General features: G+C 36.8%; 2 protein-coding genes and 1 non-coding gene across 3 annotated transcripts; 2 read left to right on the top strand and 1 right to left on the bottom strand.

The window, feature by feature from the left end:
* The first annotated feature begins 24,100 nt into the window (after positions 1-24,100).
* LOC143623767 (NAC domain-containing protein 43-like) lies at positions 24,101-25,622 on the top strand. Its single transcript, XM_077094615.1, has 3 exons — positions 24,101-24,308; positions 24,618-24,898; positions 24,984-25,622. The coding sequence occupies exons 1-3, from the start codon at positions 24,116-24,118 to the stop codon at positions 25,482-25,484; spliced, it is 975 nt and encodes a 324-aa protein (XP_076950730.1). The 5' UTR covers positions 24,101-24,115; the 3' UTR covers positions 25,485-25,622.
* An 11,497-nt stretch (positions 25,623-37,119) lies between these two features.
* On the bottom strand, positions 37,120-38,052 carry LOC143623758 (uncharacterized protein At3g28850-like). Its single transcript, XM_077094606.1, has one exon. It carries the CDS (start codon positions 38,044-38,046, stop codon positions 37,180-37,182), a length of 867 nt encoding a protein of 288 aa, XP_076950721.1. The 5' UTR covers positions 38,047-38,052; the 3' UTR covers positions 37,120-37,179.
* An 11,455-nt stretch (positions 38,053-49,507) lies between these two features.
* LOC143624564 (small nucleolar RNA R71) lies at positions 49,508-49,614 on the top strand. The gene has a single exon (XR_013152142.1). It is a non-coding gene; the product is annotated as a small nucleolar RNA R71 (small nucleolar RNA).
* The last annotated feature ends 22,475 nt before the right edge of the window (positions 49,615-72,089 follow it).

The raw sequence follows: 72,089 nt of genomic DNA, 5'->3' as shown, positions 1-72,089 counted from the left end.
AATAACGAAAATAACACAATAAATCGAGATACAACGTCATGTCAAAACGCTAGTACACGTACACCGTAGTTCTATTGTTTTGACACTAAAAATAAGGATGGCGACCGGAACGCTCGCATTCGACTACTTAAAGTGTTGACATTTATAACACGATTTGTGGCCTAGAAAACAAGCACTATAACTCAACCATCCCAGGTAAGTAAATCACCTTCGATTCTTGGAATCTTTTTGTCAAATGGTCATTTTATAATGTCTCATTTCCTATGATGGCTACAAACCCAAAATAAACGCAACCTTTAAGGGATTTGAAACAATGGGATCCAAGTTAATCTTGTAATCCATAAAACACAACGAATAAACTACATTTTGCGTTTTAAGTTAAGGATACCTTGGAAATACTATGAAAGTGTGTGTATGTGAACATTTAGGATATTGGTGAATTTTAAACAAGTTTATAAGTAACTTGCTATATGAACAATCAATTATAGAGTAAACACATATAAGCACACGTATAGAACTCTAAGCATAACAATTCTAGGTCGTTACGTCTAACCACCTATCTTATTGTCATGGCTTTGATACCAACCTGTCGCACCCCGACCAAAGGCGGCGGAACATGCCGAAGTGTAGCGATTTCCCATAAGCACATGACACTATTAAAGCGACAATATTTAATAAACTCATTTTATTTCACAACATCGAAAATGTCACATAACAATATTCATAACAAGTCACAACAAAATATAACAAATATAGCAAATCAAATATTGTTCATTTTTGCTAATATCCTAATGGTATTTGAGACGTTTTATTCACGCATCCAAAATCAACAAATATGTAAACCTGTAACATTTCATAAAATAAAGTTTGTCAACACAAAAGTTGGTGAGTAATTCATAAGTTTGAACATATAGATATGTAGTATGAAAGATCCACAAAACTTGTATACGAAACAATAAATAAAAGCTATAAACTTGGATAAATAGTTATCGCTAAACAAGTTAGCGACACCTAGCTATAAGGGGATGCCAAATAGTCTAGGATTTTATAGTTATCGTTAATTGCATTACGTTAACGAAACCTTGCCATAAGGGGTTGCCAAATGGTCTAGGATTTATAGTTCCATCATCCAAAAGCGATAAACACATAGACATTTAAGCATAAAACACCAAATCGAGCAATTATTCAAATAAAGTATACAATAACGTTTGTAGTTTAAGACACAAGTATAAAACATTTAGTTTTGATAAGATGAAATGTCACCCCCAAAATAAAAGATAGAAAACGGGGTATGAAAGTACTCACGTACAAGTAATAAACTTGAAAGATTGATTATTTAGAGATTTGCCGGAATGACGAGTTTAACGAACAAGGCCTAAAAGAAAAGAAGTTTCGGGTTTAGAAAGGCTGCCTTAAAAATGTTTAAATGAAAGAATTGTTGCAAAAGGTAAACAATTTAAAGTTCAAGGTTTAAAATGTAACTATTTAAGAATTTATAATAATAACCCTTTAAAAATGTAAGTTTGCTCGAAACCGGGTTAAAGTATCTAATCTTAATATTTACTTAACCAATGTTAAGTAATAAGGTGGGTAAAATGCAAGAATGCAAGTTCCATTGGGCAAAAGATACTAAAACGGGCCTTTAACGAGTGTTCGTGTTGTTGGTTCGGGTCTTGACGAATGGTCAACCCAAAGTCAACTTTCCAAAATATTAATTGTTATGAGATAACTCACAAAAACTTTATAAGACTTAACCAAGTATGTAGATCTATTGTTTTAGAACTAACAACGTACGTTAAGCGAGTGTTTAGTTTTTTCGCTCCAAACTTTGTTATGAGATCAAGTTGGATCCAACATCTACAAGTACTTAAGAAAATAATTAAATTCAGTTTGTAAACTATTTTTAAAGAAATATACAAGTCTTGATAGCTAGAAACACACTTGTGTGTCTTTAGCAAGTAAAATCGGATTGGTTCGGTTTCCATCTCGCAATAAGTTCATAGATGGATTCTACATAACCATATGTCATAGATCTTGTATAATAATGTACAAATTAAAATATTTGAGTTCTACAACTAAAAAGGTCAACAACAAGTCTTTTAACAAAAGTTCGGTTTGGTTCGGTTTCCATCTCACAATAAGTTCATAGATGGATTCCACATACCCAAGACTTGTATTCGTGACTAACAAACTAAAATAAGCAAAAGTTAAGCATGGTTAGTAAGCAATAATAAAGTTAGATAAGTATATATATATCAAGAACACGAAGTTCTCCATGAAGCATTGCCTTACGAGGTCCGAAACCTCACCGACCGGAGTCGGAGAAGTAACTACCAAAGGTAACAAGGGGTATTATATTATATATATGTTGTACCACCATTAACAAGTATTAAAAAGGTTAGATAAACAAATAAGAATGAAAGATTTAACTCAGTTTGACTTTTAGAAGTCAAACACTCAAGAACAACTATAAACAACCTTTGAATCTTTGATGTTTGAGAGAGAAATTTAGAGTTGTAGCAGGTGTAAATAAAGGGGAAAGAGTGTGTATATATAGGGGAACGAGTTGTGCCAAAGATGGTTGTTAAACACAAGAAATTTCATGCAAAAAGGGCCAAAAACGAACACAAAACAACAAAAATGAGTGCAGCTGTAGACCCTGCCTTCGCGCCATGCGACCGGCATAGGGGTCCCCCGTTGCGCGGCGCGACGGGGTGGATTTCCTGATTTTTTAATATTTTCAAAAATGGCAGTTTTGGCCCCCGAAGTTCGTTTTAAGTGATTTTTACGCATTATAAGGACCGAAATGAATGTTTTCAAGACCCAACAAGTGTAAAACAATATTGTAACATAAAATCCATCATTTTTATTATATCCAAAGTTTCAGTTTACAAAACGGGTCGGTATACATAAATAAAGTTTACAAAACGAATACGAATCGAGACCCCAAATTGACGAATGTCACACATAACATTCTAGTGTTATTGTTATCATAATGAAAAATGTATGTAGTTTTGTATCATTATCATCTTCTAAGTTATCATCATCACCATATGTGTTATGATGATGATCAACATCATAAAGTTATCATCATTATCATGTGTTATAGTGGTTATCATAATCATCGATCAACGTCACCATGAAACGGCATCATCATCAGACGTGCGGGTAATCAACGTGGTCATTGTATAGGCTATCGTAGTCGGCGTCGATCATAAGGGTAACATATATCTCGTTATCAGTGTCATCATCATTGTCAACAACATTATCAACACCAACATTTATATGACCTATTGCCATGTACGGGATGTAGTCAGCATCGTATGGGTTATCGTAAACAAAACGCCCAATATTAGCGATCACTGTCTGCACCATCTTATGAATTGTTGTCGTCATCAAATGACATCATCAGTCGTACAGGCTACCATCAGTATGACCATCGTATACGTTATCATGGTCGCCGTCGATCATACGGGTTACATTTCATTAAACATCGGTGTCACCATTATCATCAACATATATATATATATATATATATATATATATATATATATATATATATATCTGTGTGTGTGTGTGCGCGTCTGTTTGGCGTATTGTCATATAGGTACATATAATTGATCATGATCATATATATGTGTGATCATCATCATAGACATCATGATCATCGTACGAGCTATAGTCGCCATCGTATGGGTTAGCGTAAGCAAACTGTACCATATAGGTTAGCAGCATCATTATGATAATCACCACCAACCCAGGTTGTCGTATCCATGTATTCATGTGGGTATCATTATATTAGCATCGTCGTCGTCATAATTGGGCCAATCATCATGGTCATCATACGGGATAGCACCGTCATCGTCTCATGGATTACATATCCTCAATCATACTACATACCACCTATTGCCACCATCCACCGCCCACATTCGCCACAACCTCTGGCACCAACCACAACGACCTCCAGCACCAACCACTAACCACACACCACAACCACCCACCACCACAACCCACCACACCTCCACCACCACCAACCCCTGTTGTCATATCCATGTATTCATGTGGTTATCATTATATTAGCATCGTCGTCATCGTAATTGGGCAAATCATCATGGTCATCTTCTCATGGATTACATATCCTCAATCATACTACACACCACCTACTGCCACCATCCACCGCCCACATTCGCCACAACCATTGGCACCAACCATACGATCTCAAACACCAACCACTAACCACACACCACAACCACCCACCACACCTCCGCCACCACCACCACGCACCACTGACCTCCGCCATCACCACCCACTAGCCACCACCACCACCACACATCTACCACCACCAACCACCACACCTCCGCCACCGTCCACCACCATAATGACCACCTAAACCCATCACCACCCACTAACATTATATATATATATAACTTTTTATACTGTACAATAATAACTAACCGTACGATTAAAATTTGAATAGCACGCGCCTCAGCTTCTTTTAAAAGGGTCAAATAATTACCCCCTAACGGCGATAATTATTCCCAAAATTCAACTGTGAAGCAATATTCCTTAAAACCGTCGTAAGTCAATATTCCTTAAATCCGTCGACGATTCATTTCTACTGTGAAGCACAAGCACAAGCACAAGCACAAGCACAAGCATAAGGAGAAAATGAAGAACCCTAACTCATCTACATCTGGAACGGAACCAAGGACGAAGCAAAAGCACGATAGGTCTCAGAATAAAGATAGAACAAGTGTTGATTTATGATTTTTTTAGAGTTTTAGGTTTAATTAATCTTAAAATGTAACCGTTGTGAATTTAAGCATCAGTAATTGAGTTTTGCAAAGCATTTGTTTAAATCATCTTATGTAAAGCTAGCAACATGTATTAAAGCGTTTTATAAGCGTGTTGTTGCTGTAATACATATCTTTGTTTTTTAAAATCTATGTGTAATTTTAAAGCATGTTATAAGCGTATGCTAAGCGTGTTATGGCTTTGGTATGAGAATTATCAATTTGATGTTTGATAAGCGTTTTCTGTTTACTTGTGATTTGTGTTGTTATCCCCTACCCCCATGTTTTATTGTGTGTATGTGATTCAGTTGTCGAAAAACATACTGATAAAGCTAAGCATCTATACGAGAAGAGAGATGAAAATACAGATAAAAGGAAGACTAAAAAATTTGCTCCGGTGGTGAAAACAAAACATGTTGTGGAAGCAGACTCTAATTCATCCCTTGACACAAAAATTAACCGGTTGTTGTCAAAGCGGAAAGAGGTGGAACACATCACCTCTGACCTGGACTTTTAGCGTCCGAAAAATAAAGCCATTAAAGAAAAGAAGCCAGCCGAGAGGACATCAAGAAAACCTTTTGTTGAATTTGTAGACAAAAAATTGAAGAAAAGGTGTGTACCATATAATATTGTTGATGCAGTGAAGGCAATGACATCTGCCCAAAAAGCTTGTGTAGAAGAAATGGGTTTCGGGTCAATGTTAAGACTTCAAGTAACCCAAACTCCAACAACTTTGGGATATTGGTTGCTCATGAACTATAATAACCATATAAATGAATTGAACATTGGGAGCAATGTTATTAAGATAACACCACAAAAAGTACATGAAGTGTTTGGGATACCAATGGGTAAGATTCCTGTTTTAGACAAGAGTAGACCAATATTGGGGGAAGATGTTACTACAGATTTGTTCAAAAATCAATTCCCGACTCCAAGAATAAGTATAAAGCATGTGACAGAGAAACTGGCCGCGGATCAAGGAGTTGGTGAATTGTTTAAGATTAATTTCCTTATGTTGTTCAACACCTGTATAGGATTTATAACAAAATCAACAACAGTCAATCAACGATGCATCTCCACAATTGACAAAGTCTCAGATATTCCAAATATGGGCTGGTGCAGCTATGTAATTGACAACCTGAAGATGACAAAGAAAGAATGGAAGCATGTCAATCAGCAATACAACGGTCTGATCACCTTCCTTGTGATGCTTTACACGCATGAATACCAAATAAAATATGGTCCATTTGGGACTCCCGTCACAATGCCTGCAGTCAACTACAGAACAACAACTACTCTTAATAAGACGGGAAAATACTTGGAGAATAATGGTCCTCCCTTAGAAGAAGAAGATGATGGAAATTATGAAGATGAGGTTGCTGCTGCTGCTGGGACATTTAGTGTTAACGGTAAGGGGATTGATGCGACTGATACTGATACTGCTGTTGTGACAGTTAGTACTGTCGGGAAGGGACTTGATGAAGTTGCTGCTACTGCTCCTGTGACAGTTAGTGCTGTCGGGAAGGTGCTTGATGAGACTGCATGTGGTGGTACATATGGTGATGCATCTGCCAGTAAGTCTGGAGCTGAGGAGAAACAAGAACATGGTGAGAAACTTGTTATTTTCTTCTAAAAAACTCTCATATCTCTTATTTCTATATGTATTTCATGTAATGCAACGTTTATATAACAACATTATATATAATCAAAAACAGATGGTCAAAGTGCATCTGAAACAGATAATGCCGATCAAACAGCTAAACAAGATTTGGATGATTATATAAGCGCTTATTCACCTTTAAATTTGGAAATGCCATTTGGAACACAAACCCATGATAAATTGAAAATGTTTTTGAAATAACAATAACTATATTTTTTTTACAGTCTTGGAATAAGGCAATGGATAAAAAGTTGAAGAAATATGATAAAATTTGCTCAGAAATCAACGAGTTGGTCCGTCAAGGAAATGATAGACATCCATCAAATCACAATATGTTTGATAGATGTTGTGAATGGGAAAGCATATTCACTAATAATGTGGCCCAAAACACAAGAAACTGACACCATAAAACGCTTATCACTCTTTAATTTATGTGAGAAAAAAATTATATTTTCTTCTTTCAAGTTTCTCTTTCCCATGTCAAAACTACTTTTGTTTAAGTTGAAAGATCCCAATACTTATACAGCTGCAACAATAGATTCAATTGATTCAGATGTTGGTGTTAGTGGTCCAGTGGCTGCTCAAAAAGGTATTTGGGCTAAATTAATTATAAGTATAATTTAAACGGTCATAAAATGCTTATGCTGTTATTTTAAACTTATTACATCTGTGTGATGCAGTTGATTCAGATTTTGATGTTGGTGATCTAGTGGCTATTCAAAAAGTTATAGGTACCATCTTAATTATAATCACAGTTAAAAACGCTCATAAAACGCTTAGGCTGTTATTTTGAACATATTACATCTTTGGCTGTCGTAAAAAATGATGAAGGTGATGCAGGTCAAGAAAACAATGTCTCATTATTGGTAATACAGTGATTAAGTAAAATGATGTTTTGTGTAAACGACTTGTGTGTCAAGTTGTTATATTAGGATAACTTAAAATAATGGAGGTTAGCATATCTAGGAATATAAGGTTGTAACTTGCAACTAGTTATGCAAGTTGTTTTAAGATTATGCAGATTTTATGTTGTAATATTTTAGTATAAATAGGTGGCTAAAGTGTCTTGTATAAGTGTGGTGGTTTAATTCCTTTAATACAAAAGCAGTTTTGTGACTTTGATTGCCAACAATTATAAATAAAAAACTAAAGGGTTAAAGGTATTTAATTATAGTTACAATTATTTTCAGTCAAATTTAAAATGAGTTGTTTTATGTTTAACAGTTAACACCAGATTGTCAACAAGTGATAATGTCATTACACTGAAATCTCCATATCTTCTGAGAGAGGGTGACGTATCCACTAGTGTCACAGAATATGAAGAAATAATATTAGAGTATATATTTTTTTGTCTTGAAGACATTTGAGAGGAGGTCTACAAGTCCACTCACACAGAGTCGTTCAAGGTGATCTTTGAAATCTATTGTCCTGGCATTTATATAACCACCAATGCAATGGATGCATTCATTGAACTAATGAACTATGAAGAAAAGAAAAAATCTGCAGCATCACCGTTCAGATTCTTTGCTTCAAGCACTATGCTGGTACAAATTAATCTACTTTCTTTGTACTATTATAAAACGCTCAATAAATGCTTTAATCATTAGCAATTTAACTATTATACAGACAAGTGACCATTATGTTGAGTCAAGGGGTTACACTGACAAACAAATACTGGATGTGTTTTCAGACAACATCGAAAAATAAATGGCAATGTTTGGAATCATATCACTTTAGGAGGTTGCTATAATGCTTGTGCCAATTCGACAACACGATCATTTCTTTGTGGTTACCTTCAATCTTCAAACAGGAGTGATAGAATTACTTGACAACAGTGCAAATCAAGAAATACCAGCTGATGGAAAGTTTAAAAGCTTAGAAGACAAATCAAAATCAATTAGAGAGAATTTTGAAGAAAGATACGGAAAGACTCCTGATATACTGGTAAACATATATACCTTTAACCCAAAAAAAAAACATACCAGTTATAAAAATTGTCAAAATACTTAAATTGCTATCTATTTTGTTTAGAGAAACGTCTTTTGCATGTATCTTAAGACAATCAAACACCCCATTACTCAGCAAATCGAAATAGCAACAATCAATAGAGTGAATATAGGATGGAGAAAAAAAATAATGGAATAGATTGTGGTATTTTTGTTATAAGACACATGGAGAAATATGTAGGAAGAGACCATGGGTGTGTAATTTTTGCAAGGAAGGCCGTAAACAACAAAAGCAGCTAAAAAGGTTGAGGGAAAAGTATGTGTTCAAAATCCTCCTCTCGGATGTAAACCAACACATGAATACTCTTATCAAGAAAGCACAGGTATTCCATGAAGAGTTGATTGCTGAACTTAAGAAAAAGGCAACAACAAATTTGAATGATCTCAAAACTGACTGCTATGTACTTTAAGATACTTGTTAAATGTTATGATATAGACTTACGGAGATCTCTAGTATTATGTTACCACTTTGTAATGCAAGTTAATAGTTTACATGTCGAATCCATGTTTTAACACAGACATACAAATTTTATTATTACCAAAACACACATAAAAACACACCATCACTACATCATAAACACTCATGAAACATCATCACATACTAATCTCTGAGTGACATAAGAAACTTCAACTTCAATTCCATTGAGCAATTCAGTTCAAGAATTGCCTTGCCCAAAAGTTTTAACTGGTCAAGCTCTCTCTGTCCTACATCAACCATAAACAAAACAACAAGATCTCGGATAGTACTAGAGGGCATTCGAGTAAGAACTTTTGCAATGACATCCCTGGCATCCAAGTTGTTGCTAGTCTTTACAAATTCTTCAGTAAGAGTTTCCCGACAAGCTTTATCTGCCTCGATTTGATCCTCAATTTGCCTCCTGAGGACATCCTTGTAGGATGTGGATGATGACGAGCAATCCATTAATAACTAAAAAAAATAATTTAAATTATGTAGGTTTATAAGTTTTACAAATGTGTTGTAGGTATATATAACCAAAAGGCTCATGGACCAAATAGTTAATACGTAAACAAAATTATTAAACGCTTATAGTCCGCTCACAAATTGAAAAGGAAAAGACACTTTTAAAGTACACTCACGGACAAATAGTAACTCTATAATAATAAAAACAAAAGGGTGTCCCACTCTTGGGAAATGCCCACACTTGTCTCATGTGTTTTATTTAACTAGAGATTAATTACATTTATATCACCTCTCAAAATTGGGAAAAATATTTCTATATTATACACTTGTCAAAATTAATTTGAGAAATTAGTTACACTTATACCTACTCACCTGTGAAAAATCTTGGAAAAATATTTATTTAATGATAGCCTACATTAAAGTTAATTAAAATAAAAAAACTATATCTCACGCTTGTAGTACGCTTTAAATAAGCTATATCTTACTAGATAGGCTACAAATCAAACTTAACTACATTAAATTACGGTCTCAACTACCGAAAATTAAATTTTAGGTCTATATATTGTAACATCTATTTTGTTATTCACTCACACTAAACTTTTCAAAAAAATAATAAAAATGTATTCTTGTGACAAAACCGTGAAGAACATGGTGAAAGCAAAGATGTCTCTTGAAAAAGAGAAAGAAGACACTTTGTTGAAGACAATCGAAGAGATTAGGGCTAGACTCACATTCGAAAAATCAAAGACCCTCGACTCATGTAAACTCATGTTGATGGAACCAGACACTGAGTTTAAGGCGAAGGATATTGATTATCTGAAACAACAGTCTGCATGCTACGACTCAGTGTGGGACTCTGGTTGATACCGTAACTACGGTGTCAACCAACATGAGTTTTAACGAGCTGGGGTCAGAGATTGTGGACAAGGCGGAGTATTGTAATGGGCTTTTTGTGATGTATTGTAATGGTACTTTTTATATGGCATCTTTTGATGAATGGTAAATATGAATTATCTTAAAATGCTTTCTTAACATGTTTTATGGATCATCTAATGGCTATCTCTTTCTTTGTTAAAAACGCTTGTGATTAGGTTAAAATATGTTATATATTTGTCCAAACGAGTCTATTACTCTTGTAACACGCATATGTACAAAAACATATATAAATATCCTAATACGCTAGTAACACGCTTATCCCCTTTAATTTAAATTAAAAACTATGTCAATAATCTGTTGGTTCTTAATTAAAAGGGAGGCAAAACTCAAAAAGCTCCAAATTGGCTCCAAATATTCAAAAACTCCAAATGATTTAACACTCCAAATTGGCTCTAAATTATTAAAAAACTTTTCCACTCCACAAACCGTACGACACTGAAGGCTACTCCAGAAAAAACAATCGAAGATGAAGATTATAGATCAAACAATCGAAGAAGAACATGTTTTATACTCCGATGAGGAAGCCAACGACGACGACGCTCAATCAGACGACACTGAAGGCTACTCCAGCGAGGAAGCCAACGACCAAGACGCTGAAGGAGACGATGATATAGCGACGATGGCTATCGAACCCATCAACAGTTTGGCCCTTACGAAAAAATCCTACAAGGGAGTTGACGAGGTTACCTAAGCTACGTACCAATTATGCAAACTCGGGTGGTGTCAGACTGGTGGTGGAGTTTTATAATATGGGTAGGTTCACTGGCCAAAACAGATCAAATTTTGCAAGTTTTTTAGGGGATGTTCTAAGGGAAATAGTTGGCTTGAGACATTAAAGTTGGAGGGAGGTCACAAAGGAGCTTTGAGATAAACTGTGGGAACAAATAACGGTTATTCAGTTATTTTTATTTGTGCATTTTATTTATGTTTGATGCAGAAATATTTTGAGAAGTAATTTACCTTTACTGTATTATATTATGCAGAAATATTTTGAGATTGAGGCGTGTCACAGGCCATCTGTGATGAATCGGCTCGGACACCTTCTTCGGAATTTCTGAAGAAAAATGTAAGCCAAATATATTATGCCGGATATCGGTAAACCTCTGAAGCTGAAGGCGATACCCAAGGGACACAGGACGATGATCAAGCAAGAAGACTGGGATCGCTTCGTTGTGTACACACAATCAGAGAAGTTTCAGGTATAAATCCTCTACACTATCAGAGAAGTTTATGTTTTTTTTTAAATATAATTCAATGTGTGGTTGAAGAAGTACTCGGCTTCAACAAAGGCAGCTCGAGAAAACGATGTTTTTGATCATCACATGGGACAAGTGGGTTATACCTACCTTCAAGAGAAACTGGTAATCACCTCACTCACTAGTTCAATGATTTGTTTGTTATGTGTCTAATTCACGACCGTCAGCTACTTTCTCTTGAATATCTTACAAGGTCAAAAAGAAGGAACTTGCACCGGATGAGATCCCCGGCCATGCATTAATGTGGATGAAAGCAAGGAAGGACAAAGATGGTGCATACAAGAATGCTGTTGTCGATGGCGTGGCAACCAAATTAGTATGTTTTAGTATTAAACTTTTTAAATCTTGTTAAAGTCAATTCATTGCCACACACACAGCCTTATATTGGCGTCAAACAAACTTGAGTCTGTCTAACTTGTCTCAACACTGGATGTGGATACATAATCATGTTACAAAAGTAATAGACTTTGATTCTTGTACATAAGCGTGTTACTAGCGTATTAGAATATTTATATATGTGTTTGTACATAAGCGTGTTACAAGCGTTATAGACTCATTTGAACAAATATGTAACATATTTTAACCTAATCGTTTACAAAGTGTTTATTTACTTACAGTAGTTCATGAAATCTGACGTTTTATGCTTGTAAGGAATCGGCAGTTTGACATTTGTTTTATTGCAGGTTCAGCATGAGGAGCAGATCGCCTCCGGAGCCCTGACACTTGAACCGTGCACAGATGTCGTCACCTTAGTGCTTGGCAAAGAGAAAGGTGGGTTTTTAAATGGGATTGGGTACGGATTGACAACATGTAAATATTGGGGTGTGATTCGGGTAAAAGGCTCGTTTAAGGAACGGATTGCCCAACTTGAGTATGAGACGGTGCAGAGAGATGAAGCGGTGAACAAGTTGACGTCTCAACTTGAATCCACGAATGCTATGCTAGCAAGACGTGAGAAGGAACAGTTAGAATTTGAGGCCAGGTTTAGACTTCTCGAAGGAATGTAGCCGCAAATGTTGGCAAGTCAAGTAAGTGACGTAAGTTACATATAAACATATTAATTAATGCATTCAACATACATAATTGGCACTGTTTTTGTCACAATTCGTAGGTAAATCCTGTTCCCAATCAGGTTGGTTCTAACCAAAGTATTAGCGATGTGGGGCAAAATTAAATGTCAGCACCAGTAAGTATATGACAGTTTCTTTATTTATTACAACTTTCCATGTGATTTTTCATTTTCCATAACCTAATAAATTGATTTGTAGGCCAGTTCTATGGAAAACATCTTTACCTCAGGTGAGGCTGTGCAACAAGAATCCACTCCTCAAGTAAGCATTTGACAGTTTGATTGATTTTTTTAATAATTAACTTTCCATGTGTGTTGATTTTGCATAAGTTAATTGTAGGCCAAGTCTATGGATAAAATAGTTTTCCAAACGGTACTCGATTCCCAGATCGCGAAATCAGTAAGTATTTGACAATTTCGGTACTTTTTATAATTCGTTTCCGATTTGAGTGTGCTCATTTTCTATTACCGAATTGCAGGCCAAGTCCGTGGACAAAAATGTTGACCAAACGGTAGTCAATCCCCATAGCGCGACATCAGTAAGTATTTGGCAATTTCAGTTTTTGTATTTTATAACCTAATAAGTCTAACAATTCGAATTTCTTTTATATTACCAATGAAGCCTGTAGAGAACAATGTTGACCAAACATCAACACAACTACACCACACACCGGATAGTAACAGCTCGATAAAACCAACAGTACTTGATAGTTTCATATTTTTTGTTCCGAGTTTTCTCTTTAAATGTTGATTGATTTCCATCCATAAGCTGATTCATTGAATGGTTTTTAGGTAAAACGGAGAAGCTGTAAAAGAAAAGTTGATGTTTCTACGAATGAAGCTCCCCCACCTCCTAAAATAAAGGTATGTACTGTACGAAACATGGTTAATTTCCCACCAACATGGCATATATTGACTTCAACTAAGCCATCTTAATTTCCTATGCTTGTCTATAGGTGTATGAGTGTCGTTTGTGTCTGAATGACAAGCGTAACAAGGTGGCACATGGTAGAGTTCATGGGTAACCGGTTCCACAACAGTTGCATGGAAAAGCAATCCCGGAGGGTTGCTATAAAGTTAGTATTGATGAAGCCATAAAGGAACAAGCAATTATTCCTTGTGAGGAAGGTGACATTATGATTGTTGGTGACGCAACTGGTACTTTTGTTGCTTGGTCAGAACACCTAATCTTTTGTGACCAGGAGGTTTGTTCCGTTTAACTTTAAACTTATACGAAAACTTAACCGAACAAATATCTATGTTCATTTTCATTTATTTTAAAAAATGAACACTTGTGTTCATTTATGTTCGTTTGTTTATAATCTAAGCTAACATAATTGAACAAAGATAAACGAACATAAATGAACATAAACGAACGTACGCTCATGAACATAAATGAACGAACGGAACATGCGTTCATGTTCGTTCGTTTAATTAAACGAACACAAATTTTGTATTTGTGTTCATTCGTTTATTAAATAAATGAACATAAACGAACTTCCCGCCGAACGGTTCACGAACAGTTCAACGAACGTTCAGTTCATTTTCAGGCCTACAATTTTGTTCTATTCAATTACAAAATATCACAAGAGATCATATCTTTTGTGACAAGGAGGTTTGTTCCTATTTTGTTCTATTCAATTACAAAATATGACATCAATTATACATATTTGTTCTTCATATTCTGTTGTTCCAGCTACCACCATTCCCATCCGCAAAAGAACTAGACAGAGCCGGCAAGAAGCCAAAGGCAAAGTGCACAACGATAGACAGGGTGACCAAACAGAAGACAAGGAGCAGTGCCAAGAAAACCGACGCTTTAGCTAGTATATTGGTAGTCGTTATTTTGTATATTGTATAGATTGTTTTGCATATATCTTACAAAAAGATGTATAGATTTGCTTAAGTAGTATTATTGTTAATATAATTTGTTTCTAATTTTGTTTTGTCATTCTTGTTTACAGCTGTTTATATTACTGCACAAAAAAATAAAAATAATTATATATTGCCTAATTACACACTATTGGCCGCATAGAAACACATTAAATAGGTGTGGTCAAAAGTAAGACAATAACCACACTTCGAATTACAAAAATTAGAATCTATAAATGACCATTAGCCACAACAAAAACATTGTTGTGCGACGAAAGGGTAGCAAAGTTGATGGAGATAACAAATTATGTATGGCTAAAAGTGTGGCATAGCCACACCGAAAACTCGTGATTTTATATATCACCATTACCCACACCATGCTTGCTTTGTTTTTATATGTGTGACGGAATGATATAATACGTCATATAAAAAAATCACCAAGTGTGACCAAATGGCATAAAATAACCACACTAGCCATTGGCCACACTTTCATCACTTGGTTTTTGTTTGTGTGCCGAAACGAGATCAAACGTCGTTGGAAAAATCACTATGTGTGACCAAAAGTATGATAATAGCCATGCTTTATATTACAAAAGCATTATGTGTGACAAATGGTAAGACAATGGCCACACCACAAACTACAAAAGAGTGTTTGAGTGGCAACTTCACATTTTTAGCCACATTGACAATAACCTCCATTGTCTATATGATATGATTGGCCACACAATACATCACTATGTGTGACGAAAAGTTTGACAATAGCCACACTGTAAGTTAGGAAAAGCATTATGTGTGACAAACGGTAAGACAATGGCTACACCACATACTACAAAAGAGTGTTTGACTGGCAAGCTCACATTGTTAGCTACATTGACAATAACCTCCAGTGTCCATATCATATGATTAGCCACACAATACCTCACTTTGTGTGACGAAAAGTTTGACAATAGCTACACTTTAAAATATGAAAAGCATCATGTGTGACAAACGGTAAGACAATAGCCACACTATAATCTACAAAGGAGTGTTTGAGTGACAAGTAAACATTTTTAGCCACTTTTAATGTAATATCCGGTGTCTATATAATATAATTAGCCACATTATTATTAAATTTAAGTGGCCATTGCTTTGCTATATCCACACGGTATAGGTCACAATGCACGCTTAACTCTATTGGCCACATTATTATAAAATTCATGTGGCTGAAACATAAATTCATGTGGCTCTATACGTGCAATGGTCACTCATAGTAAGTTGTCATCTAGCCATTTTCTACCGTTTAGCCACACTTATTGGAGAGGCTTCTTGATGGCCAGCAACTAATGCCTGTACCATTTAGCCGCACTTATAACCACATAAGGCCACTAAAAATTGTGTGTGGCCATATCATACCCACAGTGTCACGACCTTTAGTCACATATGACCTGAACCAAATGTGTGTGGCTAAAGGCCTACGGCCACACTTTTTTTCGTGTGACCGAAGGTCAATTTTCAAGTAGTGCTAGTCTTCCCATTCCACCACTCAAATTTTGCTCAGTACTCACTCGTTGCCCATTACTTGAACTCTGAACATTCTGACCCTTATTATACTGATCTTGCCCCTTGTTATAAGCAGCTTCAAAACCAGGCGGTGCATCGGACGTGTGCCAATTTGAATTGCTTTGATTCGGGTTTTTGTAGTTGTTCCGATTCGAATTGTTACTACCGTTATAAGTATTTGGGAACCTGTTCTGACCAGCAACAAAATCTACCTCTTGATTCATTAACGGACACTCTAAAGTACCATGACAACCCCTGCATAACTCACACTTAAAAACCTTAGCCTTGAGATCCTTCACCTCTCTTGTTAGACTTTCCAAAGCAGAAGCCACACTAGTGTTCAGATTAACCTGGTGCACACCTCGAGAAGATGAAGTTGTACTAGTGACGGGAATGGAGTTCCCATGACGTGGCCTTTTTTTCATATTCTGATTGGGCAAAACTTTCAAAAATTTCATGGCATTTCATAATATTCTTCCTATCCCTTAGATTACCCCCCGCAGCAATGTCGAAACGAGTTTGAGTTTAATAATTCAGCCCATTGTAAAACTTCTCAACAAGACCCCATGGTGTGAGACCTTTCTGTGAACAACGAGACGACAGATTCTGAAAACGCTCCCATTCTTGATAATACGGTTCATCTGGCTTCATGTTGAAGAAGTGGATTTGATCACGAAGTTAAGATGCTTTTTGGCAGGCGGGAAATACTTTTTGATAAATGCTGCACGAAGCACCTCCCAAGTGGTGAATGTTCCTGGTGGTTGCGAATCTAGCCAAGTGGTTGCCCGTCCTATAAGTGAAAAGGGAAACAAATGTAAGAATATAGCATCTTCAATAGCATCTTGCAAATTAAAAGTCTTAAGAACACGGCTGAGCTGGTTAATGTGTGCTGGTGCATCTTCATCTTCATGCCCAAGAAATTGGTTAGTTTGGGTGAGAGCATTCATGATGTAAGATGGAATTTTCCATGAACTTGGGTTATCGATCTTGAAAATGATGATGGACGAATGGTTTCCGTTGAAACCATCGAAAGCTTGCTCGGAAAAAGTTCTGTCATTAGTAGCCATTTGAATGTCTGGTAAACTTCTCGGATTGACGGTGGTGAACTTTGCGGTGTAGAACCAGACTCCGACAGTTGTTTTTCGGATGAACTAGCCTTAGACTTCAACGGAGAAAATCCAAGATTATCCAATGGTGGTCCTTGCGAACGATGATGTGGCATATACCTGAAAAATACAAAAGACCAAGTGAGTAGAATCGAGTACTTTAAATTAAACAAAAATAAACTAAAACTTAAATTAGACTCCTACGACTCAAACAAAAAACGAAATAAAGCAAATAGCATGTATATAGCAAGTAAGTCTAATCGAAGCAAATAACGCAATCACTAAGAGTCCCTGGAAACGACACCGAAAACTTGTGCTAAAAGTAGTCAAATGATTATTAACTAAATTACGTTAAACTAGACACTTAAGTAATACTCTAGACTCTTTAAAACTTGACTAAACTACTGATCGGCAAGTGACCGATCGACTCTAGTAAAGAAAAGTAAGTACGAATATCGAACCCACGGGACTCTTTTAATTACGTAAATTAACTAATTAGACTCAACAAACTGACACGACTATTTATTTTATATTTATTAGAGGGGGTTTTAAATTAATTGATATTAAACTAATGAAAATAACTAATTAAGAAATGACAAATAATAAAACACAAGAGAATTTAATTTGATTGACTCAGACGATGATGAAAAACTACCTAGGCTGGAATCCCCAAAGTTTAGGTTATCAAATAGGTGGAAAATAATTGTTATGGAACTGGGATCGTAAAACAGACACTTAAAAAGAAAACCCGAACAGGACCCCCGACCATTCTCAAGAAGACACATATGAATTTCTAATAAGTTTTAAGACACACCAGTTATATTTATTAAACATCCTTACGGTTATTTTAAATAATTATGAAAGAGTACATTTAAAGTGAAATCCTACTTTACAACGCCGAAATCAAAGTTAATTTAATAAACTCAATTGACTAGCTAGACAATGTTAATTAATCAAACCTAGATATACTCGTTACGAAGAGCTAAATCTAGCAATCTTAATAAACAAAGATCTAACAGATAACCTATCACCTTACAGCTTTCTAGGTTAGCAGCATACTTTTATTTGTTTGACTAAAAATAATATTCCTATGATCTTATTCGAATTCAGTCACAAAGTAGTCAAAAACAAACAATAGATGACCTAACAAAATCCTATTATATGACAGACAATCACCAAGATTAATGTCAAATAATAAAACTAGATCAAACAAAACCAAGTACTCATACGCATCAAACAAATAAACCAAAAATTTTACTGATTCATAAAACCATAACGAAAAGTAATAATCCAACTGAAATCAAACATCAACTAAGGTTCATCGATAGCCTAAGCAGTCTATAGTATTTAGCCTAGTATCTTAAAATCAAACAAAACAATACTGAAAGAAAACATGGTGAGAATAATGAAAACAGAATATTAAAGATGATAAAACTCGTAGTCTTCAATCTTGAACATAAAGCTCTTCACTGGATACTTCCTAGCCTTCAAAACCGCCAAATAACTCGAATATATGCTCCAAGAAACTCCAAATTCGTCTGGTGGTTGTAAAGTATCTTTTATGTTAAGATTAAGGGTGTTTATATAGTAAAACAGGGCCTTAACCTGACCATATTACGGAACTTTCTGGAAAATTGATTTCTAGGTGCCGCGCGACCAGGGCTTGACCACCTGGCGGCGCGGCATGGCGTATTCCTTATTGGGGAGGGCTAACTCGGTCTTTTTGACCGTTTCTCCTTCTGGTTCTTTTTCTGATGCGTTCCGGTTTCTCGTTTAAGCATATTTTGACTCGTTTTTTTGTCGTTTCAACTACGTTCAACTTCCGGAACATACAAAACACAAATATATTAGTAGTATACAAATCTTAACGAAAAACAAAAAAACTAATAAAATAATATATAAAATATATAAGGGAAATATATATAAATATCAGTATATCGAGTGCCACGTGGGCACTTGGGGGCAACAAAGCCCTTTCCAATGTAGTGGTTTGCCGAGGGGCATTATACTCTTTTTTTTACAGTAAAACTATAAAGAAAATAACAATACTTAAACCAAAATCAAAATAAAAAACATACAACACAATTTAAAACTTAAAAACCTACTTAATTAACTAAAATAAAACTAATGCACGTCGTCGTCGTCCTGGTTAACCTCTTCGTTCTCTTCCTCGTTCACTTATTGGCTAGGATTCTTTCCTTTATTTTCTTCAAAAAAGCCCGCATCATCGGTTCTAGATGAGATAGATCATTTGCGAGGAACTTGAAATCCGTATCTCGTTCTCAGTCCAATTGCATTTTTTTCTCTCATCGTGAATCATTTTATATTCCTCATACAATACTTTTCTTCTTCGTGCATCTTTGTATTTTCTTCTTTTGTTTCTTGTGTAACCGTGACAATCTCAGAAAGTTTAAACTCCAAGTAGTCAAATTGCGAGCTCACTTCGGAACTAATCGAAGATGTCGTTCTAGACGAATCCCCTCCACGTCTCGTCGTCGCTTGAGCGACCAAAGTATAGGTTATCTTTGATCGTTTAGACGGTCGCAAGAAATATAGCGGGATAGGCACCCACTTTGGTGAGCTTATGCTTTGCCTCCAAACTTCCAACATATTAAAATTGGCATTACTTTCGGCTATGTATTGTTTTAAGGCAAACTCAACCACGTTGGCATCGCTCATGCCACTTTTTCTACCTCTTGTTTCACAACAATTGTACAAGTTGGTGAAGTTGGTTATGTTTGTTCGCATTAACTACCATTTGCTATAGACAGATTCGCTGTTGCGGTATTCACCTCGACCCATTCTCTCATAAAACTTGCCACTTATAGTTGCCCGAAAACGAGGGAAAGGTTTACCGTCACATTCGACGAAAATAAAAAACTAATATTAGTCGCCAAATAAATAAAATATGGAACATATTTAAATATTTTTTTTAATTTACCTTAAATCGAGCTTCAGACGAGTTAATCCACGCACGTGTCAACTAAACCTCCTAATGCGATTGGCACTTCCTTCGATCGCCTCCGACTTTGGTTGTTTTACCTTGAATTTTTTTAAGACTTCGTTTTGTTTTGGGCATGGTAGGAGCTACTTGCGGTTTGGGTACTTAGGTTTCAGGTACTTGCGAAGACATATATGGCATTACCGCTCGTAGTAACTGTAACATATATGGCGATCAACAGAATCCACTACGTCATCGCGTATAGCGATGACACGGTCTGATAGCTCGTGACGCGTTTCCCCCGCGTGGAGACACGTGGCATACGTGGCAGGCCACTTGTCAACACGTGGCATATTCACAGAGATTGTGGTGTCGCGATACGCGACGGCCACATGAAGACTCCATCGCGTATCGCGATGGAGTGTTAAATCTGCCTATATAAAGGGGGTTCACGACTCATTCCCCTCACACCAAAATCCCTCTCTCTCTCTCTAGAACTACTCTCCCACTACCTCAATTTCTGTGCCACGACCCGACAAATCATAACCTCGTAATACGTGCCAAGCTTCGATTTTCTGCCAATTAAAGTCTTAGTACGCGACATAGAGTAGAAGTGCTGCTCGTACAAGTTTAGACATTTAAACTCCATATACCCGCGTAAGGTAGGTGTTCTGCATAAGTTAGTATTTTATTATATTTCAAGACTTAGACCCTAGTTTGGGTTATAGCCTAGACCTTGATCAAGATTTATAAGTACAAATGTCAAGATAAAATAATGTTTCTATAAATTAAGAAATATAATATACATGAGGGTATAGTCAAAATAAGAAACATAAGATCAAGATTATAGACAAATAATGTTTCATCTTAAAGAAAAAAAACATATAATAGACATTTCTTCTTGGATAAAACATAGCACGTGATTGGCAAATAAAGAGAAAGGTTTCATATCAAAATATTTTATTCAAACAAAATATCAATCAAGGTTTAAAGCTATCAAAACCAGACTAAAGGTCTGTAGCTGGATTAAGAGACGATCTGTATATTTATATAAACCTATTTTATTATAGGTCAATCATCATTCATTCAAAAAGGTTATCAAACAAGATCACCACATCACACTGGTGAATACATTAAACCTTTTTAATCAGTCAAGATAAACGGGTTGTTTATTTTAAACAAAGTCAGTCAAATATTTTAAGAGATTACGTGATCTCTAACAAAAAGATTTAAGGGATTACGTGATCCCTAACTTACAAGATAGAAAATAAAAGCAACTCAGACCGAGTACACATGTGTCTGGATCCAAACATAATTAATCTAGTCTTTCAATCAAGGCTACGTGGCTGCAGACTATAGATCATAATAAAAGTTCTCCAATGGGTGTCAGTTCCCGGAGAACCGTAATGGTGTGTGTATGGAATTGGCACAAATCCTAGAAATAAGAGACGTTTCTGCTGAGATTGTTCAAGAAAACTTCTTGTCAGTCAAACAAAGATTTATTAAATGATTTTAGAGTCAACGATTCACCGGCACATCGTTGACGTATTTTTCCCCCATATTACAGGAAATAAAAGTTAGTACAGTTAGCAAGGGATTATAGTCACTCATGGAGATAGATGATCGCAAGGTATAGATGATTCAGTTTTTAATTATTAAAATATTGCAAACAAGATTTATAAATTAAATACTCGGGTATTTATTATCCGAGAAGCATTCCGAATAAATTAAATATTTTATTATTATAAATAAAGGTTTATAAATAAACTAATGTTTCAAAAAGATATATTAATATTTTATTTTTAAACAAAAGACTTCCGCTAAATAACTGTAACTCTGATAGATTTACAAAATAGGTACCAACTATTGGTCACACGCCTAGGCCCTAAGTTGGGGTGTGAACATATCGGAGAACGTTTGCGGGACATTGCATTATGGGTCGATAAAGAACTTGTTGGTTGGAAAAAAATGAATTAGTAGAGTTGTTGTGAGATGTTGAATCGGGTTTGTGTTCGGGTTCGGCTTTGAGTTTAGGTTTGTATTGGGGTTCATTGTTGTGAGATGTTTAGATTTTTTGGAAGGGAAGGTGTGTTTTGGATAGTGTTTTGAAACCTGGCCCGGCCTGGCCGGTCGGACCAGGACCCGTACCGGGCGGGTTCAGGGTATTGACCCGTTTTCTAAAATCCCAGCCGGGTTTTACGGGTGGCAGTTGGCCCGGACCAGGTGACCCGACGGGTGAACCGGTAAATTGCTTTTTTCCTCGTTTTTAACCCTACTCATTTATCATCGCTGCTCACTGCCTTCATTCCCGTCTAGGCGAAACCACCAAAGGATCTTTCAACTCTTCGACGAGGCAACTTACTCATACGACGGGTTTATAGATTTTTCAACTTCGTTTAGTTTGACTATCTCAAAAAACATAGGTAGAATAAAGAAGAAAATGATCCAATGTTTAGAAAGTAGGAAGACTATGTCGGCTACTCAAAATGGTTATGGTTAGTAAGGAAGAATAAGATGACCTAATCTTTTAAATATGTATATGGGGCTTTTTTAACATGAGCCCTCAGGCCCATGAATATTTAAATGAAACTTTAAACTTTAAAGCATATTCACAACATATTTGTAGACTAATCAATATAAAACATTGAAACAATTAACAAATATTTATATTATTTATTACGTCATCCGGGTCAAACACCGGTCCGTTTTTCCGGGTCAGTCCGACCTTTGACCCGGTAAGGCGTCTGGGTTAACGTCCGAGCCGGGTCTGAAAACATTGGTTTTGGATGAGAAAATGCGTGACGAAGAAGATGGATTTTTGAGGTTAAATAGATTAATTTAATTCAATTTAATTTAATTTAATTTGTTTTTGTTTTTTAATTTAACAGTCATATGATCGTTGTCAACTCAGCATGACCCACATTCCCATCCACATCACCCGGTCTTCCGCCCACCAACCTACCCTTTACCGCCTCACCTAAATCGCCCCTCGGCGGTGTTCCCAACCCACACCGCCCCTAAATCACCCATAAAGGATGGTCCTATAGCAATATAAAAGATATATCACATCTTAAACATTCTAGTTTAGCAGTTTGATGACTATATGGTCCATTTATGATAAAGGAGATGTTAAGAAGGATACACAATCAAATTTGCTTATAAGTTTTAACAGTGAACGCAACCAGTAAGTAGCCTCTCTTTTCCCATATAATTTGTAAATTTTTTGTTCCAAACAAAAAAGAAAACGAGAGAGAGAATGAAAAGGTTTTCCCTTTTTGAACAGAGTAAAAATTAATATTAATTAATCCCTTTAAATACACTTTATTATGCTAACACTTGTCCCACGCGATATCAAACATCCAAAGGCACCCAATTTCAACTCTTGTTGGTAGCAAAAAGCCAAGTTGTAGGCTAGTAGCAACCACAACATGGCCCATATATGTATCCGGAAAAGCCTAAGGATTTCGCCAAGTTTCCAATGATATCTTAAGTTGAAATACTGCACCAATTTTAAATCATTCATTTATATATCGCACCATGATATCGCGCCTACTCCATCTTTGATTCACTTATCGCGAATACAACTCCCGCTTAATTTCATTTCGAACCACACTAATAAACTGTGATATCATTTGAACTATAATATTCGTTTTTGGATATGGCTAGATATATATTTGAGAGGTGGCTCCACATTCACTTAGCCATGGTATGCATCCCTACCCCCCTACCTACTTTTTAATTTGGACAAAAATTTCATGTCCTTGTGTTAGATCAGTGGGTAGTAAGTAGTTTTCAAAACCCCGTGACCCAACAATATAAGTCTGGTGCATCATTATGAACCTTCTATTCCATTTTCATGTCTTCTTTTGCTAACTACATTCTGATAAGGTGTATTCATACACATTGATTCATAATTACGCATTTATAATCCCATATAAATTATCATCATGTCCTTGTTGTTTTTCTGTCTTCACTCTCTCTCTCTCTCTCTCTCTCTCTCTCTCTCGCCTTTGAGATGTCTAAAGAAGAAATGAGTTTATTGGTGAACGTAAATGGTCAATCTAAGGTGCCACCAGGGTTTCGGTTCCACCCTACGGAAGAAGAGCTTCTACGTTACTACTTACGAAAGAAAGTTTCATATGAAAAGATTGATCTTGATGTTATTCGTGAAATCAATCTTAACAAGCTTGAACCATGGGACATTCAAGGTGATTGTTCATTCATTTTGCATGATAACTCTATACATGTTTACATATGTTTGACAAAATTTTTGGATTAGAAGGAGCTTTAGGATTCAACTGATTATTTTTAGACAGTAATTCATCCTTTGCTTACATCGAACTCTGTGAAGTTCGTTTGCCACCCAAGCACACTTGTCGAGTTCGTTTGCAGGGGAAGTGAACTGCCTACAGACTCAAAACTTCCAAAAATCACCTAAAATACTTAGTTGAATCCTAAACCAACCGCTAATACAAAAGGTTATATGTTTGATTGTTTATTCGCGTGTGTTTTAATAGAAAAATGCAGAATCGGATCAACCCCACAAAACGATTGGTACTTCTTTAGCCATAAAGATAAGAAATACCCGACAGGGACACGTACAAACCGCGCGACTGCTGCAGGTTTTTGGAAAGCCACGGGTCGAGATAAGGTCATTCGTAGTAGCTTGAGAAGAATAGGTATGAGGAAAACACTTGTTTTCTATAAAGGAAGAGCACCCCATGGACAAAAGTCAGATTGGATAATGCATGAATACAGGCTAGATGACAACACAATTACCACTCAAGATTATACTTATGTAAGTTATTGTCATAAAAATTTAATTGTTTTACCTTCAAAACCACATTTTGTAAACAAAAGCTACAAACTTTTTCTTGATTTAGGCTTTAAACTCATGTGACACGACTCAAGAAGATGGCTGGGTCGTATGCCGTGTTTTTAAAAAGAAAAACTACCATAAATCGGTCGATTCAATAGCTCAAATGCAATCTTTAAAGAAAGATGGAAGTGTTCATCAATTTCTAGCGTACATAAATGATATATCCTGCAAGAAAGAAACTCATTCACTTGACAATAACATGCAACAAGTCATGAACCCGATCAACGACAGATTCCTACACATGCCAAGACTCGGACCGTCTAGAGATCATGAACATCTGGACAGTTGGGCTGATGTCGATCGACTTGTGGCCTCCCAGCTCAATGGCCAGCCGCCATCTCGACAGTATGGTTGCTACGACGAACCAAACGAAGACATATGTTTCCCACTTGACCATGATGATCAAGAACCGCCACAGTCAGCATCAACGATAGATTTTTGGAGCTTCGCACAACCTTCCTCACAGACATCGTCTCCGAATCCATTTTGCCACTTATCGGTATAGTCCACATTTACCTGAAAGTTTAAACATTAATTTATGGAAAACACATATGAAGTAATCCCTTATATATGGACGTATAAAAATAAGTAGAAAGTGGCTTGAATATAGTGTGTTTATTTAGGTAGGTCGTTGATCTTGATGTCAATTATCATTGTATTGTGATTGATGTATACATATATATAGCAAAAACATCTCCTCTCGGATACTCTTTGCTTAGTTGAATGTTTTATTTGAAGTTAAGTCTTATATTATTTTAAAAAATATATAATCATGACGTATCATTCAATATAATATCAATATGTTTGTGAAGATATAAAAGAATATGACATTACCTTCTTGTTTAGGGTAGTCACCATCACTAACTCGTTTGTGTTGTTCAATTTGGTCAACTTTTGTGATGTTAACTGTTGGACGTTGTTTGTAAAACGCAAACACGTTTCTTTTCTATCCTACTCCATTTCTACGCTTGTATGTTTATGTATATATACTTATACATGTCTATATGTGTGGATTATCATCATACTCATGGCTTAATTATATGCATGCCAAAGGTGGCCTTTTGAGAACTTGTCCGTGTGTATGAACTAAGCAGTAATCATATTAACAATTTAACATATATATAGATATAAATGGTTGATGATATGCATGATATATATGTATTTATAATAAAGTAATAAACTATTCAGTTGACTGTGTTAATTAGATTGATCGGTCCCATTTGAAAAAGTGATAGAAGATGAGTATGATGGTCCAACCGACTAAACAACTAGATAATGCATGAATGTAACTGTCGAAAAGTTGGTACGTTGAGAGACTGAAAGCTACAACACCTTTTCATATTACAAAAAAAAATGCAACCAATAATATCATAAACTTTACAGTTAAGCAATGATCTTAAAAAGAATAGTTACCGGAATAGGTGAGGTGATTCGATATACAGTAGTAAAAGCAAATTCAAGCATATATATCAATTTTGTAGGATGCTACCAAGGGGGGAAATTCCTATAATAGACATTTTTGAACCAAAACTCTTAAAATTAATAGGTAATAAAAAACACAACCAACATAACCAATAGGATTTCGATACATATATAGTCCACTTGGGTACCTCTAGGCACCAAGATAGCCAATTTCATGCAAAAGTGAGTTTACACATCTTTATAATGAACAATGTCTCAATGGAGCTACACATGTGTAGATAACGTGAACAAAAAAAAAATTAAATTGGCACTAGAATATATATACACACGACAACTATGGTTTCAAATCGTTGAATATCCATAATAATTTACCAGGTGATACTTCAAATCAGGATTGAAAGAAGGGATATTAAGATCATTGAAGGTTTATCACATGCAAATTTGTTGAGGCCTGGTCCTACAGGCTTGTAATGATGGAACTTTAACAAGCATAAATGTTTGTTGATTAGAAAAAGGTTGCATGTGTGTTTAGATATTGTCATTTGAGTGTGATTACATAGCTTTTACAGTTTAGAGAAGAAGCCCACCAGTCACCAAAACTACCACCTCTATGGAATTCACAAGGGGGAATGACTGTCTACCAATTATAATTGATGATTATTTACGGATATTAATTAGCTTTTATGATGCTAGATTTAGGTTCAAATGAACCCGTTCACTTTTTCGATTTGTATTTTACCTATCGTATCGAAAAGCGAAACAAACTCATGGAGTTTTCAAATATGAAACCAATAAAAATCATACAGAATATAAAAAAAATTTTAAAGGTGGAGTGGTATGCGTCATGGTCGGTTATGGTGAAAATTATTTTGGGTGCGAACGGTTTGAACGATGCGATTGATAAAGAAAAGGGTGCGGGAATTGAAGAAAGAATGAAGTTTATGGCCTTGGATGTTATCTTTTAAACCCTACCTGAAGATGTGATGCTTCAGATGACCAAGTATTCGGAACCGAAAGATGTTTGGAAAGCTTTAAGAGTTCGTTATCTTGGTGCAGAAAGAACTCAAAAAGCTCGTGTTCAAATGCTAAGAACCGAGTTAAATGCATTGAAGATGGGGGAGACAGGAAGTATTGATGATTATACAGCGAAGTTGGTTGGTGTACAATCAAAATACAAGAGCTTGGGAGCGGTACTTGAAGAAGAGGTTTTGGTAAGAAAGTTCTTGAACTCTATGCCGAATAAATATTTACTTGTTGTTTCTTCGATGGAGCTGCTCGCAGACATCAAAACAATGGCGTTTGAAGATGTGGTTGGACGTTTAAAGGCATATGAAGAAAGAAACAAGTTCAAGAATATGAATGGAAGTTCATCCCAAAGTCAGCTCATGTTCACCCAAACAAAAAAGAAAGTTGAAAACTACCGAGGACATGGTAGAGGCCGTGGAAGATACAATGGAAGAGGAAGAGGGAACCAAAGATGGAATGGTGAACCTAAGAATGATGAACGGGGTGAATACCGTAAAAAAAACTCTAAAGAATGGGAAGATAGAAGGATGTATGTAACGTGCTACAACTGTGATAAGATTGGGCACTACTTGAATGAATGTAAGGAACCAAGCAAAGGGAATGATGAAGTGAATTTGACAAAGAAAGAAGATGATATTGATCCCTCTTTGTTCATGGCAGTTTGTTCAATAAAGAAAGTAAGTTTGAATGAAGAAATGGTTATCTCTGGTGTGTTTGAAAAGGATGAAAAGAATGAAGGTATGTGATACTTAAATAATGGTGCAAGTCATCATATGTCAGGAAAGAAAGAGTTTTTTACTACCTTGGATGAAGGAGTTTCGGGGTCAAGTGAAGTTTGGTGATGGATCCGAGATCGAAATCAAAGGTAAAGGTAATGTGACTGTGGTAAGTAAGACTGGTGAAAAGAAAACGTTTTGTGATGTTTTCTATATCCCTAAGTTGAAGACCAATCTTCTTAATTTGGGAAAGTTGGATGAAGAAGGATGTAAGATTGAAATAGCCAATGGGATATTGAGGCTATATGATTCAAAAGAAATATTGTTGATGAAGGCTCAGAGAAATCTAAATAAGACGTACAACATCAAGCTTCAGGTATGTTGTAATCCTAATAACTTTGAAGTTGAAAAGAAAGTTATGATGGGAAACCGATTATGAAAATGAAGGATATTCGGTTTGGAACGATCCCGAATGATTTATTTTGAGTTCGCGAAAGTATTGATAAAGAACGAGTTGATGAGAAGAAGCAAGTTGAGAAAGAAAATAACAACATGGCTTCAAAATTAAGCACTGGGAACGAATGCTAAGTTCGAAGAATCAGTGAAGCAAGTATGTTATAGTCAGTTGAAAAGAAGAAATAAAAGTAAAAAGATGAATAATTCAAGATTAAGGGGGTGAATGAAGGATTAATCTTGAATTATTAATAAAGTTAAAGGTTTATTTTGTTAAGTTATAATTTAGTTATTTGAATTGTAGTATGTTTAGGAAAGGTATGTCTTGAAGAAAAAGTTTAATAGGTCTATAAATAGGGTCTAGTTTATTAGTTTTATTGGTGAGAGTTGAGAGAGAGTTAAGAGAGAGTCGAGGTGTCTCATCTCCATGTACGTTTGATAAGTTCGTGAAGTTCGTTTGATATATGAAAAGAGTCGAGGATTGTCACCTCAATTTCTCGTGTTCGTTTGTTTGATAAGTTCATTTAATTCGATTGTTTGATCCGTATGGACCAACAAGCTATCACATTATGAACCTTTTTTTCTCCATTTTTCTCTCTCTATTTGGATTGTGACCCGACCCAACCCAACATGGTCCAAAAATTCGACCTGAGTGACACATTAGAATACTAATATCATTGAACCCATTGAAAAATTTTGTCGACTCTGTCACCAAGGACAAGAAATGACATGTAAGAATTGGAACATTGGAATATTTTCCCTTCTTTTTTATGTTTTTGAATTGTTTTAGAGTTTGAAAATCGGTCAACGGTTGCGGGTGGTGCTAGACGGCGACAATTGTAGTCATGGGGTAAAAATCGATTAGCCAGCCTTTTGTTTCTCATTGAGATTTAACTTCAACGAGTGGTACATGGGCAGTGATTAGCGATGTTAGGAGATCCGACTTGAGGTGATAATGATGTGCTCGAATAGTAACATATAATTTAGATAACGCACATACTAGACTTAAAGGGAAAATGACCAACAAAAACTAAACAAAACACGCTAACAGACAAGTGTACATATCGTATATATAGTGTGAAAGTTGTATGATACCATATATCAAACTGTTGACGCCATATCTATTTAACCTATATCCTAATTCAACTATTTTTTTAATTTTTGTTTATAATAAAAGATTATGAAGACATAAAAGACTTGAAATAAACTTAAATTATAACTTTATGAAAACACAGACGATTTAGAGATAAGTTAAACTTTTGAATTCTCTTAGTTTATGAAACGCGTTAGAATTGAATTCACTATGAAACTGTTCAAGAGTATTTTATTAAAAACATATGAGAAGTGCTAAAAGACTAAAGTTGAATAGAGTTAATCACATCAATTTGGAATACCAATGCTATAGACACACATAGACCAACCAAAATTAAGAAGCTAGTTTTTATACCATTTCCTTATAACTTAGGGTTCTTTAACTATACCTTCTACGGATCAATGACTCTTAAGTTTACAAGGTAGCATGCAGTTTACGATCAGATAATGATTGATTAGAAAACCCTAACTAGTTTGTGATCCCTTTATTCGGATCTTTCCCGCCTGTAGCTTACAAATTTTACCAATTTACTTGGTTTGTTTATCTATTATGGGTTAGGTTTCAAACCCCAGGTCAACAATCGATATATATATATATATAACTTCACTGAAATACATATTCGATCCACGCAAACATATCAAGAGATCAATACAGACAATGCAATCATACACATCATAAGTAAGTTCATGATAACAAATTATTTAATCACATAATCACAGCAAAACATCCATTACATAACATAATTGACTGACTCTCATTGTCTAACCAGCTATTATAAGACAATAAGCCGGCCATAGAAAGGTTTAAACACAAAACACAAATAGAGAACATAATCATACGCTTCACATTACTTGGAAAGTAAGGAAACGAATTTGTTGGAGACGCGAATGAGTAGCTCAATGATTAGATCTTCAACTCTGAGGCTCCTCGCCCTGATTGATGTGTTTTTGGGTTTATTTACTTATGGAATCGTCCATAGAATTCGCAAAAGCCTAAGGTCAGGTCATCACCTAGGTGCCTCTTCTTGTTTACAGCCGGAAATTCGCTTAAATATGTGATTTCTAGGTTTTCGCTTATGTACGGTCCGTGCAAGCTTTTAGGGGCACGTATCGTACATTTCCATTAATGGCCCACTTGTTGACTTTTTCTCCACGTAACTTTTTCATTAGAGCACGGACCGTTCTTCTTAGAATGTGCATGGCATCTTTGAATTTTTTCCTACTTCTTCAATCTTCGTTTCTAGTGCGTTTTCCCTTCAAAATCCTCCAATTTTGTCTAGGGGTCTGTAATTACTCATACATAGCAACTATTAGCATATTCTAAACAAATTAAAGCCCTAGCCTGTAATTACTCATGCATAGCAACTATTAACATATTCTAAACAAATTGCAGCAAAAACAATGTCAAAGATGAACATTTTAGTATTAAAGACCATGTGTTCATGCGGGCACATCAGTAGCAATTATTTTAAAAAGTGGGTTCTTTTTATTCGGGCTTGTTAGACACGACATGAGATGGGGGCTAGTGTTAGTTTGTTTTGCTAGTGTATCGGAGAGCACTAAACCCCGAGATTCTATTAGGGTTTTCAGCGGCTTTTGTGAATAGTTTGGGTGGTTACTATGCTTTTTAAAAACTATTGCGGACTAATGTTGTGGGTGATAGCATATTTTACGTGGCAACTAGGGTTTAGAACTGCAGACGCGACTCACCTAGCGGTAGCTAGGGTTTAGGAAAAAATTGTCTCCGATACTAACTTAAACTAGGGAAAACAAATGTATGTTAACTTTTTTTTTTTCAATGGCGACTTGGCCGGGCCAAATAATATTGTCTTAGGCGTGCCCACTCTTGGCTTTCAGAGTTTGGCTTGGGCTATCCCTTAGGAAACCATACCGTTGGCTTCCACTTGACTGTTGTTGTGCCACCACAAAAGCAGAACTCTCTGGCATAATACACGGTGGGCCGAAAACCCGAGTGGGCTTGAGATTCAAGCTGACAACCTCACAAGGCTTAGCTCAAATTCTATACTGTCATAAGCCACCACAACTGACATAAGTGGGGATCGAACTTGAATCTCTATTGAAGACCCAAGCCTCTTACCACTATGCCACAAATGATGGAATACAAATGTATATTAACTGCATTTATATTTTATAGCAAGGCTCTTTGTGTAGAGAATAAAATTATATTTGAATACCCTTTATATGATACGTATAAAAGCAGTCTAATAGCTTGTGTTATTTTTAATGAGAAATCACACAAGCTAAGATATAATGAAAATAAGGTGAATGAGATATTGATATTAGGGATGACAATTAAACATGAACCTGGTTGAAAAAATCCAAAAGCCGAAACATTTGGGATGTGGGTAATACCTGTCTCTTAGGGTATGGGACGAGTATGAGATTACTTTGAAATTTTTTGCGGTTGTGGCATGGGTCTATGATTTGTAATATGTGAGGTTATCTGATCATATACCCGAGTTACACCCAACAAATAATAATTCTAAAAAAAATTATTTTTGATGGAAAACTTTTTAATATATACTTTGTAGAATTGGATGTAATATATAAAACATGAAGCAAACTTATTCGGCAAAACTTGTTAATAACACATAATTGTTGTAATTGATTAGTTATTGAGAACATTTTATGATAATTTTGTTTTGTAATTGATTAATAATTATTTAGCTTATGAAAATCACTAGTTCTAAATTCTCAAAGCCTGATAAATACTTGACGGGTTTTCAGCCAGGTATACCTGACTGAAATACCCGAAACCCGTGGTTTACTTTATACCAGACATGTTTAGGACGGGCTTTACTAACCAAGTATGGGTTTGATAATGCATAAACCCAGCGCCTTGTCATTCCTAATTGATACCCAAAAGTAGTGTATTTGAAATGTAACTTGAGATGACAAAATGCATAGCGTTGTTCACATACACATACACGGGCAAGCAAAGTTTAATGTTTAAAATTAAGGAGCCAACATGCTTGTTAGTTTGTTCCCTTGGGTTTTATATGTAGACATTACATATTTATGCGTGTTTGTAACTAAACTCAAATACATCCAGTCATAACAAATTAGGAATGACTACTTTGACCACTAAACTGAATCATTCTTCATGCTAACCATATTTGATGTATTGGGTGATCATGTCTGATTCTGATAATTTCCATTAAGGAAATATTATTAAGTTCTTTTGTTGTCATTAAGTAGATTATTACATTTTAAAAAGTATTTAGCAGGCTGCAACCAAAAAGTGTTTCGACTTTCGAGTTGAACTTATTTAATATAGTCCTCCAATAATATAAAGAGAACTCTCTTTGGCCTTTACTTTGTTTCCTTCCAGAAAACAAGAGTAAGCATTGAAAACCCGAAGCTATCACAGAATAAGATCGAGGGATGGTGTTAGACCTACTTTGAGATGGCCGATCTCCAAGAATCAAGATAAAGAGATGAAGAAGAAAAAAATAATGACTTTTGGAAAGATCACAATGCTTTTGAAAAGATTTGAAAATAACCACAACTCTATCATGAACTTTATTAGCAAAAGTATAAGGAATATGCGGACTACTCCTAGTTGCGTGCATGTTGGTGTGAAGGTGTCAATCGTCATGGAAGAGTCCCAATGCTTAAGAAAATATCTGAAAATAAAGTGTACTTTAGACCACCTCTTATGGGGCGTCTTTGATGGCTTTAATGGGCACCCTTGGGCGCATAACACCACCAAAGGGCACCCTTGGTGGTGGGGCGCGGAGCCAAAGTGCGTCCAAACGATCGACACCTTTGTGTGTGAATGTGGGTCCGCCTCTCAATGGCTACTTTAACGTTAACTTAAAAAAAATTAATTTAATTATTTTCTAATAATACAAACCATATTTCCAATTTTTACTCAAATAAATCTCAAATTTCACTCTAAAAAATTCTATCAACTTTCTACAATAGATCATTTCTCAAACCTAAACCCGAACACAAGCTCGAGCTCGAACCTGAACCCAAACCCGAACCCGTGGGATCCGGCTCAATTGTTTTGGGCTAGCGTGCTCTCAAATAACATGATCCTCATAACTCTTTCTATGCCAAACAACATCGACCCGCAATGCCTCCAACCATGCAACCGTTTCCCAACGATATATTGTATCGAATGCCAATGCCGTTTATGCCTCCGCCAACCCAAACACCCCAAACCCAAATACCCCAAACCCAAGTTCCCGAACCCCAAGTAAACGAACTGCAAGTTCCTCGCAAACAAAGTCATAAAAAGAAGGTTGATGTCGGTGAAACAACTATCGAAAGGGTTAAAAGAAAAAGTTGGAAGATGATGAGGAAGCGGCGTTGGCGCAAGCGTGGATCGACTCATCCGAAGACTCAATTAAAGGTAAATCTTAAAATTATTTATATATATTTCATGTTTTTTTGTTTACTAATATTAAGCTTTTGTATGTATAGTAGGTGACGGTAAAACACCACGGGTATTTTGGGAAGAAATACGTACTAAGTTCTTTGATATAATGGGTCGGGGTCGTTACCGCGGGGATGATTCCGTCTCCAACAAATTGAAGGCAATGCTAAAAAAAAGAACAACTTCTCCAAAATTCACAATCGCGTTACAAACAATAAAGGTAGCGGTCAAAGTGGCATCTAATTTCGGTAATGGTCACGATTTCGGTATGTTGGAAATTTGGAGGAAATGCACGAGCTCGCCAAAGAGGCATCTGATCCCAACATCTTCACCGCGACCGTCCAAATGGTCAAAGACAACGTCTACTTCGGCCAATCAATCGCCGTCTCAAGCCGGGTCGGATGCTCGTTCTCAATTTAACTTAAAGGAGATTGATCCCGATTTTCTTTTTAATGAACCAGATAAGTTGCCACATCAGGTAGGAAGAGAACAGGCCAAGGCGGCGGCTAGAGATGGGGGGATCTTCGTCTAGAACGACATCCTCGATGAGTTCCGATGTGAGCACGCGTTTTGACAACTTGGAGCTTGCCCTTAAAGAGTTTGCCGATGTGAAAAAACACTAAAAAAATGAACTCAAGGTAAAGCATGAAGAAAAAAAGCGATGCATGCGGAATACAAAGCAATGCTTGAAGAAATAAAGAAAGTTAACAAGGAGCGGCAATGAGAAAAGGATTTCATGTTCCTCGCAAAGGATATCTCGCATCCAGATGGGCCCACACGGGTGTTTTTGAAGGAAAAAAAAGCAAGAATAATGGCAAAATACGCAAACGAGGACGAAGACGACGAATATTAGTTCTTTGTTTTTGCTTTTTATTTTTATTTTTTAATTATTATGTTTTTTATTTTTATGTTTTTTTTATTTGTACGTTTTTAAGTTTAATTTAGTTTGATTTTTATTATTATTGTATTTAATAAATTTGTTGGTTTTATAAAACAAAAAATAATAATAATAAAGGGGCTTTGATGCCCGCTCACCATAGAGGGACATCTTTGGGTGGGGCTTTGACGCCGCCAGTGCCCACGTGGCGCTGACGTGGCACTATGGAGAGGCATCAATGCCCCTCACCATAGAGGATGGCCTTATTGGCAAAACGTACAGGACAATGTGGACTAGTCTTAGACTATGTAGTAGAGGGGCTACAAAAATATGGCCATTTGTGACATATGGCTTCCAGCCAGTAAAGAGATATTTTTGTTTTAAGGGTGTAGTGGTGTGTGTGTGCGCGCGCTACACTCAAAAGAATATAATAATGTTCTCAAACAAAGCACGGCGACAAAAGCTCGTCCCCCCCCCCCCCCCCCGGTCGCCCCACATATAGCCGTGGGGGGGAGGGTGTTGGGACTAAATATCGCCCAAAATTGTGGGCATTTATCTCCCCCACTACGGTGAGCCTTAGTTGCTTGAATGATGGTGCCAACCGTCATGAAAGTGGTCAACATCTCCACTTCTTAGTTTCTTCCAGAATATTCCTTGCACCACTCGACCATCTATGACCCATCTCTTTTAACAACGTTTGGAACTAATTTCAATACATAAGTAAGCCTTAATGAGAAGGGATGTCATCTGTTCATATTGATTTTAACGTTTCAAACCTGACTCACCCAGAAATATCATCAAGGAAGAAGTTTACCACCGACAGAAAACCACCCTTACACCATAAGATTTCAAGTCTCAACAACTATCCTAATGTCATTTGACCAAAAGGCCAAGTATGCACGACCCGTAATGCTTATGTTTGGCCGGTATTGTTTTGATTCTTGTGGGCCTCGATAGGATGGTCTGTTGGGCTCCATAAAATAAGACGTTTACCTAGAACTCTAGAAGTTTGAAGTTACTCTAGTCTTAAATTTCGTTTTGTTCCATGTAAGCAAGCTAGATTTTAAATTGTTTGTGGTAACGTGTAGAAAAATGTGACCCAACATGAACCGGACCGATAAATCAAAATATCGAGCGTAAACATATGAATACCCAAAAAGTTCCCATGGAGTCATGGAAAAACTTTTTGAGCCCGCCACTAGTTTCAAGGACCTTTTGCAAAACAGTCTGTGTTTTAAAACAAGTTGTTTTTTGAATGTTAAAATTTTAATTTGTGATGAAGATGGTTTACTAATAATGAAAAAATAATGAAGGGAGAAGTTGTTTACCTTGAAAAATTTTTCTAAGTAGTTTTTGAGAAAAATAAAAATACATTGTTGGCTTTTTAAACAAGTTAAACCGAAATGAGTAGCTACTCAACAGACGTGGTTCACTGTACGAACAAATTTATTATTTTAGACGTGTTTTTATAAAAAATAGGGGTGCAAATGAGTCGAGTCAAGCCCAAGCCTTACACTACTCGGTCTCAACTCATTAAGCTTTCCGGAGTCTCGAACACGGCTCGATTGAAGCCTATGTTTTTGAGCTAGAGCGTGGCTTGTACACAGAAGTTGAAGCTCGAGATCGACTTGAGCTAGTTCAAGAAAAATCTTATACAAGACTATACTCTGCCCGAGTTTGTGTTCGGTACCTTAAGGCTTAAACAAGTCGATGCTCATCTTAAGCTCGAGTGTGCAACGTGAAATGAATACATAAAACTGCAAAAATAAATAAAACTTCAAAAAACACAAAACTCGTGAAGGCTCGACAAGCCTAAACAGTTTTTCCATACATACTCGAACTCGATAACTAAACAAGCTTTAATTGAGACCTAGGTTTGAGCTCTATAAAGCTCAGCTCTATTGATCCAGTCTTGAGTTGCTTGTGAGCGGCTCAATTTGTTTGCAGCCACATAAAAAATTGGGACGACACCCTCCTATCTGGGAAAAATTAGGGAAAAGATGAAAAATGCTTATGTGACTGACATGACTACCGAGAAAATATGATAAACCCCTCCTCTCTAAACAAAGGATTCCATACATTTCTGCAAATAAGAACAAGAATTCTTATGCTAGATTGTCATCCCAACTAGACTAAACCCATTCATAAATACTCTATGGATTTTATTTATAGATTATCAACCTAAATACAAACTAGTAACAAAAGAACATCAACTACAAACCGGACAACAAACAAGTCCATTCTCATTACAATCCCTACATTTCACACTCACATTCACACTTTTCCCCAATTGCTTCCCATCACTTCCTTTCCTCAACACCCTCACAACCTTACAACTCCCATTACAAACAACACACGGCAAGAACCTTGCACCACCACAAACCTCACACACGTACCCTGCTTTTGATCTCGGCAAACCTTCAAGCAGCCAACCCAAACACCCGTCTTCAAATATCTTCAAAACCTCATCGAACCCACCGACATATCTCCCCTTCACAAACACCCTAGGTGGGACCAATTTAAGCTTATCTTTCCCTTTCAATAACCCCCAAAGCTCTTCCTTAAACCCCCGGTCCATCGAAACATCTCGCTCAATAAATAACACCCCGAACCCCTCGAGAACCGCCCGAACCGCATTACACTCCTCAAACGTCTTCCGAACCCCTCGTAACGTCGTCGTATAGATCACAACCCTGTTTTCCCCCTTTGGTGGGCAAATTTCTTCAAACCCGTTTAGAAAATCCGGTTTATGAATCATGGGTTTGGTGAAGATTGGGTTTTTATGATCTGGGTTTGGGTTATCTTGAGATTTTTCAAGATCGGCCATGAGTTCGAACGAGTCGATGATTTCAGGTGGTGGTTCGGTCAATGTGGGTGGTTCAGAGAGTGAGGATTTGAAGAGTGAGGCTAGGGTGAACCGGCGTGGGGGTGTGGGAGGTAATGTGGTTGGTGAGGGTGATGGGTCAAGGGTTAATAGGCCGTAAGTGGTGGAAGTGAGTGAGACGATGTGGTGGCTGAAATTGGATTGGGTGAAGTCGTCGTCTTGGTTGAGTAGATGTGATGAAACACAGCCCATAGTGAGCAATTGAAGGTTTAATGGCGAATTGTAGAAAGGGTAGAAAGGGTTTGTTGGGTTGAATTTGATTTCAAATGTGGTTTGGTGATTGGTTTTAGCGCCTGAGTTTTATTTTTATATTTGAATTTAGATTTAGGATGTGAGGATGGTAACAGTGAAATTGAAGGGTTGGTGTTGTCATAAATTTGGAATGAATCACGCTATGAGTATTTATTTAACAACCATTAATGGCAAAGCTCACATTTATTTATATTTATTATAGTCTAATTGGTTGTTGGATTTAAATAATCTTAACTTTCATTCTTTGGACGAAAACGCTATCAACTAAGAATTGTTATCCACTACTTTCATTTTTCGGTTTTAATTCATTCTGACTAACTCCTTAAGTTTTCTAGCTGACACTGACCATTTTTTACACACGTGACATGCTTATGATGTAGTTTTTTGAAAAATGACGCGGCCACGTCATTCTTCTCAATATAATCATGGCCTCAACAGACACCCACCTCGACCACCATCATGACTACTCACCTTCACCACCCCCCCTATTAATCCTTTTTGGGATCAGTTCACTACTTTTAATTTTATTAATTTCAATTTAGTTCATCATCAGGACACTAAATTCACAAACGCATTATAGACAATTCAATACAAACAAAATGAGCCTAAATTCACAAAAGTATCATAAACAACTCCATTAAAACCAAATGATCAAATAGTCTGTGCAATTTTAAAATATCACTAACACTTGCAAATCGTGATGCTTTTAAATTTCACGGTAAAATAAAATTTATTATATTATAATTAGATAAAAGATTTTTAGTTATCGCCAAGACTTGCAAGTTTTATGAAACTTTAAACGTAAAAACAAATGTTTCTTTTGGCCAATGACATAGAAAAAAAAAATAATAATAATTGTCAAGTTACTTGACTTGTTGAATGAAAAATAGTTTCAAAATGACTCAGAACTTGGTTGAAGTAAATATTTTACTTTAAATATTGTTATATTAATAGTAGTGATAATAATAATAATAATAATAATAATAATAATAATAATGATAATAATTTTAAGACTAATACTATTAATAATTACCGTAATAATAATAATGATGATGATAACGGTGATGGTACCAATAACAATAGTAGTAGATGATAATATTAATAACTTTAATAATAATAATAATAGAGATAATAAATTCTTTTTAAAGAAAAATCCATTTGATTGAAAGTTGAAAATAACTGAGGACTTGGGATTAGGCGCGAGGTGTTAGTAAAAGAAATAAAATGTATGAAAATATGCAAAAGAAAATATAGACGAGTTTGACGAGTTTTGTAAAATCTAAGTGTTGAAACTGTAAAATCGAATAGAATAAACGAGGGATGCGGGGTAAGGTATTGCATAGCGAAAACAAATTAGGCCTTTAAAAGTATGACGGATGTGCTAGGGTCACCACAATGATGGTAGACTTGAAGCGTGAGGTCAAGCATATGATTGAGACAAATGGTTAGGTACCGGTCTTGCAGATGGATGGGGGGTGTTGAGTTTGGGTAGACTTTAGCAATAGTGGAAATCGAATCTACCACAGATTGAAGTATATCAACGTTTCAGGGAAGTAAAGTGGTGGGATTCACATATACTGTACAAAGAGTGTGTTTCAGCGCGAGGCTTTTCGGTTGGGTTTAGTTTGCATTTCCAAAAATGGTGCTGGGTTTGAATTTGAATTTACTATAGCGATGAACGTGAGTGCGTTTATACGGGGGGTGATCGGCATCACGGAGGCCATTTTCTTGATAACTTGGATTGTTATTTTGCGAGTTGAGTGTAACAACTAGGAAAACAAGGAGGCATGATACGAAACGTGAAGAATTCGCATGACTTGGGGCGTAAGTATGAAAACGACTAGTAGATACATCAATGAAAACAATTAAGAAAAGAAATAGCATGAAACAAATTTGAAATCAAAGTTGGAATTCCCATGAAACGTCATGAGTTTTCACCTTTTAATAAACGAAAACCTCATAAATTATTGAATAATCATATGGAATAAGTATTAAACTTAACAATAAATAGTGATCGAATTGAAAATCAAGTGTTCATGAACATGACTTTTCGTTTTTTTTTTCAATTCTAAAACATAATAGTAAACGAATATAGTAATAGGGTAATCGAATTGAAATTCGACCATTCATGTATCATCATGACTTTTCGAACTTTCAATTCTAAAACATAATAGTAAAATAACAAAGGAATCGTTTGAAATTCGGTTATTACTTTGCAAACTTTTAAAAGATTAATGCTAAGTTTGAATATTATAAAGGTTATGGAAATATTGGTGTTTAACAATATATTTTATTTTGAAAACGAAAGTGTTAACGGATTATAAAGTCTAACGAACGAAACATAATATATATAATTTAAATGAGTTTAAAACTAATTTGTTTTATTTGAAAGATTGGTTTTTAGGTGACAAAATGATAGATATATATTATAACCATGGTTGTAAAAATCGCGCCTAGGCGCCGAGTACTCAACGAGTAATCCCCTCGTAGGCCGAGTTCTCGGTGAGCCATCCCCGAGTACTCTCCGACTAAGGCCGAGTACTCACCGACTAAGGCCGAGTACTCCCAACTCCCCAGTCGACCGCCTAGGGTCCGCCTAGAGACTTTTGCAACCTTGATTATAACTATTTTTATTTAACTTAATATAATTTTATTTGATTTATATAATTTTTTATATATTTTATTTGGTTAACAAATAATAAAAGATAGGTTTTAAAAAAATAAAAGAAAACAAAAACAAAAAGAAACTGCTATGACTCGGTTTCGAACCCGGATCCCCTGATTGGCATGTTAAAGGACTAACCAGATGGACCAGATCATTTGCTTGTTAGGATCTCATAAACAAAAAAAATATAAAACAAGTTACTGGTTCATCTTCTTCATAAAACCCTAGGATTTAATTCGTTCAATTCATTCCATGTTTTCCCAATTAAGTTTAGGGGTTTTGTTAGACGGATTACAAGGATTCAAAAGCATATAAAAATTACTAGTAAATGTTAATAATTGACTGAGAACCGCGGTGTGGGCGGACCAAACTTTGACGAACAAAATAGGAGGCTTAGAGAGTGTATTAGTTTAAGTTGATGATTAGGATGAGTCTAGACGATGATTTGAAGACTATTTATAGTCACAATTGGTTCGTATAGATGTTAATGCACCATTATTGAATGTTCATTATAATTTCGGCGAGTTAGCGAATTAATACACGTTAAATGGTTGATAAATGACGAAACTAATCACGTATTAGTGTTTATTATTAACGGAGAAGTCGTTTGGATTGTTTTACCGGATCAAATGGGGGTTAAAGAGGCGTTTGAAGGTCGTCGGAGTTAGTTCGCGGTCGCCGAATTCTGGCTAACCGGAAAAACATGGTACGGGGGGGGGGGAGGGAGATGGGTTGGGCTGATTTTATTATTATTATTATTGTTATTATTATTATTATTATTATTATATTCATATTTACACTAATAGCCCCTCAACTTTCATATTTCTTTTAAATAGAATTTAAAATACATTTATAAATTGAATCTTGGACTTTGAATGTTATATACACTTAATAAAAGTTTATAACTTGGATTATTTCCATATTATACCGGGATAGTTCGTGGCTCATTTAAGTATGCATGTTTGAACTTGGAGTTTCTTTATTGAACAATACGAAATATATAAACAACGAATAACGACTATAACATGTCGTAAGTATTATAAAGTAAATAAACAATAATTATATATATAATAAAAGAATTATACGAATACATCGAAACATCAAAATGAGTCAGTTGACGAACATATAACTACATAAAACGAAACTTGGATTACATTTATATTAATACATATAAAAACCGAAAATTTAAAGTGGGTCGGGTTTTCGGGTTTGTAAAGTAACGAATGTTACAGGACTTACAACTTTTAGAAATTTCGTCCCGAAATTAATATAAAAATAAAAAAGTAAAATTAAAAGAGAATAACTAATATACAGAGTTGTTAGAAGTTTTAACAATTTTATATATTAAAATAGAATAACGCCGATCTTTGAATGACCCGAAAGAACGCCACAAATAGGAAATATGACAAGGACACTTATGTATAGGATGTCCAGCGGCGTATCCGCCATGCTTTTATCATACTTTATTTGCCCCGTTCCCAAAAAATATCCCAAGTTCCGAGTTATTTCACACAACCGGACTTATTATATTTTTCATGCGAGGACTTTGATAATTACGTGTCGACCCATAACTACCTCTATCGTCGGATGGTCCATATAACTTGCTCTATTGTGTGGGTTTAGACCATAAACTTTAGATAATTAAATAAAATTTTCATATAAAACATTGAAATAAAGTAATGAATTAAAAAGGGTAAAAACATTACAAACACATTGATAAACCATTCAGGCCAAGGACATTGCGAAAACACTAAATCAAGTAAATAAGATCATCGTGTCTAAACCAAGTATACGATGTTGAAAACGAAATAAACGAGGTAATGAAGTTAAATGATGAAACATTTATAATTATGAATGTCGTAGCATATAATTGAAATAATGGGTCAAGAATAACGTGGTAAGTAAACGTAGCATTTGACCAACGAAATATGAACATGTAATTTGTTAACGCATTGGGTTCGAGAATAGCATAGATAAACGAAACTTTTAAGTATCAAAATATCATGATGTTTAACAAATGAAAATCTTTGAATGAATTGCAGCGCAATTAACGATAACTTTGAGATGAAATAAAGTGAATATTACATCTAAATTAATAATTTGAAATAAAACGGATAAACGAAATTCTATTATCACAATATTAAAATCCATTAAGTTTATGGAAGAAAAGTTCTAATAGCAATCTTGAGTTTATCAAAGTAAGTAATTGAAACCTCGAAATTAAAATAAATCGTTGGTATGAGATCAAAAATAACGAATTACTTCAAATAACAACTTTGAGTGGAAAGAGAACAAAATTTACAAAGCAATTTGTGTAAAAAAATAAACATAACAACTCAGCCTGTACATGGGACACAGTTCTGGTTCAAGTAAACGAATTATTAAGAGAGAGTCGGTTACAGATATCCAAATGTAGAAATAAAATGAAAATACGGTTTCTATTAGGTAACTATGTACACATACATGTTCATAGTCCCAATTTCCACTTAACGGTTACGTTGATGGGAAATTGGTCATAGATTCCGAGGTAACAAACGTAAACCGATTCACAAAATGCGACTAAGGATGATGTACGAATTCATGTTTCGTAAAATACAAACGAATATGGATCAAAGATCAATGAACAATCGAAATAAATTTCGTAAACACTACTATAAAGAAGTGGATATAAAAGTCACATTGGGTACGTCCGAAAAATATACGTGAAGGAGAAGTTTAAAAAAAAAAGAAAATGTAGTTTGCGACGCTTGTCTTCTCGAATGTCGGTTTATTTGGGGTATGAGAGGTTGACGTGGGAGGTGGTGCCATGATTCCTTAGCCGAAACTCATTGGCGTTAACGAAGGGGAAAGAAAGGAAGGGATATAACATATATTTTAATTTACGAAAATCGGATGTAAATCGTGATGCTCATAAATTTCACGGTGAAATAAAATTTATTCTATTATATTTAGATAAAAGATTTTTAGCTATTGCTAAGACTTGCAAGTTTTATGAAACTTTAAACATAAAAACAAATGTTTCTTTTGGCCAATGACATAGGAAAAAAATTAAAAAAAATATAAAAAATAATTGTCAAGTTACTTGACTTGTTAAATGAAAAATAGTTTCAAAAAGACTTGAACTTGTTTGAAGCAAATATTTTACTTTAAATATTGTTATATTAATAGTAGTGACGAGGATACTAGAAATAATACTACTACTACTACTACTACTAATAATAATAATAATAACAACAACAACAACAATAATAATAATAATAATGATAATTTTAAGAATAATACTATTGATAATTACCGTAATAATAATAATAATAATGATGACGGTGATGGTACCAATAACAATAGTAGTAGATGATAATATTAATAACTTTAATAATAATAATAATAATAATAATAATAGAGATAATAAATTCTTTTTAAAGAAAACTCCATTTGGCTGAAAGTTAAATATAACTGAGGATTTGGGATTAGGCGAGAAGTGTTAGTAAAAGAAATAAAATGTAGGAAAATATGCAAAAGAAAATATATACGAGTTTGACGAGTTTTGTAAAATCTAAGTGTTGAAACTGTAAAATCGAATAGAATAAATGAGGGATGCGGGGTAAGGTATTGCATAGAGGGAACAAATTAGGCCTTTAAAAGTATGACGGATGTGCTAGGGTCACCACAATGATGGTAGACTTGAAGCGTGAGGTCAAGCATATGATTGAGACAAATGGTTAGGTACCGGTCTTGCAGATGGGTGGGTGGCGTTGAGTTTGGGTAGACTGATGGTCGGTTAATTTGTATATGTTTTAGTTATTTTATTGTTTAGTTTTAACTGTTTATTCTAGAACTTTCGATACTTCATACATGTATTACTGGATTTTAGGTCACAGATGTTAAAGTGCATAATTTGGACCTGTGGTGACAGGGTATGAAGACCCGGGATGTCCAGCACACGAAACGAGACAAAGTATGGAGTTTGCTGATGACACGGCCCATCGCGATACACGATGGGCTGGCTGAAGGCCCAAGCGTATCGCTATGAGTTTAAAATGTTTGTTGACTTTCCTGGTCCATCGCGATACGCGATGGACCATTGAAGACCCCTTCGCGTATCGCGAGGGGGTGCTCAGATGGGAAATTTAGGGTTAAATAATATTTTTCATGCTAGAGAACCCTAACTCCGTTTTTGAAAAAGAGAGACGACTTCCAATAGTTCCTATAGGCAATTTCACCATTGTAGCTCGTGTCAAGACCATATCTATGATCCATATAATCTATATTGACGATTTGATGATGTCGCGGCTCGGCTAATCTCCTAGAATCGCACCCGGGATGTATAGTTTGTAACCTTTTATAGTTTTTCTCATCTGATTTAAGAATACTTGTGTATTGTTATTGATGATTGATATATGATTATTGATGTTTGGTTTTTTTGTGTGTTCGGTCGGTTTAGGTTTACGTTGGTCTGAACGATCTGTTACCAGTGGCTAGATAATTAGTCATATAACTGTTTGGTTAGATTGAATACGATAAAACATACAATTACTCTTAACTGAGTCACACTGGCAAGGACTGTGTTATAACCAGTGTCGTGTGTAAAGTAATTGTTGATGTCTAAGGTTTTGTCTGATTGATCAGTTTTCAGTTAATCGTTAATAATTAATCGGTTAGGTTGCATGAGATACTGTTGGTTGCTTACTTGAATTCCCGTGTGTGATTTGCTTTGTTAACTATTTGAAATTCATTTACTTGTTCATTGCTTAGTTCTCTAAACTCACTTTAATTGCTTGTGTGATCACCACTAAAAACTAGTCACTTCATAATTAGAAATCTGTTACACGAATACATTGACCACATACTCCTTGTGATACGATACCCTACTTGCTCTAACTATTTAGAATAATTAGGTTTTTGATTGACTCAAACGACGGTCATCAAAATGCCGCCGTTTCCGGGGAGTTGGTGCGCTTAGTGTTTTTCGTGTTATTTGATTTTTGTGTTTAATTTTAATTTTAATTTTAGTTTTAATTTTGTTTTCAATTTTTAGTTTAAATTTTATTTTTCTGTATTTTACGCAGGTTGTTTTAGTTGTGCAGATTACAGGTTTATGCACACCCGCCATTCGGGCCGACAGTCTCCGTTAATTTACGAGCCCGAAATAGTGAGGTTAGCTAGGCAGAACCGAGTACAAAACAGAAATTCAGAAATGGCATACCAGAACCAACACGAAAACCAGAACCAGAACAATAACCAAAACCAAGACCCACTCCCACAATCTAACGCATTTCACCCAGACAACATACTTGACCTACCAGACTTCAATAACCAAAATGACCAAAATCACTCAGCTCGTGCTTCTAGAACCCGAAACCAAAACCCAAGACGAAACCTAAACCTTAACTTTGACCGAGCCGGACCATCCGCTCCAAATAATAACCCCAACCTCCGAGTTCGGATAAATATCGATGATTTTCAACCGAGTGTTCCGACAGAAGAGGAAGACGAAGGGGAAAATAATAATGGAAACGAAGGTTTGGAGATTGATAATGAGGTAGACAGATGGGTTAGAAATAATCGGGCAGTTGAGCCCGAGAACGAAGGTTTTGAGCATGAAGATGTGGGTTATGGTAATCGGGGTGAAGAGGTAGAAGAGTTGGTTAATCGAAGACAGGCTGAACCAGTTAACAGAAACGGAAGGGGTTGAGACAGGGTGAATCAGGTGGAACGGTCAGAGAGAGTTTGTGGTATTTCTCTTAATCGGGTCGGTTTGGGAAACCCCGGTGGGGGGGGGGGGCTTAGGAGGAATTATATGGCTCCGGTTCACGGTGTTAACAGTCGGTTCAGACCGGCTATCTCGGATGGAGCATCCCCGTTGGTCCCACAGGAACGAGTGCAGGGACAGCAAACTTTTAAGTCCCGACCATCTTACATTAACATCGTTCCTCATTTTCACGGGTTGGCTTCGGAAGACCCGTATTCACACTTGACCGATTTTTCGGCTTTTTGCGGGTCTATTGGTGATGGTACGTTCGATCAGGATGAAGTCCGGTTGCGATTATTCCAGTTTTCCCTTAAAGACAAAGCAAAACTCTAGTTTAATTCACTACCGATGCACAGTATCAGAAATTGGGCCGAGATGCAGCAGGTGTTTCTAAACGAGTTTTATTTACAGTCGAAGACTACCGAGGCCCGTTCAGACATTCGAAACTTTTCACAGTTCTCTAGTGAGCTATTTCATGAAGCTTTTACCAGGTATAAAGACATGATCAGGAAATGCCCACATCACCAAATCGAACTGTGGGAACAGGTAAAGTGTTTTGTTGATGGGTTGACATACGAGTACCAAAAGCATCTTAAGGCCTCGTGTAATGGTCTGTTGCTGAATCAGCCTGAGGAAGATGATTGGGATTTTCTAGAGTTTATGTGTGAAGATTCGAAATCTGAAGCAGCAGCTGAAAGACGAAGACGGGGTAATTCATCAAGGTCAGTTAAGTCAGTTGCGAGTGAGTCTAAAAGAATTACTGAGTTGGAACGTGAACTGGCTGAGTTGATGTAGGTCCCACCGGGGGCGTCGCCGATCGATACGAGATCCGCACGAGGTCTAGGAGTGCGGAATCCTCCTAGACTCGTTTATTGGTGTACAAGATGAAGAACACAAAGACGTACACGAACAAATACAAGAACGGGATAAACAAATCTGCAGATTCTTATATAATAATCAAAACGAATTACATACCAAACTCGTAAACAAATGACGGCCGACCCGAGGTGAGCTCTACCTCGGGTCGTCCCACACGACTCTCACTCTCAGTCTCTCTCTAGACGAATATACTGTAACACACAATACTCTAGTTTCTGGATACAAAACCTAAACAAGACACACATATATATAGACAAAACATCTTCTCGGGCTTGGGCTTGGGCCAGTAGGCGAAGTTGTTCATAACTTCGCCTATGGCGAAGTTGTGATAACTTCGCCTAAGGCAGAAGTTGTTACAACTTCGCCGTTGGCGAAGTTGTTCTAACTTCGCCTAAGGCGAAGTTGTGTTAACTTCGCCTGTGGCGTTCCGCTGGTCTGAATTGCATAGCGACGGTCACAAAATGCACCAACAGGTGCTTAAGCGACTGTCTTACGTCAAAGGTGACGTTGTAATCCCCAACTTTCAGAATCAATTTTCCCTCACGGACGTCGATCAATGCCTGTGCGGTGGCAAGGAATGGTCCGCCTAAAATGAGCGGGACACTATCATCCTCATTCATATCCAGAATGACAAAGTCTACCGGGAAGATGAACTTGTCGATACGAACAAGCATGTTCTCGACCACCCTTCGCGGGTATTTCATGGAACGATCAGCAAGTTGGATACTCATTCGGGTTGGCCTCGGTTCACCAAGACCCAACTTACTGAAAAAACATAATACGGCATAAGATTGATGCTGGCCCCAAGGTCGGCCAAAGCATGTCGAACCGTATCGTCACCTAAGATGCAAGGAATTGTGAAACTCTCAGGATCGGCCATCTTTTCAGGCAACTTGCTCGGCAAAACTGCAGAGCACCCAGCACTTAACGGAATAGAAGAGACCTCAGCTAGTAACTACTTATTGGAAAGAATGTTCTTGAGGAATTTGGCATATTTGGGCATTTGAGTGAGTGCCTCAAGGAAAGAAATGTTTAGGTGAAGCTGTTTGAGAAGTTCAAGGAACTTGGAGTTTTGCTCCTCGTCTCTATCCGATCGGAGTCTCCCAGGATAAGGCAATTTGGGTTTGTAGACTCTCAGAGGAGGGTTTGATGATGATGAAGGTATATCGGCCGGCTTTGTACTCGCTGGAATAGTTTGCTGGTGTGCCTCGGCCGGAGGAGGCTCCATCTGGATCTCCTCGTCCAGCTGCTCCTCTTCATCAACCGCAGGTGTGACAACTCTCGAAGGTCCAGCCTCTCTTTCTCTTCTAGCATAGCTCCTAGTAGTCACTGCCTTGGCGAACCCTCACGGAATTTTCTCGGTATTACTCGATAGTGAACCTGGTGCTCTCTCGGATAACTGGCTGGCGATCTCTCCGACGTGACGCTCAAGATTAGCTAGAGACGTGGCTTGGTTTTTCAGCATAGCATCGTGTTCCGCAAATTTCGCCTCATTTGTCACTCGGTTCCTCTCATCTCGCTTCAGCAGCTCAGCCATCATCTCCTCCAGTGAGGCTTTCTTCTCCTCTCTCCCTGCTTGTTCCGAACTCTCCTGACCTGAACTCCCCTGTCCAAATAGATTCTCTCGACGCTGGTTTTGGTATTGGGCTTGGTAGCCACTGGCTTGTCCCCCTCGATAGTTATTCTGATTTCTCCCGCCAGTGTTCCCGCCAAAGGCGGGGTTTTGATATCTCAAGGGGTTGTTGTCGAAGTCAACCTCCTCCTGATTGCTACCAGGCTTAACAGGACAGTCAATGGTGTCGTGACCCCCTCGGCAAACCTCACACTTCGCGACGCTCTTAACGGTAAGATCTCTAACGAGTTTGTTCAAAGCATCAATCTGCGCATACATGCTAGTGTTCGAATCGACCTGAAGTACTCCTCTCGATGACGTGGAAGAATTTCTGCCACCGTGCCCCTCATAACTCACTGCTAGATCATCAAAAAGTACGACTCACTCATCGGGATCTTTGTTCTTAAGGAGGTTCCCGTTAGCAGTTTGGTTCAACATCTCTCTCACGTGCTGAGTGGCTCCATTGTAGAATTTCTCGATGAGCATCCACTTATCTAAACCATGATGAGGACAACTAAGAAGGAGGTCCTTGAATCTTTCCCAGACTTCCCTGAAAGACTCGTCGGACCTCATGCGGAAAGAACAAATCTTCTCACGGAGTCGAGCGGATTTAAATGGCAGAAAGAATTTGGTCATGAATTTCTCTTGAAGGCCCGCCCAAGTGGTGATGGATCCTGCAGGTAGTAACTTAAGCCATTTGTAGGCTTTGCCGGTGAGTGAGAAGGGAAAAAGACGGAGAAAGATGGCTTCATCGTTCATATTTCCGATATTGAAAGTTTCGCAGATTTGAACAAACATGTCGATGTGATTTGAAGGGTCTTCGCTCTCTAGCCCTTCGAATTGGAGTGCGGTTTTGATGAGTTGCATGACGTGGGCAGGAATGGACTAGTTGCCAGCGGCGGCACCGTTCGGTAAAGTGATGCTTGAATGAGGATTCGTTGTCGGCCTACCATAGTCAGCTACTACTCTCCTAGGCGGTTGGTCACCCATGTTCCTATCCCTAGAAGAAGCGGAAGAAACAGAAGAAGAAGAAGAATCAGAACCTGTCGGTGAAACAGAACGCTCTCTTTCGGGTTGGACTTTCTCGGTATCGTCAGGCGTTTCAAGCTTCGGAGGTCCTTGTGACTGGGTATGACGCATACGACTATAAAGAAAAACTAAAATTAACTAAGCTAAAAGTAAACTAAAAACAAATAAAAGCAAATAAACAAGTAAAAAGAAAACAGGTAAGTCCCCAAACTCTGGTTGTTCTCTAATCGCCTCAAACTGTGTCTCCGGCAACGGCGCCAAAAACTTGATGTGCGAAAATATATATATAAATAAAACGCGAATCGCAACTAAGCTTTAAAAACCAAACAATCTATCCTAGTTCACACAAACGGCAAGTGTACCGGTCGCGTATAGCAAAGATAAAGAAAGTCCGGATATCGAACTCGAAGACACGTGAGAACGACTCAGATTATAAACCCTAATCCAAGTCCTACCTTAAAATATTTAATTGATTTTATTATTATTTTTATTTTCTTTTTTTAATTAATTTAACTTAACTTAACAAAACTATTTGGAAAACTTAACAAAACTTAACGGGGTTTTAATGAATATGGAGAAATGACTACCTAGGCAAGAATCATATTGACAGTTCAACGGCTAATGGAATTAACTAATCACACGACACCGGGATCTTAAAATAATCAACTAAGGCTCATTAAAGTTCACTAGATTACCTCTCGGTGTCACCAACTAACCCTCACAAATATAAGAAGATTGGATAAATGCACCGGGAAAAAGATTACTAAGGTACCCTAATGACGCATCTCCTCTCGGACTCAACGACACAAAACCCGCTTAAAATTGGTACTAGCAATTATAGGGATAAAGGGGTAACAATATCTAACCCAATCTAAGACACTTATTTGCACGCAAAACTAAACTGGATAAGACCAAAACTCGCTCTCGCGCAATTCTAACCTAACCGAATAAAGACGCGAGACAAACCGACTCCCTATTACCTCTTGGTCGCAACGAAGGTGAAACTATTGAATTTTAAAAATTAATCTAACTCAAGATTCCTATGGTCGCGCTAACCACAAAAAGATCAAAAGCACCAAGTATATGACCTAAACGAATAACCCTAACCAGACGATACAAAATCAATCAATCAAGGCAATAGGAGAATCACATGCAAAAATTATATAAAAACAATAACTAACACATTCAAGATCAAAATAGATAACGCTTTTCAAAAGTAATACGTCGTGTAATTAATTAAAACCAAATAAACCGTCAAACAATATCAATATTCATCAAAACCTAAGTAGTTAGAGGGTTTAGCCAAAAATCATGTTCAATAACAAAACAAAATAAGCGATAAGCCAAGGACTCGTTGATGGTACTAATTAGATGCACTCGGTGATATTTGATGGATGAATGGTCATGTGGAGGTCGTACGAGCTATTCCTAAATATTATTGGACTTTGTCCTATAAATTCATAATTTGATATTTATTGACTAAGAACCTTTGAGCCCCAATAGTGTATCCTCAGAGTCACTGTCCCCAAGGTAACACGTAAACTCTAAGTCCTGTCTAGTATGTGCATCTTTGGCCTCTTTTTCTAACTTTAAATAATGCTTCTTTGGCATTTTACAATACATAACTTTCTTCACAAGCATTTTGCTTTTCTTGAACAACTTTGAATAATACAATACATAACAAACTTTCAAAACATACTTTTTTTTTCTCTTTTTTTTCTTCTTTTTTGTTCCTTTTTTTTTCAATCTTTTATATCACCCTAAAACATATAACTATTTCTAAGCTCGTAAAAAGACGGACATGTGGTGTGCTGGTTTGAGTGCATTTAATTCTTACCATCTCAAAGTTTTAAGATTATGGTAATCCTCTATAAGCATCGAAATTCGGTTTCACCGTTTTTAAATTATTATATATATAAAAACATGCTAAAGAGGACCATCAAAGCTAGTTGGGCCTACCGGCACATCCCAAATCAGATATGCAAACCATCCCTTTTTTATTATTATATTATATTTTTCAAAAGTTCCGAGAGTTCGTTAGCACATTGGTAATAATATCATTTCCTGATTAACGTAGAAGAAAAACCATTTTTAAGGGACATTTTTCTTTAAAACTTTTACTTTATTTATTTTTTTATTTAAAACATTTTTTTTTCAAATCAGTCGCCCCAGCCACTTTCAGTTTTCGGGTGAATGGCTATCCCGTATGTCTATAGGTGGATAACAGGACCAAACATATATAAGTATATGTCCCTAGAACTTAAGTAGCCGACATAATTTTCAGCGAAAGAACAAAACATATTTTTATTATTATTATTTTTTTTCATAATTTTTTTTCCTACAGCTAAGTAAATAAATTCTCATCCCCACACTTAGAACGAAATCGTTCTTGATGAGAACAAGGAAAAGAAATAAAAATAAAATTAAAGATAAAACTTGAAATTTTCAAAAGTAAAACAGAGAACGGGTTACTCCCCTAGTTTATATGCAGAATCTTCACCAGCTTGTGTATCAATTGAGCGACCGTATAGCATTTCATTCGCGGCCACAAACTCGGGAGAACCAGTTCCAAAACGCCATCAGAGCTACCATGCGCATAATAATACCTGCAATAACTCAAACTCGCTCGCATGTAGCGGCGTACAAAACAGAAAGCAAAAACATATGAAATAAACATATTTTGTGTTTTTGATTTTTTTTAATTTTTGATTTTTTTTTTATTATTAATTTTTTTATTTTGATTTTTTTTAACTAACAAAAATAAACTAAATAAAACAGATAATAAAGAAAATCATAGTACACACTCTACAACTCGGGCTGTTTCCCGAGTGATGCATCCAACACGTCTATGCCTCGATGAATGAGTCAAGGTAGAACATCTCGACTGTCTGATCAGCTACCGGCTCGCATATGTAGTGCTTCAACCTCTGACCGTTCACCTTAAACTTCTCGCTTTCGTCTTCAATCTCAATTGTACCATACGGGAATACCTCAGTAATGGTGAACGGGCCTGACCATCGAGAATTCAACTTTCCCGGAAATAATCGTAATCGGGAATTATATAGCAAAACCCGAATCCCACACTTGAACTGTTTATCACCTCTCAACTTTATATCATGTAGCTCTTTAGTCTTCAGCTTATAATTGTACGAGTGTGCATATGCATGATCGCGAAGTTCCTTTAACTCATGTATCTGATGGAAATGGTTCTCGCCAGCGGAGGAAAGATCGAGATTAACTGTTTGAAGGGCCCAAGAAGCACGATGCTCCAACTCAACAGGCAGATGACAGGCTTTCCGATAAATCATCCGAAACGGTGTGGAACCGATCGGAGTTTTGTATGCTGTACGGAAAGCCCACAAAGCATCATCTAATTTGTCGGACCAATCCTTTCGGTTTAGCCCAACCGTCTTCTCAAGAATGCGTTTAATGCCCCGGTTACTCACCTCTACCTGTCCACTGGTCTGTGGGTGGTAGGCAGTCGTAAGCCGATGGGTGACCCCATAGCGTTGCAACGCCTTCTCCATCTGCGCGTTGCAGAAGTGAGTACCTCGATCGCTGATCAAGGCTTTCGGTACACCAAAACGAGAGAAAAGATGTTTTAGAAATCTCACTACAACTCGGGCGTCGTTAGTGGGCAAGGCTTTGGCTTCGACCCACTTGGAGACGTAATCAACCGCCACGAGTATGTACTTGTTCCCTCTAGAAGACGGGAACGGGCCCATAAAATCAATACCCCAAATGTCAAAAACCTTGCAAACCTGAATACTATTTTGGGGCATCTCATTTCGGGATGAGATGTTACCGACACGCTGACATCGGTCACATCTTTTAACGAAAGCCTGAGCATCTTTGAAAATTGAAGGCCAATAGAATCCTGAATCGAAGACCTTCTTAGCAGTAAGAACAACACCATGGTGACCTCCTGTCGGTCCCTCATGACAGTGGCTCAAAATCCGCCACCCTTATGCAACATCTACGCATCTCCTCACAAGCTGATCGACACCTATACGAGAAAGAAATGGGTCGTCCCAGATGTAGAACTTTACGTCAGCAAAGAATTTCTTCTTTTGCTAGTGAGACATCCTCCTAGGGAGGGAACCATCGACGAGGAAGTTCGCGATATCAGCAAACCACGGGTAGCCGTCATCTTGGGCTTTGACAAACATGAGATTCTCTATCGGGAAATGGTCATTGATGATGACCCCAGCATCTCCAATCTTGGCTCTCTCAAGACGTGACAAGTGATCGGCCGCTACATTCTCGGCCCCCTTTATATCACGGATTTCAATGTCAAACTCCTGAAGCAGCAGAATCCATCGGATGAGACGTGGTTTAGCATCCTGCTTGCTGAAAAGATAACGAATGGCAGCATGATCCGTGTAGACGACAGTTTTGGACAGAACAAGATAGGACCTAAACTTATCGAATGCAAACACTACAGCTAAAAACTCTTTCTCTGTGGTAGTGTAATTCTACTGAGCACTGTTTAGGGTTCGGCTAGCATAGTAAATCGGGTGGAAGTGCTTCTCCTTCCGCTGTCCAAGCACTGCTCCAACAGCATAGTCGCTCGCGTTGCACATCAATTCGAATGGCAAAGACCAGTCGGGAGCAATCATGATCGGGGCGTTAACGAGTTTGTCTTTTAGAAGATTACCTAGGCAAGAATCATATTGACTGTTCAACGGCTAATGGAATTAACTAATCACACGACACCGGGATCTTAAAATAATCAACTAAGGCTCATTAAAGTTCGCTAGATTACCTCTCGGTCTCGCCAACTAACCCTCGCAAATCTAAGAAGATTGCCCATGAGTTCGATAGTCGGCTGATGTGTGCGTGCGATGTGTTTATTAAATACAATGGATGAGAGATTTAGCTTTTGCACAAGATCATGTTTTAAATTTATAAAAGTGATTTCTACTAAGACTAAACACACACAAAATAAGCAAGTGTACCTATCGTATATGTAGAATAGTATTGGTAAGAACCAAGTATCGATCCGTAGACACAAATATTTCTAATAATGATTCTTCGTTTTAGTTCAATCGGGGAGTTTAATCATTTTAGGGTTGATTTTCAAACTTTTTATAAAATAGAAATACTGATATATATTATATAGGTGACAAGAAGAGAATTTCTAAATGAGTAATTCAATTATAGGAAGGTTACCATCTAAGATCAAGAATCCACTCAATTCTTCCTTGATGATTGATTATTAAGTAAACATGTTATAAACTTGCCTTAATAATATATGATAGAATAGTCCCTCATTTATATGTGAACATATTCTATGTAATAAAAGAAAGTAGCATGCGTATTTTCAAGTCCATCGTTGCTTAATCTCATACTACCACGAGAATGTCAATTTAAGTAGACAAGTAGTTTGGTAAAGTAGAGCGATTAGGATTGACTTTGATTTCTCAAGTACCAATCCTAACAAATTCGGGTGGTTGTAGTTAACTCACACAACCTCCCCTTGGTTGATTTGATTAGGTTATAATTACATATTCCATTAACATATGATTTCTTTAACTAACATGATAACCTAAGAAATCGTGTTAATAATGTTATTTCAGAATTATCAAAACTAGAGAAATAGATCATAGCTTATATCTCATCCTTTCTAAGTACAGTATAAGGATCCATGTTTTATCTTGAATAAGTAATCAAGGTATTCTTTTTACCATTTCTAGCCTCCAAGAACACGAGAGAATCATGAATGATTATTAATCATCAACCTTGATGTATTGAGTTAAAATGATAAAACATTTCTTCATCAAAGGATAATTGCAAAATAACCATGTACTTTATCAAACTAAATCACATGTTCAACATAATCAAGTAAAACAAAGCTTCTTCATAGATTTTAGCTGGTAAATGGAGTTTAGCTCATAATGAGCATGGCTGTAAACATCAAAAGAAATGAAGATAACAAACACATGATTAAACTAGAACAATTTAACCAAATGTTGGACGAATCTTCCTTCTTCAATGGTGATGGATGATGATGATGATAGCCTCCAAGCCTTCAAACTCTCCACAAGATCTTCTATATGAGTGTAATGTTATAAGAGAAACTCGTATAGAGATTTTTTTCAAGCACACCAAATGAGTGCAACATGCTCCTCTAATTATAGGCTGTGTTGCTACTCGGGCACGGCCATGTGCTTCATGAGGCACGCCCCCGTGTCCATGTGTCCAGTCCCATTAGATGCTCTGTCAGATCGTACATGCTGGCTCAGCACGGGGACGTGCTTCCTGAGGCACGACCCCATGATTTTGGTCTTTTGTTATACTTCTTTTGTCTCTTTTGAAAGGTGACCACGGACCCATGCTTCCTAAGGCACGCCCATGTCCATGTGTCAAGTATTTTGTATTTTCTTGCACAGGAAAGCATGGGGGCGTGTTAGAGTGTTTTTTTGGGGTTTCTTTCATTTTCTTCGTCTTTTCGCTTGTTTCTTCGTTTAAGGCTTGGGTTTACCTAATAATACATTTTAATATGATAAGTAGCTATTTGAGCTATATTATTTGATGGAAGTTGAATTTTTAGAGATTATTTGATGCTAAACAGTTGTATATTTTTATATACATCATCGGCTAGCTTGGATGTGGGCGTCTTTTTTGCCGATACTCCAAACGTCTTGCTTCACTCGGTTATATATCCCACTATATTTTTGGCAATCTTGGTTTATGACCATCCAGTGGGCTTGAACGCTTTCTTTACCCCGATAATCAACAAGTTTGCCCGAGATCTGGACCCAAACTTCATATATTTTCTTCTAAAATGTTCTTACAATTAAAGTTTGCTACATTTAAAATTTGCCACAATTAAATTTATATTTACGCAGATACTTAATATTAATAACTTACAAACTTCGGGATCCTCTGAAATGGCAATCCAAGCTCCCTTGAGAGCTAGTTCCTCCTCTTCGGTCCACGGTAAGTACTCTTGTGGCACCACCACCTCCCCAAGTTCCTTCTTTTTGTGTTTATAGCGCGCCTTTCGGGTTGAATCGGAGGCCCGCGCTGATTGGGTCTCCGAAACCGTCTCCGGCTCGGTTGGCTAGATCCTAACACCAGCATGGAGTTTTGGGGGTTGAGCAAGTTGGTGTACATGCTTAGATTCAGGTCGCGAAAAGGAAATTTATAGTTTACGTTCGGTTGGTTTTTCGGTGTTCAGGAAGTTGGTTTGTTGGTTTTGCGGAGTAGGGTGTTGCCCGAAACTAAACCATGGATAGTTTAGGTTTAGTTGGTTTTGCGGAGTTTGATATTGCGCCAAACCGAGGAATAAATGGTTTGGATTGTTTCTAGGATTCATTTTCGTAGGTATTTTGGAGAAGAGATATGTATTTTTGTTTGAAAGATTAAAAATGTTGGAGATGAAGTATGTATTTTTTTGTTGAAGAAGATGTTTTATGTATGTATATATATATATAGATATATATTGTTTTGACCGATGGTAAATGATCACATTATTATATTATTATTATTTCATTCACAAACCAACGACATGAACATGCCCCTCCTCTTTATCGCCCCTCTTGTCGCCCGAGGGGAGGGGGGGAGGTGACATCTCCCCTATTCTTCCCTCATTACACATAGCCGAATAGAGATTCAATGCCAAATGCTTAGTGAATTTCATTCCATCCATATTTTCTTTTCTTGGCCAACACACTCCCTCAAAATTCAAACTTTCACCCAACTTTTCAGCTTCCATTTCCCCCCTGGTCATTTTTTTATTTACCGAATTTGGGACAACATGTTTAATCCATTAAACACGTTGATGGGAGTAACAAACACATCACCGGCGACAAGATAGGTGGGCAACAAATCTGAAACTTAAATTAGGAGGGACAAACATGGAATCTCTTTCTATATATTAAGGGGACATTTGAGAATTTCCCTTAGTTAGTATCTTTACAACATCTTTAATGATCTATCCGAATGCTGAGTGTTGCATCGGAGATTGTTACAGACAACCCCTCTCTTCCCTCTATCGAAGGTTGTATATGTCATTCTAATTCTCACCCGTACTTTCGTGGCCATGGAAATCACCCCATTTCAAATCCGTAGACTCCATTGTTAAGAAGGTGACATGATTAATCACAAAGATGCTTTTTATCTCCCATTGTATAAGCTCTTATGTAATATTAACCCCAAATAAATCGTTACATGTTAATATTTCAAAATACTCACGCAACAAAACCATAATATATTCTTAGTAACAACATTTAAACCATATTATTGCGTGTAGAATACAATATATTTAACGATAAGTAATGGTTGCTACATCATCATTTTTGTAACGAAAAATATGTGTAATATCATATCCCTCCAATTATTACCACTTCATGCCATGTATGACATTATTGTAGAAAACTCCAATGCCTACCTAATTTCATATAACAAACCAACATTTCATTTACCACATATCTTCAATTTCAAGCCCTAATTCATCAACGTCTGACTACCACCTGCCTACATTAACCACCACCTCAACGGATCCACCACCACCTCGAGTGGTGACAATTCAATTTCACCAAGCGATGTCGTGTCGGACAAGAAACGCCCATGGTATCACAGTTAGCACCGCTAGATGTACCGAGCTATCATCGTCATATCAGGCGTTGATGACCCCATTTCACAGATCACCTCCTCCGTCATAAGACCACTACTACATGCTTGTGCCTCTAAATGGAGCATATAAAATAAGGGCCGACCTCACTCCTTCATCGGATTTCTCTCTAACCCCATTCTCTCTGATTCTGCAAAACTCTAAATACTTAATTGCATTTAAAGTTCGATTAAACTCTAGGGTTTCTGGTTGTCTCTGTCTCCAAGTATGATTATTATTTTTTAATTCGATGAGAAGTTGATTTGATTGTCCAAAATATGTTTTATGTTTCATTTCAATTTGGATGTTTCTATTTATAGGTTATCCACTTTTTCAACCAAAAATCCGAGTAGCAAAGCTAATCCAATGAACCCATCATTTGAATCAACAGGTAAAAAATCAAACCTAAAACCTATGGGACAGAAATAAATAGAGCAACTTATCACGATGAATTATATTTGTTCGATACAATATTGTCAATATAAAGGTTAATAAAAGAATACGATAGAAAAAGTACAAGAACTAAAATTGAAAAAAGTAAAAAAAAAAAAAGAATTGTGTTGGATTGACAGTGAATATGCATATATACTAAATTTTTTAGTTTAGGTGGAGAATAAATAAAGATAAAGTAAAAAAAAAGGATTTATGCGATCAATAGTGTATTGAATTCATATATAATAAGAAGAATAACAAACTTCGATTCCTTATTTCTTACTTGCTATTAGAGTTCGAATGAAAACTTCAGGTAATGCCAGATTTTCTATTTTGTAAGGATCCATCAAATACGGTGTAACATTCGTTCCTTTACAAACCTGAAAACGACTCACTTTAAATTTTCGGTTTTTATATGTATTAATATAAATGTAATCCAAGTTTAGTTGTATGTATTTATATGTTCGTCAACCGACTCATTTTGATGTTTCGATGTATTCATATAATTCTTTTATTATATATATATATATAATTATTTTTATTTACTTAATAATACTTACGACATGTTATAGTCGTTATTCGTTGTTTATATATTTCGTATTGTTCAATAAAGAAACTCCAAGTTCAAACATGCATACTTAAATGAGCCACGAACTATCCTGGTATAATATGGAAATAATCCAAGTTATAAACTTTTATTAAGTGTATATAACATTCAAAGTCCAATGTTCAATTTATAAATGTATTTTAAATTCTATTTAAAAGAAATATGAAAGTTGAGGGGCTATTAGTGTAAATATAAATATAATATAATATAATAATAATAATAATAATAATAATAATAATAATAATAATAATAATAAAATCAGCCCAACCCATCTCCCTCCCCTCTGTACCACGTTTTTCCGGTTAGCCGGAATCCGGCGACCGCGAACTAACTCCGGCGACCTTCAAACGCCTCTTTAACCCCCGTTTGATCCAGTAAAACAGTCAAAACGACTTCTCCATTAATAATAAACACTAATACGTGATTAATTTCGTCATTTATCAACCATTTAACGTGTATTAATTCGCTAACTCGCCAGAATTATAATGAACATTTAATAATGGTGCATTAACATCTATACGAACCAATTGTGACTATAAATATTCTTCAAATCATCGTCTAAACTCATCCCAATCATCAACTTAAATTAATACACTCTCTAAGCCTCCTATTTTGTTCGTCAAAGTTTGGTCCGCCCAGACCGCGGTTCTCAGTCAATTCTTAACATTTATAGGTAATTTTTATATGCTTTTGAATCCTTGTAATCCGTCTAACAAAACCCCTAAACTTAATTGGGAAAACATGGAATGAATTGAACGAATTGAAATCCTAAGGTTTTATGAAGAAGATGAACCTTTAACTTGTTTTAAATATTTTTTTTTTGTTTATGAGATCCTAACAAACAAATGATCTGGTCCATCTGGTTAGTCCTTTAACATGCCAATTAGGGGACCCGGGTTCGAACCCGGGTCATAGCAGTTTCTTTTTGTTTTTGTTTTCTTTTATTTTTTCAAAACCTATCTTTTATTATTTGTTAACCAAATAAAATATATAAAAAAATTTATATAAATCAAATAAAATTATATTAAGAAAAATAAAAATAGTTATAATATATATCTATCATTTTGTCACCTAAAAACCAATCTTTCAAATTCGAAAAATTCGTTTTAAACTCATTTAAATTATATATATTATGTTTCGTTCGTTAGACTTTATAATTCGTTAACACTTTCGTTGTTTATAATAAAATATATCGTTAAACACCAATATTTCTGTAACCTTTATGATATTCAAACTTGACATTAATCTCGTAATTTAAGTAATATTAAATTAAAAAATCGTTAGTAATTCGTTAAAATATAATATTATAATATCAAATTCATAAATAATAAAATATACATCTAACACTTCTAATTCTCGACAATCCCATTTATTTACTTCTTAAGTCGTTAGTAATAATTAATTTTGTATATTTAATTCTAGTTCGTCGCGTTCAATTGCTTCGGTTCCATTTACGCACTTTCGGTTTTATTTCAACTTTGTCTTCAACTTCAAGGTGAGTTTCTCACACCCCCTTTTTACTCTTTTACTACTTTTGGGGGTAGCATATATATCCTATCCAAATTACAATTTCGTTTATTTATTATTTACAAACTACAATTCGTTACATGGACTTGTGTGCTTATCTGGTTAGTCCTTTAACATGCCAATTAGGGGAACCGGGTTCGAACCCGGGTCATAGCAGTTTCTTTTTGTTTTTGTTTTCTTTTATTTTTTCAAAACCGATCTTTTATTATTTGTTAACCAAATAAAATATATAAAAAAATTATATAAATCAAATAAAATTATATTAAGTTAAATAAAAATAGTTATAATATATATCTATCATTTTGTCACCTAAAAACCAATCTTTCAAATTCGAAAAACTCGTTTTAAACTCATTTAAATTATATATATTATGTTTCGTTCGTTAGACTTTATAATTCGTTAACACTTTCGTTTTTAAAATAAAATATATCGTTAAACACCAATATTTCTGTAACCTTTATGATATTCAAACTTGACATTAATCTCGTAATTTATGTAATATTAAATTAATAAATCGTTAGTAATCCGTTAAAATATAATATTATAATATCAAATTCATAAATAATAAAATATACATCTAACACTCTAATTCTCGACAATCCCATTTATTTACTTCTTAAGTCGTTAGTAATAATTAATTTTGTACTTTTAATTCTAGTTCGTGACATTCAATTGCTTCGGTTCCATTTACGCACTTTCGGTTTTATTTCAACTTTGTCTTCAACTTTAGGGTGAGTTTCTCACACCCCCTTTTACTCTTTTACTACTTTTGGGGGTAGCATATATATCCTATCCAAATTACAATTTCGTTTATTCATTATTTACAAACTACAATTCGTTACATGGACTTGTGTGCTTATTTGCTTACTTGCTCAAAGATTACGTGTTCATGGTTTCCTCATTAAGTATGATCATATGCCCCCCCCCCCCTATGCACTCAGGACCTCGATATTATGAGTGGAATAGGGATCCCCGATCCGAGTACATTGGTTGTTACCAATTGGAAAAGACATTACTTGCGCTTATCTGAGTACGTTGGTGCACAATCCCAACTGGAAAGGACCTTACTTGTTCATTTACACTTGTTCATGGAATTGTATGATTTTTATGTACTTATATCAAACTGTGGAAGCTCACTAACTATTCATATAGTTGACCTTTATTTTATATATATGCTACAGGTATCTCAGTTAGAAGATGTTCCCGTGACAAAGACATTAGTACTTAGGTTATATTAATAAATGCTCAAGATGTTAATTGTTCTTGTATTTTCCTTGTATTTCTTGTTACAAACTTGTGTACTTGATGTTTAAATTAATTAATGATAATATTGTCACTTAATAGTGTCACATGTGTTTTGAGCAATCTGTACGTCACACTCGGGCGTATTCCGCTTTAGCCGGGGTGTTACAGATTGGTATCAGAGCCGTGACGATAAGATAGGACATTAGACGTAGTGTTCTAGTTGGTTATAGTTTATTTGCTTAATTGTTTAGGTTACATGATTAGAAATTATGTGAGCCTAATTTGATTGTTAAATGCACATTATTTGGTTATTATTGTTTTGTTTATACCTCATGTACGCAAATACTATTATACTGATGATTCAATTACTTCAATTACACAAGCACACACAAGTCCAAGGCTTATGCCTAACGCAAAGATTTTCAATTTCAATAATCAAATTTTTGATTTTTGGTTATCCGATATTTCTTCTTCTTTAAGATGGTTAGTTATGGCGGGTATGTAGTAAACTGTAAGGGGACGTGCCAGTTTTCCGAAACTCTTGACACCAAGGTTATTGAAACCTAAGGATAAGCAATGCGTATAAATCCCAATCAGACGCGGGACCCGGTTGCTTACCTGGAGAGTTAGGAAAGAGCATGAATTCTATTAAGCCAAAGCATACCACTTTCAACGCCATATGAATCACAACTTTAAGTTTTCAAATGCGACCATGTTCTCTTTGTGAAAAGAATATGGTTGCACTCCTATATGTTTTACAATGTGTTTTAACTGGAAGTCTGTACACGAATACCCAGCTTCGGTTCTATTTAATTACGCATTTTTATACGAAAATAGTTAAGTTTAAAAATTTTGTGACACGTTTTCTTTATTATACGCTCATTTACGGCTTAAACTTTTAAAAGTTTGCAAAGTAATAACCGAATTTCAAACGATACTTTTGTTATTTTACTATTATGTTTTAGAATTGAAAGTTTGAAAAGTCATGGTGATACATGAATGGTCGAATTTCAATTCGATTACCATATTACTATATTCGTTTACTATTATGTTTTAGAATTGAAAAAAAAAATCGAAAAGTCATGTTCATGAACACTCGATTTTCAATTCGATCACTATTTATTGTTAAGTTTAATACTTTTTCCATATGATTATTCAATAATTTATGAGGTTTTCGTTTATTAAAAGGGGAAAACTCATGAAGTTTCATGGGAATTCCAACTTTGATTTCAAATTTGTTTCATACTATTTCTTTTCTTAATTTTTTTCATTGATGTATCCACTAGTTGTTTTCATACTTATGCCCCAAGTCATGCGAATTCTTCACGTTTCGTATCATGCCTCCTCGTTTTCCTAGTTGTTACACTCAACTCGTAAATTGACAATCCAAGTTATCAAGAAAATGGCCTCCGCGATGCCGATCACCCCCCGTTTAATCGCACTCACCTTCATCGCGATAGTAAATTCAAATTCAAACCCAGCACCATTCTTGGAAATGCAAACTAAACCCAACCGAAAAACCTCGCGCTGAAACACACCCTTTGTACAGTATATGTGAATCCCACCACTTTTCTTCCCTGAAACTTTGATATACTTCAATCTGTGGTAGATTCGATTTCCACTATTGCTAAAGTCTATGATGACCGTCGTTTGAGTCAATCAAAAACCTAATTATTCTAAATAGTTTGAGCAAGTAGGGTATCGTATCACAAGGAGTATGTGGTCAATGTATTCGTGTAACAGATTTCTAATTATGAAGTGACTGGTTTTTAGTGCTGATCACACAAGCAATTAAAGTGAGTTTAGAGAACTAAGCAATGAACAAGTAAACGAATTTCAAACAGTTAACAAAGCAAATCATACCCGAGAATTCAAGTAAGCAACCAACAGTATCTCATGCAACCTAACCGATTAATTATTAACAATTAACTGAAAACTGATCAATCAGACAAAACCTTAGACATCAACAATTACTTTACACACAACACTGGTTATCAAACAGTCCTTGCCAGTGTGACTCAGTTAAGGGTAATTGTATGTTTTATCGTATTCAATCTAACCAAACAGTTATATGACTAATTATCTAGCAACTGGTAACAGATCGTTCAGACCAACGTAAACCTAAACCGACCGAACACACAAAAATACCAAACATCAATAATCATATATCAATCATCAATAACAATACACAAGTATTCTTAATCACATGAGAAAATTGTAAAAGGTTACAAACTATACATCCCGGGTGCGATTCTAGGAGATTAGCCAAGCCGCGACATCATCAAATCGTCAATATAGATGATATGGATCATAGATATGGTCTTGACACAAGCTACAATGGTGGAATCGCCTATAGGAACTGCTGGAAGTTGCCTCTCTTTTTCAAAAACGGAGTTAGGGTTCTCTAGCATGAAAAATATTATTTAACCCTAAATTTCCCATCTGAGCACCCCATCGCGATACGCGACGGGGTCTTCAATGGTCCATCGCGTATCGCGATGGACCAAGAAAGTCAACGAACATTTTAAACCCATAGCGATACGCTATAGGCCTTCAGCATGCCCATCGTGTATCGCGATGGGCCGTGTCATCAGCAAACTTCATACTTTGTCTCGTTTCACGTGCTGGACATCCCGGGTCTTCATACCATGTCACCACAAGTCCAAATTATGCACTTTAACATCTGTGACCTGAAATCCAGTAATACATGTATGAAGTATCGAAAGTTCTAGAATAAACAGTTAAAACTAAACAATAAACAAACTAAAACATATACAAATTAACCGACCATCACATCCCCACACTTATCTTTTTCTTGCCCTCAAGCAAAACTCTAAAGCAAACATCAACCTCCATTATAGGTATGTAGATTATCGCCATTAGTACTAGTAAGGTTTAAGTTCATACCCAGTTTTCCAGACTGACACTTTTATAGATTGACATCCCACAAATAAGGTTAAGTGCTATAATAAAACAATAGAGCCGCCCAGACAAGTGTACTTTGTTTCCGGTTAAGGCACACATGCTCATACCACTCGTAATATAACATCTCTCCTCTCGATTTAATATATGGACTAGCAAAAGATGTGCCAGTATCACTCTGCTCTCAATATCACTCATAAGCAAGTATTCATACATAAAACTGCTTTGACACCAATGTAAATCAAGAGGTCTTAAAAGGGTTGTAACGGGGCCAGGTGTAAGGGTATGGAAGGGAAATATTTAAGTAGCTCAAACGATCCGACCTGGCTTATTACAAAACATCTAAATAAACGAAACTACCATACAAATGACTGACTGAATATATACCTCTAAGTAAACAACTAAATACATACTGATTTCACAATTTTTTTTCTTTCTTTTTTTTAAACAAACTCAACGAACTACTGAATACATAACTGAATATAAACATACATCTTTTTTGCTTTTTCCAATTTTTTAAGCATAATAACGTGATGCTTAATAATGGAATAAATACAAAAACAAAAACAAATACAAATACAATTACAACTACAAATAAACCTAGTAAGCCGGATCGTCTCGTAACATATTGTCGGGGTTAAACAAACGAAAAATAAGTCCAAGAAATGTTTTCTAAGGGACCCAACCCCCCGCCCCTCACATTACCCACGCTCATATGTATAATGTATGAGGCACAACCCCCCAGTACCCACACTCTCGCTCATCCAGATGAGGCTTAACCTAATTTGCCTCTATCACGTTTGCATTTTCCAACTACGATCCTGTAATCCATGAACATCAGTGAAAACACTCAAATGACATGTGTGTACTATATATTATATGTGTATTGTATATATTTGGGTTAACTCACACATGTACCGGAGGAATAGGGTTGACGATATAAACATGTGTACCTGTCCCCACGACTCGTTATCCCCGCCTAAACGACCTATTTTCAACTTCTCGTTATAAAAACATTTGTGAGTAAGACTAATGAGAAGCCGAAAAACCAACCATGAGCAGAAACCTATGACTTGGCATTAATGGCAATAATTAACAGTTAACAACTTTGGTTTCTGAACACTCTTCGAGGTACTATCAGGCTAAAATTTTTCAAATTTCCCCCATCCCCACACTTGAGGTTTTCATTGTCCTCAAAGTAAGAACATTTAACATTGTTCTCAAAGTTAAAAATGATAAACGATTAATGAACATTTGAAGAATGGGGTTGAAAATAATTTTTTTTTACTATTAAGCAATTTTAAAATTTCGAGGCTCACATGTGGTGGTTCTACTAACAATTATACATTTACACTTTTAACGTTTAAAGTAATAAAAACAAAATTAAATTATGAAACTGAAATCACCTGATATCAACGGGACTGGAGATGGACCAGTCGGCTCGTGAACTCTCATAAACACTCGTATACTCTCGTCTCCTCCATTTACCAAACTGACAATCGAACCTGCAAAATCTCGAGATGTGTAGAAGCAAGCTTCTCACAAGTTTAAGATATAGGTCTTTAAGAGTTATGAAAATGATTTTCTTGTAATTTTATTAAAAAAATTACCGAGCCAAATTAAGTCGTTTCATAATAAATTCTGTTAAATTAGTTAAAAACACTAAAAGACCTAACTCACTTTCGTAGGAATCACAATTGAATTTAGCGTATGTAACAAGCCCTGTAAACCCCCTGGTCGCCCGGGAGGACGAGTGGGGTATCGTGAGGGTTTATAGTGAACCACACCCACAAAGTTCGTTTACAACAAAATATACATATAAATCAAACACAGCAGCAATCAAAAGATATATAAACATATACACCCAACCGGTTACCCATATATTCCCACAAATATAATATTAATATAATACAAACCATGAGAATAATAAAAACAAAATAAAGTAAAAAGGTAACCCAAAAATCTACTGATGTGGCTAAAAGTCAGCAATGTCCTCTGGCAAATCCACAGGCTGCTCCGTTGTGATAATCAATGACTGCAGGAGCGGTACCCGCGAAGAGACAAATAACAAACGAAAATAGTCATCATGGCGGGCCAGATGAGCCCGCGTCTCCAGCCTATGTGCTCGGGCCTCCTTCATCTCGGCCCGAACCTCCTGTCGATGGGCTCGAGCCTCCTCCATCTCTGCCCGAGCCTCGTCCAATATCTGCGGCTGCCTCTGATGGATCATCGCTAGTGTAACAGGCGGTTGAGGCGGTGGCGACTGTGATGATGATGATGCCTCTCTCAGCGGATGTTGCGGCTGAGGGCGCTCCTTGCGCGGGACCTGAATGTGCTGACGATAAGTCGGAATCCCCCGCTGCATGGCCACGTCAGCTGCAGTACCCTGTGGTCCTTGTCGGACCGGGATGAGCACCGGTGGATCGTCATAAGTACAGATAACGATCCTCTGAGTATCTGCCAACGCAAACGGCTCTGTAGCTGGGCCCAGAGTGAAGTACTCTATCAGATATCTATCAAATACACCCAAACTCTTTGCAATCATGGTAATATACGGCCCCAATGCTAATTGGGCCGATGCACCATGTACACTCTGGGCTGGTGCAAAAGATTTAAGGAGTAGCATTGCGATGTTGGCCTCCCTGCTAGTGATCATGGACAGGAGGCACAACAAATCTAGGTTGCGACACTTATCGTGGCTCGAATGACGGCCAGCGATAGTGTAAGCAATAATGCGGTGTAGGTATCTGTGAATGGGGTCCCTGATAGCAGATGCCACCACAGAACTCGAATGGGCCCCGTCCGTGATCTGCCCCCAAAACTGAGCCAGATCAGGCTCAGTGAGCCAAAACTGTCGAGCCGCCTACTGATGCTGCGCATAACCGCGAAAGCTCTATAAGAACTCAGGAGATCGAACATACTCCTGAGTGTAGAAGCTCGTCGCAACAGCAAAATCAGGGACCGACATCTCATACACATGTCGTCCAAGTGAGAACAACACGGCATGCGGCTCGTCGAAATCGGGGGCGGTGTATGAGAATGTCGAGTAGAACTCGCGTGTGAGTTCGACATATGAAATCGCATCACACTCGAGTACTCTCCGCCACCGATCCGACATCAATCCTTGGAGTGTGATATCCGCCTCCAGAGTACCTAATAAATCCCAATTAAACGTCCGCACACGTAAGAGCTGCATACCTCTAATCCGCATGTACCTGGCGTACTCCTCGGACGCAATCCCAAATCGGAGGACCTGATGCGGCGTGCGGCGTCCATCACCCACAATATCTGCACGCTCAAATCCAGCAATAATTGGCACCTCGTCACCATCATACCGTATGGTATGGGGCCCAGTCCTCTGTCTCTTGCGCCGGGTGCGCGAGGACTCTGGTTCATCAGACATAGCTGCAAAATCAAACATGCAAATTAGATATGTCAACGGTCAATGTGGCGACAACCGTATAGCATTTCGGTCGTGGTTTTCCCATTAGTAACATAATATTAAACTAAAAAAATAAAATAAAGACGAAAAATTTGGGGACACCCTGTGCGTATTTCTAAAAACCAGAATAACCCGCACGAATGAAGATTGAGTACGGACGGGTAATCCATTAACAATTCAAAACCATCAATTTCAAACTAAGAAAATGTCCCATCAACTCGATTAACAAACACAATGGACACGACTCGACTCGCTTAAACACACAAAAAACAAAACAAAACAAAGCAAACCAACTGACTCGAACTAGCTAACACACAAACTGACAAACTGTCTCGAAAAACGTGCATAGCAAACGAAAGATGTGTCGATTCAGGTTTAAAGTATTAATAAAATATTTTAAAAATACGTTCACAGAAATCGTTTAATAACAAACCAACATTATCATTAATTTAATAATAAAATAATGATTTTTAAGTGTGAAAATCAGAAACCCGACTCGTCACATTGAATAACCGTAGTAGATCAACTCAGTAACCAACCCAAGCAACACCCACCCGGAAACCCGTTAAGCAACCAAGTTTAACATCATTTAAACCCATAAAGTGATCCAAACTCGTCAACCGCGCAATAAACCCGGTAATCCCGAAAATGAAATCAACCCGACAACCTATGACAACGAACTACCCGCAAGGTTCTGAATATCCAAACCAAACATTATCGATCCAAATCCCGACATAATAAAATAATGTAAAAACTTACCTCGATGTCGTATGTACTGACGATAATAATGGTAAAAACAGCGGCGATAACGGTGACTATTGTGCTTGAATGTGACGGTGGCGTGGATGGTAGTGGTGGTTAAGATGATGGTGATGGTATGTGTGTTGTTGGTGGATACTGGTAGACGGTGGTGTTGGTGGTGACAGTGATGGTGAGGGAGGACGGCGGGTGGTGATCGGAGATGGGTTTATGGCGGTGGTAGGTGGTGACAGTGATGTTGAGGGAGGAAGGCGGGTGGTGATCGGAGATGGGTTTACGCCGAAGAGGGAAAGAACAAGAGGGACGACGGGAGGAAGAAAAAATAGAAGAAAAGAAGAGAAGAAGAAGAAAGGTCATTTTATTAATAAATTTTCGAGTCAACCCGTAACCCATCGCGATACGCGATGGGTCAAAAGGGTGGCGATCGCGTATCGCCGCCCAACTGATTTACAATTAGGGTTTGACCCCATCGCGATACACGATTGGGTAGTCTATGACGTCATCGCGATACGCGATGACGTCATTTGCCAGGGATGTCAACCTCTATAGCGATACGCTATATGCATGGGCTCTGTTACAGAATAAAAAATTTATAAAATTTGCAGTTTTTGACATCCCGACATTACCCTGCACATATTTCCAAACTCAAAATACCTATACGTACCTGGAAAGATGTATACTTTGACCAATGCTTACCGAACTTCTCTATTTTCTCACTCTTCAATGAACTTCCCCACACTTTGCGTTTACTACACAAAACTCGAGACGATAATTAACACAAGACTCAATAAAATAAAAACAAACTGGATAGGCACTTACAGACCCCGGGTTGCCTCCCGTAAGCGCTGAATTTAAAGTCTACAGCTCGACAATGCCTCGAACTCAGTTATCTTCATTAACCGGTGAAGCTACAACGAAATTCACCGATTCTTCATCCAGCTCGTGTATGTCCTTCATCTCCAAATATGGCTTCAGTCTATAGCCATTTACTATTTATCTCAAATGATCATCAAAATCTTCAATCTCGTACTGACCATGATTCCCGACTCTTACAACCGAGTACGGGCCCGTCCAATTACTTCTTAACTTGCCCGGGAAAAGTTTCATCCTCGTGTTGTACCACCACACTCGTTAACCAACTTCAAAATTCTTCAACCGGATATTAGAATCATTAACTTTCTTCATCTTTGCCTTGTAAGCGGACGTGCAATCGTATGCCTCGTCTCTCAACCCCTCGATTTCGCACAAAGCCAATTTCCTCGCTTTACCTGCATCATCATAATCCATATTAACCTGTTTAGTAGCCCAAAACGCTCTTTGTGCAATTTCAACTGGTAAATGGCAATCCTTTCCATACACAAGTCTACAAGGAGTGGTTCCAATTGGTGTTTTATAAGCAGTTCGATAGGCCCATAGAGCATCGGTCAACTTAGTTGACCAATCTTTTCGGTCCGCCCAAACGGTTTTCTGCAAAATTTGTTTAATTTGCCTAGAAACCTCCACTTGTCCACTCGTTTGTGGATGGTAAGGAGTTGCTATTCTGTGATCAACACTGTATCGTTTAAGCAATTTCCCGAATTTAAAATTCTTAAAAAGAGATCCCCCATCACTTATGATAGTTCGGGAGACTCCAAATCTCGAGAAAATATTACTTTGAACGAAATTGCAAACGACTGTATGATCATTTGTCCTAGTGGCTATTGCCTCGACCCATTTAGACACATAATCAACGGCCACTAGGATATACAGATTACCGTGCGAATTAGGAAACGGGCCCATGAAATCGATCCCCCAAACATCAAAAATATCAACAAGGATCGGGTTCAAGGGCATCTCGTCCCTCTTAGAAATACTCCCGAGTTGTTGACACTTTAAACAGTGTGTCGCAAACTCGTGAGCATCCTTAAACAAGGATGGCCAAAAGAAACCACTCGTTAAAACTTTTCGAGCAGTTTTCTGGCCACTAAAATGACCACCACACGCAGACGAATGTGCGTGTTCCAACACCGCTCTGACATCCTCCTCGGGTATGCATCGTCTGATCATCTGATCTGCACCGATTTTAAACAAATCTGGATCATCCCAAATGTATTGTTTAGCTTAGGACATCAACTGTTTCTTCTTTCTCCTCGGCCAATGCTCTGGTAAATCACCTGCAACTTTATAATTAACAATATGAGCAAACCAGGGATTTTGTGAAACTGCCAGAATATGCTCATCCGGGAAGGACTCGTTAATGGGCCCATCTGCGTCCTCATTTTCCACCATAATTCGGGACAAGTGATCTGCAACAACATTTTCAGTCCCTTTCTTGTCCCGAATCTCTAGATGAAATTCCTGCAACAGCAAAACCCATCTGATAAGCCTCGGTTTTGCATCCTTTTTTTCCAAGAGGTACCTGACAGCAGAATGGTCAGAATATAAAATAACTTTACTACCCCAAATATAAGACCGGAATTTATCTAGAGCATATACTACTGCTAGTAACTCCTTCTCGG

This window comes from Bidens hawaiensis, unplaced genomic scaffold, assembly GCF_021521415.1.
Source record: "Bidens hawaiensis isolate Kalapana, Puna unplaced genomic scaffold, B.hawaiensis_p1.1 tig00000369_1, whole genome shotgun sequence".
Classification (NCBI taxonomy): domain Eukaryota; kingdom Viridiplantae; phylum Streptophyta; class Magnoliopsida; order Asterales; family Asteraceae; genus Bidens; species Bidens hawaiensis.
This window is presented reverse-complemented; position numbering and strand designations above follow the sequence as displayed.

Excerpts from the sequence above, each read along its gene's own strand:
- LOC143623767 (XM_077094615.1), top strand. The coding sequence starts at position 24,116 with ATGTCTAAAGAAGAAATGAGTTTATTGGTGAACGTAAATGGTCAATCT. Across the intron at positions 24,309-24,617 it reads TGAACCATGGGACATTCAAG|AAAAATGCAGAATCGGATCA; the intron begins GTGATTGTTCAT and ends GTGTTTTAATAG. Across the intron at positions 24,899-24,983 it reads CCACTCAAGATTATACTTAT|GCTTTAAACTCATGTGACAC; the intron begins GTAAGTTATTGT and ends TTCTTGATTTAG.
- LOC143623758 (XM_077094606.1), bottom strand. The coding sequence starts at position 38,046 with ATGGGCTGTGTTTCATCACATCTACTCAACCAAGACGACGACTTCACC.